This window comes from Humulus lupulus, chromosome 3 (assembly GCF_963169125.1).
Source record: "Humulus lupulus chromosome 3, drHumLupu1.1, whole genome shotgun sequence".
In the NCBI taxonomy this organism is placed as follows: Eukaryota; Viridiplantae; Streptophyta; class Magnoliopsida; order Rosales; family Cannabaceae; genus Humulus; species Humulus lupulus.
Genome location: NC_084795.1, coordinates 103,571,120 through 103,643,208, shown reverse-complemented (window position 1 = coordinate 103,643,208; position 72,089 = coordinate 103,571,120). Strand labels below are relative to the sequence as shown.

The 72,089-nt window shown below is 38.6% G+C and overlaps 1 protein-coding gene across 1 annotated transcript; it reads right to left on the bottom strand.

Annotated features, from left to right (window-relative positions):
• Nucleotides 1-29,686: 29,686 nt before the first annotated feature.
• Nucleotides 29,687-30,739, bottom strand: LOC133824819 (uncharacterized mitochondrial protein AtMg00810-like). The gene is made up of 2 exons (XM_062257793.1): nucleotides 30,723-30,739; nucleotides 29,687-30,197 (listed from the first exon to the last, which is right to left on the bottom strand). Exons 1-2 carry the CDS (start codon nucleotides 30,737-30,739, stop codon nucleotides 29,687-29,689), a joined length of 528 nt encoding a protein of 175 aa, XP_062113777.1.
• Between the last annotated feature and the right edge of the window lie 41,350 nt (nucleotides 30,740-72,089).

Below are 72,089 nucleotides of genomic sequence, written 5' to 3'. Positions count from 1 at the left end.
TGTAATTGGGAATAAGAAATATTATTTGTCATTGTTGATAGATTAATTGAAGAAGGTGGAGAATAATTCTTAATTTTTTTCTAAAATTTTATTATCCATTGTTCTTTGTCTATTACTATTTTATGTTATTAAATCTTGAAACAAAATGTCTTATTTAATTCTTGTTTTTATTTTGAATGATAAATTGAATAATAGTCCTCGTGGTTCAACCCTTACTACCACTTTACTAATAATTTAGTGATTAATAAGAAAAAATATAATTAAATTTTCTACGGTATACGACACGGATCAAATTTTGGCGCCATTGCGGGGGACTATTTTATTTTATTTTTTATTTTTTTTCCTTTTTACTAACTTGATCTATTTGTGGTTGATGTTTTCAGGACTTGCATAGAACTTGGTTTGAAACATGGAAATGTACTATCAACATTGTTATGATCCACAAATGAATAGATATTACCCATATTCTAACAAGTACAATTGCAATGGGAGGAATATTCTAATACTTTCTATGATGAAAATCAATATGTTGAGCTGAATTACTACTCTCAATCAAACTGTAATGAGTTAGCGCCACAATATTCAGATCCATCAATTGGAGATCTCATGAGAGCCTTGAATGCCAAATCTCCTACCTCAACAGATGTCACAGTAGGCTTATGTGCCTCGTCTTCAACAACCTCCTACAGTAATGCTGCAAGATCGGGAACCATTAATTTAAGATATGTTAAAAACCTTGGTGGCTTCAAATATACAAACCCACATTATTCTTGAGAGTACTCAATCGTCCCTTAAGAATTTGGAGAGTACTATGGGACAAATTGCTACATCATTGAGTAATCTTGAGGTTGAGAGTTTAGGAGAATTACCCACAGAACTCGAGAGTAATACAATAGATAATGATAGTACCCTAACTCTCCAAAGTGGTACACAATTTGACACTCCACCTCACTCAGACAAAACATTTGATTCAATTCCAACTTGTTTACCGAGGTTTTCGGAAACGAATACGAACGAAACAATAAAAAGACAAGAGCTATAGAAATGCATAAATGTAAATAAACAAACAGTGTTTTTACGTGGTTCAGGCGTTAACGAGCCCTAGTCCACGAGTCGATGTTATTATACTTGTAGAGAATAACAGTCAAACAGCTGGTGTATAAGGAACTCACAACCTCACAGTGTTTCTCTCGGGTTCTCTTGGAGAAGATGAAGCTAGAGCGATTTTAGTAGAGTTCTTGCTATGTGATTTGTTGGCCCTCCTCCCTATTGTAAAATGAGGGGGTCTTTATAGCTAGGGCTTTGGATTAGGGTTTTTCTCTACTCACATGAGTCTTAATTACACCAGCCATAAATAGGGGATACAATTACCGTAGTCACCTGGCTACCAGGCTCTATGTGGGTATATTTACGTGAAAGTATGGGGAATGCACAAAAGCAGCCGTCTTTTCCAAGTTGTCAGGGAACAGTAGGCGAAATAGTACTTTTAGGCGTGCTGGGATGTGTGCGGCTTTGACCTGTCGGGCGTGTCAGGCGGGATTCTGTGTCAGGCGGATATCATTCCAACTATGCCTCCTCCATGACTCGACCCCCTGGTCTTGTTCCATGCGAGGCACGGAACTGTTTCTGCGAAGACCACTTGAAGAGCTTCTCCTGGAAGGAGCTTCCCCGAAGGATACCCCTTCGGGAGCGGACACTAAACGGGAGAGGCGAAGCCTTTCTGTCCATCCGCGAGCTCTGGTCACCTACCATGAAAGACATTGATAATTCTGCTTCCCCGAGGATATTCATCTAAACGCTATCCGGAAATCTGGATAACACAACTCAAGAAGTCAACAGTTCAACCCATAAGCATCTTCACCACCAGAGATCGAAAATTTCACTTGAGTTGGTCGATCATCGAAGAAAAGGCCACAAAAACCAATTGTCAAATTGTATGTCCCTATTCCTCCTTTTTCGAGTAGATTGGCGAAATCTAATAATAATGAGGAAAATAAGGTGATCCATAAAATCAATATTCTACTCCTTAACATGATTAAGCATGTACCACAGTATGTTAAGCTCCTTAAGTATTTGTGCACAAATAAAATGAAATTTAAGGGTGATAAAAAGATAGGTGTGGGAGATAATGTCTCTGTTGTTCTTCAAAAGGAAGTTGCCATCCAAGTTTCAAGACCATGGGATGTTTACAAATCCATAAACCATCGATAAAAGTAGGTTTGTTCATTGTATGATAGATTTAGGAGCACCTATTAATGTTATGTCTTATTCTATTTTTTCTTTATTAAATCTTGGATCATTAAAAGTAGCTGATGTTATTATTCAATTGGCCAATTTCACACTAATGTTTATCCTGTAATGGTTGTTGTAGAAATTTTTGTGCAGGTTCTATTTGAGAGGTCATTCAAGCTCACTACAAATACAAATTTGGATGTTAAAGAAGGAATGTTATCATAAAATTTTTATGGTGAAGTTATAAAGTTTAATGTGTTCAAGTCTATTGATAAGTACAAGAGGAAGAAGGTTCGGTTAATTGACCCACCATAACAGTCATGACTACATCATTCAGTCGAGTTAATGACGTTAAACAAAGCACTTCCAAGAGTTTTTATTACCCTTTAATTTTATTTTGCGTTGATTTTTATTTATTTATGCCATGAGGACAATGTTTAAATTAAGTGTGGGCGAATGAAAAACTGCTTGTTTTATTTTTCCTTGCCATTTCTTTAGTTATTATTTGTGTTCGTGTTATGATTTATTTTCATTTGTCATTGTTTTTAGTTGTTATTTGTGTTTATGCTATGTTTAGTTGATTTTAGAGTCGTTTTTTTAGTTTAGTTTGTCTTTATGTTGTGATAAGCATGGTTGAGTTGTAAGATATATGTTGATGATAAAACTTCTAATTGATATGAGAATAATTCCAGGAAATTGATGACTTTTGCATGAACTGTGTGCTTAACTCTTGTGTTGGTTGTCACTTAAGCTTGATCTTTGATGTTTAAACATAATGTGTACAATTGGATTTACCTTTTTACTAGTGTTTGGAGAGATTTATGCATGCTATTACCTATATATAGTCTCGGCCACTCCAAAAATCGTTGATTAATTGTTTTAGGTGAAATCATCAGTACACATGATTAAGAAGATGATTAAGGCACATTCTTTGGATCGTTTAAGCCTTTCAAGCCTACCTATCTATCTAATACCCTAGTTTCCCATTTTTGAGCCATAATGACTAATCTTTTATTCTATGAATCCAATTTCTAAACCTTTGTAGCTTGAAAATTTTACCTTTTCTTGTGACCCATTACACCATTGTTTTATATGAATGTTTGATTTTTTGGGATGGGTTTTCTATTGTAAGAAGTGAAAGTTGTATTGGTCTATTGTATTGTGATGTGAATGTATATGATTTACTATTTCTCCCAATGAGTTGAATTTAATTGAAAAAATATATATATATGCATTGAAAAATATTGAAAAAAAGATGTTCTGCAAAAGTATAAGTGTGGGAGAAATAGTAAGAATGATGTGGAAAAAAGAAAACATAAATGTTATGTAATTTTTGAAGTGTATGGAAAATTTGTGGGAGGGTCTAAAGAATAGAATATATATATATATAAACTATGGTGTGATTTAAGCTTAAATATATATTTTTCATGTACCTCTAACCTTAGCCTTATATTACAAGCTTACAAAGATCTTTTTATTTTTATATATGTGTGCTTACTTTAGTGGAGAATGGCTAATGTCTATGGAGTGGATTTTGTTCATGATACATATTTGTGGATGCCAAAAATCCACCAAATAAAAACTCTTTAGTCCCTGGTCGGGACCTAGGGATAAAGGTCACTTATTCATGCTATTGGGCTCGAGCCTGTAGGCCTTGTTGAATACAGGAGATCATCTCCTGAGAAACAACACATTATGAGCCACAAGGTTTGGCCCTGCTAAGCTAAGGGGCCACAATGAATACTGCAAGAGGATAGGTGCACAGGGCCCTCACATAGTGAGGTCCGACGTGCCCGCGCAAGGCTGACATGCTCATGGGTCAAGATCAGGGTTAGAGGCTTAGGATTCATACCTTTAATGGTGTTTCGATCTCAAGTTGTCTCTAGACCTCCTTGGATTGATTTTCTTCAACCCTTGGCTCCAACTTCCCTAGAATTCCCCATCAACACAGCTTAGATATCTCTACTAAACACCAAAACCAGAACTGAAGGAACTTACAGAATTTTACCTCAAGTGTTGGTGAGTTCCTGCTAAACCTCTGCCAATTCCTCAAACCTAGCTTAGGATCCTTGATGCTCAGCCTGACCCAGCTCTCCTCTGAACTTTGCTCCAAAAATCCTCAAGAAAATGATGAAGGAAATGTAAACCGACCTTAGAAAACTCTCTCTGTTTTCTCCCTTTCTTTTTCTTCCTTTTCCTTCTTTCCTTTCTTTCCTCAGACTTCTGTATCTTTCTACAACTTCCACTAACATAAAACCTCAGTAATTCCCCTCTTTAGAAAGCCAAATGACCTTAATGCCTTCCCTATTAAGTCTAAACCCTTTAATCCACTTAGGGGCATTTTAGTCATTTTACCCAATTCCCGCTAACTCCTCGAGTGTCTCTAATATTTCCCTCTTAATTCCCAATACCTAACTAATCTCCAATTATATTCCTTGATGTTAAAAATAGACTCCAATATACTCACTAAATTCCCATTTATACCCCTAGGCTTCCCTTGAGCCGGGTATAAATCCCCGCCAAGACTTTCTCGCTACTTTTCTCACTAGGATCGGCTCGAGTCACAGATCACAGATATATCCACATAATAATGTGGTCTCAACAATTAACACATATATCAAAATAGTTATGCCCATAATGGCCAAAATTACGATTATGCCCTTCTAATCTAATCAGGGCCTACATGCATACTAATACACATAGTTATGCATCTCAAATATTCAAGTAGTCATATAACATGCTTTAAATCATAATCATGCATCTTACTCATTAAAATCACACATAATTCCCATTATGTCCTCCAGGCACACTAATTAAGGCCCTTAAGCCTTATTAGCGAATTTGGGTCGTTACAACTTCTATTTTTCTATTTGAATGTTATGAATCTTGTAAAATCTTGTTTAAATGGCCACTAATTAGGGTTTTCCGTTGTTCTACTATCATCTTATGATTTTTTTTCACCTAATTGTTTATGATTCTAAGTAGAGTGATAGATTACAATTAGGTATTGTGATAGGTATTTTAATTTCTATTAAGAATATAGCCTAGGTTAAATGAATTGCATGCTTAATGAATTTGTTGCCTTGATAACTTGTTTCCATTGGATGTAATGCTTTTTCATTGGTTAAATAGATCGCATGCTTAATGTATTTATTGCTTGGTAAAAAGGATTATTTAAGAGTTCTTTGCTTTAATTAATTATAATATGGAAACTTAGATAATTGATTTCTTAAGTGTTATTTGCGAGGTTAATAGTAAATACTATTTTTCATTGTTATAGATATACTGAAGAAGGTGGAGAATAATTCTTAATTGCTTTCTAAAATCGTATTATTCATTGTTCTTTGTCTATTACTCAATTTTGTGTTATTAAATCTTGAAACAAAATCCTCTATTTAATTCTTGTTTTTATTTTGAATGATAAATTGACTAATAGTCCTCGTGGGATCGACCATTACTACCACTTAGCTAATAATTTAGTGAGTAATAAGAAATAAAAATAATTAAATTGTGTAGTGCATACAATATGCATCACAAGACCGATATGAATTAACTATCTTTATAATCTTACCGTTTGCCATAAATATTCAATTTAAATGATCATTTGTAGATCAGTTTAAATTATGAGTATTCATGAACTCCTGTTTGTGCTTATTGGATCTTTTGATTCACTCATTAAGGTTTCTTTGAATAATGAGGCTAATGACATTTGTTTGGGGGATTCGATATCATGAATGGTTGGGGATATGATTTACAATATTGGAATTCATACTTTCCTAAGGGATCGAATAATTATTCCCTTAAGGGTTAATTCTGGAACTAAATAATTATTGAGCTCAAATCTATAATTTGATTATAGGTTAATTAATCGTTGGTTAATTAATGGTACTTAAGGAACAAGAGGTAATTAGAAGGGTAAACTGGTAAATACTAAGAGTGCAATTCCATATTTATAGTGGATTCATCATGAAATTAATAAATAAGATTATTAGATTAAAGAGTTTAATTAATAATTTGGTTTATTGGAGCTTCCTATTATAGATCCATGGTCCCTAGGTCACCTCTGTCCTACATTGTCAAGAGTAAGGATGTCATTAGGAAGATTTGTAGAGTTTCAAAATAAATTGCAAAGAAAATAATTTTCGAGGGCAAGGAAATAATTATGTGATAATTATGGACAATTGGTTAATTGTGAATTAATTAATTATTTAACTATATAGTATTTTATTCTGAAAATATTTATGTTAAAATAAATATTAATCATGTTTAGATTAATATAGAGACAGATTAATAATTATCTTATTTAAGATTTTTATTTACTTAAAACTGATTGTTGACCCTCGTTTTGGTCAACTGACACAGAGTCAAATGCTTGATGTGGATAGATGTGTTGAAATAGATATAATGACAAAAACAGTAAAGAACACAGTAAATTATAGTGGTTTAGCCCCAAGAATTGGTAATGACCTCAAATGAGTGATCAAAGAACTAGGGTTCTCTGAGTTTCACAAGCCTGAGAGAGATAAAAAATACAATCGTAATACAATAGCTCTAATTCTCTTGTAAGTGTATAGCTTCAATCAACCAAAAGCCAAAAGTCCCTCCCTTGAGCTATTTCTCTCTATTTATAGGCTCAAGGAGGATTACATGAATTTGTTACAGATATTCTCTCCTAATTAATCGGATAATCAGGAATCATAAGAGATAATCTCGGAATTGATTATGATTTACCCAAGATCATCTTGAAATATGCGGAGTGTACGACCATGCTGGTCGTAAAGAAACTTCAAATGTTATGCCAGGAGAATCTTACTTGTCGATGGTCGAACAGAACTTCTGCCACGTGTTTAAAAACGTCTACCACGTCACCCGTGCCTGATTTTTGGATAACATTTGCCCCCCAAGTATATTTATTATGAACAACAATAAATAAACTTTAAGGAAAATGACTCTTCGATTACCTCACCAAATCTGTCAAAGTAGTTCGTGCATTCTTGGAAAAAGTGACCTACCCCTGTCTAATTACGGCTTTTCGGTTCCCAAGTAACCTATTGACGGCTATCTCCCTTCCCCATGCTTCGCAAAGAGGAAACTGATGATTACCTCTTTTTTCATGCCACAGACAAAATATATATAGCCTTCTCAGAGCCTTCATTTTCTTTTTACGCAAGTTATTTCTCTTTCAAGAAACCCTAAATCAGAACCATCATTCTCTCTAAAGATCATCTTTCAGCGTTCCAAGAACCAGCTGTCCGTTCGTCTACGCTCGAAATTTCTTCCAACCTCCATAGTCTTTGCTTTGGTAAGTTCCAGAACTTTTCTACTCTTTATTTTCGCTATGCATGTCGCTGTGAGTTAACTTTTAGGTTCTGTCATTGTCTGTGTTCTTGAGTTGAGATGCATGAAAGTAGAGGATTTATCGGGTGATGCTAGATAGGATGATGTTTCTTTGCCATACAGGAGTTACGAGTCAGTTTGATAGTCGAGATCATAAATTTAGGACGTAAAACCGAAGTAAAAATTCGATTTTTATGCTAGTTGAAAAACTGAGTTTTTCCCGCCCTTATAGGAGTTGAAAAAGCTTTTTCATAAAACTTTGTTCTTTTACTTTTTGATCAGTTTTTCAAACTGTTCTTGTGAAAAAATTAGTTTTTTGTTAGAATGTTGTTGTATAAAAGTTTGACTTTTATACACGACCAGCATTATTCTAACCAACTTTCTAGACTCTCCATCCTCACCTCCCCATTTTTCTGTTCGCAGATTTTAATGCCAGATTTGTGAGGAGGTGAGCGACCTATCAAAGATGATCTTCTTGCGCAACTGCTTGAAGGTGAAGAACAGCTGGCCTAGCGCGTTCATGAGATTCCATTCCCAAGACTCTCTTCTTCCAGACCTCAACCATCACCACCTAAAATGGCCTGTTCTAAATTTCCTGGCAAAAAGAAACCAAACCCTGAAGACAATCCAAATCCTCTTGCCCAGCCTGATTCACAGGCTAGGGTTCCCTCGACCAGCGGTCTAAACATTGCCCCAGACCCTCGCATTTAGGTCAGGGCTCGCCCTCGGCATTCAACCCTTCCTGATGTCGAGTGGTAACTTTCTCCCCTCAGCCAGGTGACCCCCAGGATGCTTGCCAATTATCTTAGGAAATATCCTCTCACTGGGGTCAATCTCAAGATCCCCGTTGCTAACCAGAGGGCTAACTTGCCTGGGGGCGTCTACAGCGCCTAATCAAGGTACCACATAGAGGTGGGGGCTACCCTCCCTCTACATCTGTTCTATCAGGGGGTGGCAAACTACTTCGGTGTTGCCCCCTTTCAAATTACTCTAAATGGATATAGAATGTTTGCTGCACTCTATATCCTTTACAAACTCAAAAAATGGCCAGAGCCTACACCTCACGAGGTCAACTTCCTTTTTGACCTCAAGTCCAACCCTCAACAGTCCGGGACGGGCTTTTTTCATTTTTGTCACCAGGAAACAAACTGAACATTCTTGAGTGACACCACCCACATTTCCAACGTGGGGAAATACAGCCAGGATTATTTCCTCACGCTCAATATGACTACAAACAACTTGGCCTTCGCTCGAGGAGGTAAATGTCCTTTTCCGCTGATCGCTACTTTTACTTAGCAATTTTCCTTGTACTTCTCTAAAGTATCTTGTGCCTTTCAGGACCATGGCTACTCCCAAACCCAACACCAGACATAGTGTTGAGGTCCAATGCATTGGCCAGAATGACTGACGTTGAAAAAAATGTTAATTCTCTGGTGACTGATGAAAACTTGAGGCTGTCTGGCCTCTTGACCCCTCATCAGGAAATGAGGGAACCCGTGGTGGTTGATGCCACTGCTGAGGGGTATCCTGAGCAGCAACCCCAGCGTCCCCTCCTTGAAGGAGACTGACTGGGGTTACGATCAGGGAACCGACTAGCGTCCCCTCAGCAGAAAGGCCTTCTGCCCCCCAAGGGAAGGGGAAAGAAAAGGCAGCAGAGACTGTCATAGACTTGGATGAGTCTTCAGATGAAAACGGTACTGTTATTTCGCTTTTAAATAGCTTACCAATTCCCTGTCACTTATTTGACGGGGATGACAATTTTACATATACTCCAAATCTAGGGCCAGACTTCTTCGTGCCAGAGAGTGAGTGTATGACTAGTAGAGTCAGTAGTGTAGCGACAAGTAGTAATAACTCGAGTATTGGACTTTGTAAATTTCTTTACTTTTTTCTGAGGTACCATAACTTGTCATCTATTTTTAGCTTACTATCTCCATGTTTATCTCTTTTTGCAGACATGGCCTCCGCAAACGTTTTTGACCTGTACAACACACAGGAGGAGGAGGAGGTTCCCCTGGTCCGAAGGAGGAAATCGGCCAGGAGACAAGATGGCGAGTCTAGCTAAGCACCCTCGGCCAAGAAGAGTCGAGCAGCTGATCCTCCAAAGGATGAGCCCTCTGGCCAACCTTCTGCTCAATCATCCACTCCTGCTGAGAAGGAGACCCCGCCTGCTACCACAAATCCTTCGCCCGCGGCTCCAAAAGAATAGGCCCAGCAAGCCGAACTTCCTGGGGCCAAACTCTCGAGTCACTCCCTGCGATCAAATAAGGATTGCCTCGCTCATATCCTGAAGCACGACCGTTGCAGGGAGGCAATGGCTGAGGCTGAAAACATGGGGGTCGACCAGATCCTCAACAGGGCTCTTAATGAAGTGGCCAGTGTAAGCACTCTTTCTCTTTTTGCGATCTTGGTTTTTATTTTTCCTTCTTGTAAGATAGCCTAACTCTTTTTGATTGCAGGCCATGCTGACAATGACTGCTGCTCGTACTCGCTCGGGCGAAGGTTATTGAGGAGCTTCAAGCCGCAGAGGCTAGGCATGCTGGGGAGCTAGAGGTAGTCACCTAGCAGAAGGATTCCTTGGTAGCGGAGCTGGCAAAAAAGCAAGCTTCTCTGGAAACTACCAGAAAGCAGAGGGATGACTATCAGGAATCTAGCCGAATCCAATGACGTGAAGTCAAAAAACTTAGGGAGGAGCATCTTGCTAAGGAATCGACCATTGCTGTCCTTCAGAGCCAGGTGGAGCAGCTTAAGCTTACTAATGCCAAGGACCTGGAGAGGTATAAGAACATGACACTTCAGTGTTTCTATGATTTTTAGAAACACTACCAAAGTGCCGATTTCAGCTACCTTCCAGAGGACGCTAGGAAGGCTGAGCTAGCTCGCTGCACTGCTTGGTTGGCTGCCGAAGAGAGAGCTAGGTTCCCTGCTTCCCCAAACATTCCGCCGGCCGCCGGAGTGGAGGGAGGAGAAGTTGCAGGGGGTGTGATCGACCAGAATGCTCCACAGGATCCTCCTGCTCCTCAAGCTCCATAAAGTTTTTTCTTTTATTTTTCTTCAATTACATGACCTACTGGTCGTGATGTAAAGACTGATTTATTTTTAATTTTGCTGCATGGGAAGCAGATTTTACTTTTACTTTTGAACAATTACATCCAAGCAATACTGCTTGCGGTGTAAAAGAATTCCCTTTGATATTATAATATTTCTGCTTATTATAACATATGTTCGCATGACTGAACTTAGCATAGTACTTTGGCTTGATTTAACAAAATATAAAATTTGAAAAATACTTTAAGTACCGTAGCATGCTTTCACTTATTTTGTTCATGTGTTTACATACCTCTTAGTATGCTTTGCTATCAATGTACCTTATATGCCCCCCAAGTGATTGAGGAGCTTTAGGTCCTTGGTCACTTGCCTTGACCACAACCTATACGAACATTACTGCTCGGTATAAAATGTAACACTTGTAATGCAACAAAACAACACACGTAATGAACAAATACTTGTAAAAATTTTTTACAAAGGTTTGGCAAGAATGACTAGCTACGCACAGTCCCTTATAATTCTCGTATTAAAATGGACTAAACATGTCTTTACAAGTGATCTTAAAAAGATCTTACACTTATAAGCGATTATTCATATAACATGACTAACCCTTTTTCAAAACTTGTAAAAAGTAAAAATTAATACAAGCCAGTCCTTTAAGAAGGACTGTTTATTGATAATACTTGCACAGGTGTTCTCCGTTCCAATAGCGCGGAACGCGATCTCCATTTAAGCGTGCAAGTTTGTATGTGCCTGGATGAAGGACTTCTTCGATCTGGTAATGTCCTTCCAAGTTTGGTCCGAGTACTCCAGCAGTCGGGCTGCAGGTGTTTAAGAAAACTCGTCGAAGTACTAGGTCTCCGACGTTGAATTTTCTTTCTTTTACTTTTGAGTTAAAGTACCGGGCGAATTTTTGCTGGTACACAGCTACTCGGAGTTGGGCTTTCTCTCGTCTCTCTTCAACCGAGTCTAGTCACTCCATCAACATTTGGCTATTCTGGTCCTGGTCGTATGTGATTCTTCAATGTGAGGGCGGATCTAACTCGACTGGCAACATAGCCTCATACCCGTATGCTAAGGAAAACGGGGTATGACCTGTTGCTGTTCGATGAGACGTTCTATACGACCAGAGTACTTCAGGCAGCTGTTCTGGCCATGCTCCTTTAGTTTCCTCGAGCCTTTTCTTCAGGGTATCTTTTAGTGTTTTGTTCACTGCTTCGACTTGCCCATTTGCTTGTGGATGCGCGACTGAAGAAAAGCTCTTGACGATTCCATGCCTTTTGCAGAAGTCTGTGAATAGGTCGCTGTCAAACAGGGTGCCGTTGTCTGAGACAACCTTCCGAGGCAACCCATATCGACAAACAATGTTCTTGATGACAAAGTCAAGAACTTTCTTTGTCGTTATGGTAGCGAGTGGCTCAGCTTCGGCCCATTTGGTGAAGTAGTCGACTGCTACAACTGCGTATTTTACTCCACCTTTTCCCGTTGGCAAGGACCTAATTAAATTGATACCCCATACTACGAAGGGCCACGGAGTTTGCATCTGCTTTAACTCATTAGGAGCTGCGTGTGGGATCTTGGAAAATCTCTGACACTTATCACATTTTCGCACAAACTCCATTGAGTCTTTGTTCATAGTCGGCCAGAAATAACACTGCCTCAGAATCTTCTTTGATAAGCTCTGCCTCCAAGCATGATCTCCATAGAAGCCTTCATGTACCTCTTTCATCAGCTCTTTAGCCTTTTCTGGTGTAATGCATCTGAGCAATTTCCTGGAGTATCCTCTTCCGTATAGAATACCATCGACCAGTATGTATCTAGCAGCCTTTCTCTGAAGAGTCCTGGCTTTGTTTCTATTTGCTGGTAGTACACCATTCGTGAGATACTCCAAGTACAGTGCCATCCATGTATCTTCTATCTGGATCTCCATACTGGCTTCATCTGCTCGTATGCTCGGCTCGCGTAGCCGCTCCACTGGCACTATATTTAAAGTGTCAGCATCTTTCGCACTCGTGAGTTTTGCTAAGGCATCTGTGTTTGAATTCTAATCTCGAGGTATTTGCTGGAGGGTATATTTCTCGAATTGTGCCAATAGATCTTTGGTTTTGTTCAGGTAGGCCACCATTTTCAGGCCTCGTGCTTGATACTCCCCTAAGACCTGAATCACTACCAGCTGTGAATCATTGTAAATATCAAGAACTTTTATACTCATGTCTTTGGCCAACCTTAGCCCAGTGAGGAGTGCTTCATACTCAGCTTCATTGTTTGAAGCAGTGAAATCGAACCTAATAGCGCAGTGAAATCGATGCCCTTCTGGCGTTATCAATATCACTCCTGCTCCTGCGTGAGATTCGTTGGACGATCCGTCCATGAATAACTTCAATGAAGGAGCTTCAACTTGGGGCTCATGCGCACTAGGTTTTTTGCACTGCTCGTTGTCTGGGAGTTCAGTAAATTCGGCGATGAGATCAGCCAAGAGTTGTCCTTTTACTGCTGCTCGCGGTGAATATGTGATATCGAATTGCCCGAGTTCGACTGCCCACTTTAACAAACGCCCAGCTGCCTCCAGTTTTTGTAGAACTTGCCGAAGGGGCTGGTCAGTTAAGACTGTGATGGGATGGGCTTGGAAGTAAGGACGTAACTTCCTTGAGGCCAAAATGAAGCAATAGGATACCTTAATTCGGCCTCGATTAACCTCTTGCTAACATAATAAATTGCCTTTTGTATGCCTTCTTCTTCCCATACTAGCACTGCACTAGCAGCAAATTCGATGATCGCCAGGTAAATGAACAAATTTTCTCCATCTATAGGCTTTGATAAAACAGGAGGCTGTGCCAGGTGGTCTTTTAAGGCTTGGAAAGCCTGTTCGCAGTCTCCAGTCCACTCGAACTTCTTGTTGCCTCTAAGTAGATTAAAGAAAGGGACGCATTTATCCGTCGACTTTGAAATAAATCTATTGAGTGCGGCAATACTTTCAGTTAAACTTTGCACATCCTTGATTTTCACCAGCGATTTCATGTCGATCAGGGCTTTGATCTTTTCGGGGTTGGTCTCGATTCCTCTTGAATTGACAATGAACCCCAAAAATTTCCCTAATCCTTCTCCGAAGGAATACTTGAGAGGATTTAGCTTCATCTGATATTTGTTCAAAACATTGAAACACTCCTGTAAATCCTTCACATGTACTTCTGCCTTTTTTGACTTTACCAGCATGTCGTCCACGTACACCTCCATGTTTACTCTGATCAACTCCTTAAACATGTGGTTAACCAATCGCTGGTAAGTCGCACCAGCGTTTTTCAGTCCGAAGGGCATTACTTTATAACAATATAACCCTGTATCGGTCCGAAAGCTAGTGTGATCCTCGTCAGGGGGATGCATACTGATCTGATTGTATCCTGAGTATCCATCCATGAAAGAGAGGATCTCATGTCCTGCAGTTGCATCGACCAGTTGGTCGATCCTTGGGAGCGGGAAGCAATACTTAGAGCAGGCTTTATTAAGGTCTGTGAAATCCACACAGGTTCGCCATTTTCTGTTAAGCTTGGGAACCAGTACTAGATTAGAGACCCATGATGGATAAAATGCCACCCTGATGAACCCATTCTCCTTCAGTCTTTCAACTTCTTCTTTTAAGGCTTTCGATCTGTCCTTATCGAGAAGCCTTCTTTTCTATTGCTCAGGTGGAAAGCTTTTGTCAAGGTTCAGGACATGGCTAATGACTGCAGGATCTATCCTAGCCATGTCTTTATGTGAGCAAGCCAAAACTTCCTGGTTCTTTCTCAAAAATTCCACCAGTGCGCGGTTCGTTGTTGCTTCTAAATTTTTACCGATCTTTACAACTCTGGTCGGAACTTTTTTGTCAAGTTGGACCTGTTCAAGGTCCTTGACGGGTCCAACATCTTCCTCAAAATCCCCAAAGCGAGGATCTAAATCTCTATCCTCACTTTGGGCAACATCCTATTTGGTGACTCCATTACCAGATTAGGCTTGTGTATCAATGGCCATCTGCAACCTCTCTGAGGGAGTGCTCTTCGACTTTCCCTTCTTTGCCTTCGTGATCAAGGCATTGTAGCACTCCCTTGCTTCCCTCTAATTTCCCAGCATGCGTCCTACCCCTACGTCTTGTCGGGAATTTCATGGCCAGGTGCCATACTGAGGTGACGGCCCGAAGGTCAACCAGTATGGGCCTTCCGATTACAGCATTGTACACCGAAGGATAATCAACTACTACGAAAGTAGCGAGTAATGTCCTTGTAGCAGGCACTGTACCTACTGTTACCGGAAGTCTGATTGACCCTGTTGGGGCAAGTCCCTCACCAGAGAAGCTGTAAATTGTTTGGTTGCAAGGCTCCAAGTCCTTGACGGACAACTTCATGCGTTCCAGCGAAGACTTGTACAGGATGTTTACTGAACTTCCTGTATCGACTAGCACTCTCTTCACCATCATATTGGAAATTTGAACATCCACGACCAGCGGATCGGAATGCGGGAACCGGACATGCTGGGCGTCGCTATCAGAGAAGGTTATTACACCATCCTTTGACCGAGCCTTCTTTGATGCCCGATCCTCCACAGTCATCATCTCGATGTCTTGGTCATGGCGTAGGGTCCGAGCATATCGTTCCCCTACCTTTCCATTGTTTCCCGCAAGGTGCGGGCCTCCACGGATGGTGAGTAAAGTGCCAGCTACGGGATCGGGCTGCAAAGGTGGCAAGCGTTGGCGTGTAGGCGTCTGCTCGTTGCCACCTGGAGCCTCTCGTTGGGAAGTTTCCGAGGCCCGTACGTATCTCCTCAAGTGTCCTTGTCTGATAAGGAACTCGATTTCATCTTTTAGCTGGTTGCATTAGTTTGTATCGTGTCTGTAGTCGTTTTGATAACGACAGAACTTGGTAGTATCTCTTTTCGAAATATCCTTTCGAATGGGAGCGGGTCTTTTGTAAGGCACACTGGAACTCATGGCCTGATACACCTCTCCTCGAGACTCGATAAGGGCAGTGTAGTTAGTGAACCATGGTTCGTAACGGTTGCCCTTAGTGCGCTTATTATCGGAGGTGGAAGGTTCACTATGGGACCTTTTCCCCCCATTCTTGCCATTGCCATTGCTGTTCCCGTTGCCTTTTCCGTTTCCGTTGGGTTTTGACCCATTGGCGGCTTTGGCGGGTTCTGCAGTCCCCTTATCTTTGCCTGGGGGTTTTCCCTCGCTGGCGATGGCATCCTCGAGCTTGATGTACCGATCAGCTCGATCCAAGAATTCTTGAGTAGTCTTAACTCCATGCTTTCTGAGGCTACTCCACAAAGGCGTACGACGCATAACTCCTGCAGTTAGGGCCATCATCTTGCCCTCATCTCCCACTATTTTAGCTCCAGCTGCTGCTCGCATAAAGCGCTGGACGTAATCCTTCAGTGGCTCTCCTTCTTCCTGGCATATCTACACCAGCTGGTTCGCCTCAGTTAGGTGCACACGACCCACATAGAATTGTACCTAAAATTCTTTTATGAACATCTCCCAAGAAATAATACTTGTAGGAGGGAATTTGAAAAACCACTCCTGTGCAGCATCAGAAAGTATTGCAGGAAAGATCCTGCACCAAGCGTCTTCAGACACTTTCTGAATGTCCATCTGTTTCTAAAAATTGTTGACATGAGATACCGGGTCACCATACCCGTCAAAGTTTGGAAGTGTGGGCATTTTAAACTTGCTAGGAGTTTCAGCCACAGCTATCCTTTGAACGAAAGGAGTGCCTCTTCTCCTGTCGTACTCGATATGAGACGTCCTTCCCCCGACCAGCTATTGTACTGCCTGGTTCAGGGCATCTATTTGGGCTTGCATGGCGTCAGGAATTGTCGGGGCCTCTGTTGTTGGGGGAATGTACTCGTCTTGCCATTCCCGGTGATCGTTGAGTACATCCCTTAAATCCTCGTCTCTTCGTCGTTGCTCACTTGCTCTAAGCCGGTTAAAGACATTATTTTGTCGGGGCTGCCCCCCAGCATTACGTCTCTCTTGTTGGTCTTCCCTAGGTGGTGGGCTTCTGCCTTCACCTCTCTCTTCGTTTCTCCGACCGGCATTTCCTCTACGTGAGTCGGCCTCATTGTAACCATGGCCATCTCTGAACCTTGATTGGCTATGGTGGGACCTACTGTCTCCTCGGTTGCCTCCTTGGGCTGGAACTTCCCAAGCGTTAAAGGGTGGCCTGCGTTGGTCAGTAGGACCCCCGTGCATTATCATGCCGTGGGGGGCCCCGTACCACAGAGCTTATCTCTGAGTTCCTTCTATTGCCAGAAGGATGCTGCCCCCTGCTCGGTGGGTTCGGCTCTTCACCCCTATGGCGTCTAGGACTGCGGGGCTGCTGCCCGACTCTATTCTGCCTTGGCTGTGGGGGATTGCCACGACCAGCCTGGGATGGAGGTTGCATCTCAGGATCCCTTGGTGGGACATCATCCTGAGGCATTGGTGGCTGCTTGGGCCTTTGAGGGTCGACGGCTGGATCAGAGGGCTAGGATTTGGACCCATTTGGGGCGGCCCATTTAAGGGTTGATCAGGCTGTGAGGCAGGTGCAGCCTGATTCCTAGCCAACTGCAGGGCTGCTTCGAGGGCTGCCATGGCCTCCCTCTGACGACGGTCCATCTCCGCCTGTCTTTCACTTAGCTCAAGGCGCTGTCGCTCTATCCTTGCTGCTGTCGTGCCATAATCTCCGCAGCACTTTCCTGACTGGCCCTCAAATTGGCCAATTCATCTTGCAATACCCCCAGGGTATTTCTCAGCGTCTCGGAATCCAGTTCCTCCTCATCAAATTCCAAATGTGGCTCATTTTCAGCCATGTTTGGGGGAGGAGGTGGTTGAGATGATGCAGCTTCAGCCGCCTGCCCAGTCTTCTTTGTTGTTTTTGCCATTAATGCTTCAACAATCGTGAGTTCAACTCTCAATGAAAGCACCAGAATCTTTACCCTCGTTTTGGTCAACTGACACGGAGTCAAACGCTTGATGTGGATAGATGTGTTGAAATAGATATAATGACAAAAACAGTAAAGAACACAGTAAATTATAGTGGTTCGGCCCCAAGAACTGGTAATGACCTACGTCCACTTAAGCTATTATTGATATGAGCTCTCAAAGAAGTGATCAAAGAACTAGGGTTCTCTGAGTTTCACAAGCCTGAGAGAGATAAACAATACAATCGTAATACAATAGCTCTAATTCTCTTGTAAATGTATAGCTTCAATCAACCAAAAGCCAAAAGTCCCTCCCTTGAGCTATTTCTCTCTATTAATAGGCTCAAGGAGGATTACATGAATTTGTTACAGATATTCTCTCCTAATTAATCGGATAATCAAGAATCATAGGAGATAATCTCATAATTGATTATGATTTACCCAAGATCATCTTGAAATATGCAGAATGTACGACCATGCTGGTCATAAAGAAACTTCAAATGTTACGCAAGGAGAATCTTACTGGTCGATGGTCGAACAGAACTTCTGCCAAGTGTCAGCCATGTGTTTAAAAACGTCTGCCACGTCACCCGTGCCTGATTGTTGGATAACACTGATATTTTAAGATAAAGTTAACTTTGAATTGACTAATATCTTCTTAGGGTAAATATATTATCTTAAATATTAATGAAATAAACAAATGAGAAAATCATGGAATGAGAGAGAGTGGCTCATGCCACAATCATTGCATAGTGAGTTTGTGGCGCCATTCTCAGGGATTCTTATCCCTGAGAAAATCAGTGATACTTTTAGAATATACGTTTAGGAAGTTGTCTTTGACTATCACACTCTCTCAAGAAAAAAATGATAGAATTTCCTAAACTTAAAATTATAGAGTTTTCTATAGCCTCTCTCTTCTCCATCATCTCTAGATCTCATGTGTTGGGTACATCTAGAGAGTCTAAATCAACATTTGAATCCTACATGGCCACACATGTCTTTGTGTGTTTGAGGATTAGCTTGGAAGGCTAAGGTCTAAGCTTTCAGAAAGAATAGGAAGATCATTGATTTATACGAAAAGATTCAAGGAAAGTTGATAGGCTACATGTGGTAATCTCTATTTCTTGTAAGTGTTATTTGATCCTAGCAAACATTAATAAGTTTTTAAAAGATTATATTATGTTGCGTATTATTATTTTTCTCATTTAATACCAACAATTAGTACCAGAGCAGTCTACATTTATATATATATACATATATATTAAATGATGTGTGGGTTTCTTGCATTTGTTGTATATATGTTGATATGAATATTGAATGGGTGGATGTATTTTTTTTAATGTATGGTTGAATGATGGATCGTTAATTACATGATTTTATTGGGTTAGGAATTTGAATTTTATTTTTTCATGATCTTGTGTAAGCCATAAAGGGCATAAGATTTTTGTAATTTTATTTTATGAAATTTAAATTTGAAAAATCTATACACAAGAGAAAAAGGAGACTCGAACCTTGAGGCTCGAGCCTCTAGCAGCATGCACCAGCCCAGCTGCACGCCCCCGACTCGCACGCCCAGCATCCCTGGTCCAGCACCCTTGCGCCCTTGCGTCCTTATTGTCGAGCCACTGTGCCCCAGCTGCATCAACAGCCACCCGAGCCCTTGGGGCTCCTCCTCCATGCACCGACCCTAGAGATCTAGGGCACCAATCTTGGTGCCCAAGCTAGATCCTATTTTGTGCAAAATATCTTTTATTCAATTCATTTTAAAATGTTTGAATTTAAAAGGATAATTATCTTATTTTATTATTATTATAAAAATAAAATATATTTTAGTTTGTTAAGATCTTATATTAAGTTTAAATAATTACTTAAATTTATTTCTTGTAATTATTTAAATTCAACTAAATTAAAACGATTAAAAAAATGATTATTTAATTAAAAGTTAATTTTAATTAACTAAATTAATTAGAAAAATAGTTTCTAATTAAATATTTAGGTCTAATAAATTCCTAAGAATTATAAAGATTGGCCAATATGAGAAGAGAAGCATTCTTTGAGTCTTTCAAACAACTAAATGCCATTTTATAATTTTAATGTCTATTTTTTCAAAGGGTTGTAGATTTAGAATACCCAATACTACTTGGTTCATCATTTATTGTTTATTTATTTATTTAAATAAATGTTAATTAATGTTTGATTAATAACATGATCATGCATTAGTCAATTACATGTCATTCATGAAACCCCCACATAGTTTTGATTAATCAGGCATCTTTTAGAAACAAGATTATTTAGGATTGACCTAAGTGTTTATATGAATTGTTTCAGAGAAATCAATTGCATGTAAACTGCTAAGTCCTAAATTAGTTCAAACTTGGTAAATCACACCATAAAAAATGCAATAGTTGTTATAGGCCTTTAAGATAACTAACTTTATTTAAAAGTATTTTAGTAATGTGAGATGAATGTAATGGCTAATTATTGAGATCACATTAATTGTAGAAACAGAGTCTTTTATAATTAAATGTAGTTTGTGATTAATTACATTGATAGAATTATTAGCAAACTAGTAATTATTTTAAAATTAATTGATTAATTTTAATAAACACATTTATTCTAAAATAATAAGTGGGAGAAGGTGAACATCTGAATGTGACATGTGGTCCCCATTATTAGTACAATACCGTGAAATATGAATAGGGCCTCAAGGAGGCTTTGTTTCTGTCCCCCTAAGAAAGTTTCTAAACATAATAATACCAAGGTTGGCTTTTTACAAAGATAGGAAAGAGTGATTTATTTTAGGCTTGGCCGACCCTAAGACAGCACTCTCTAAATTAAGTCATTATTTATGAAATAATGGGTTACACTTACAAAGATAAAATTAAGCTTTTGCAGTGGATAATTGTATCTTGACCAAACCAGTGGTACTTTATTCTTAAAAGAAAACAGAAGAGTTAGTTTAAGTTTTAGATAACAAAGATAAGATTGTCTTATAAGCCATCTGAATATAACTTGATTGACCCTAAGGCGACACTTTATTTGTTGGGTAGTTTTATCGTGGAATAGTAAATGCTAAGTTTATGTGCTATAATTGTTGCATTCATGCATCATATTTACTTTCCAAATAATTTATATATTCTTTCAAATAGTAATACAATTGTATTTAATTTCTTTCAATAATGTTGAACGGGGGCAATCCATTACTGTTTTACTTCCACTTGAAAAACTTAATGGTGATAATTTTATAAAATGGTAATCGAATCTGAATTTAATGTTAATCTGTAAGAACCATAAATTTTTCTGAATTGAGGAATGTCTTGAAGAGCCTGCTGCAAATGCCCCGAAGAATATTCGGGACAAATATGATGCTTGGATTCATTCTAATAATAAGCCTAAGTGTTACATGCTTGTGAGCAGATAATGGAATCTCTTAAGGCCATGTTTGAGCAGCAATTTGATCAAAGTAAACATGAGGCTACTAGAACCTACATGACTACTAAGATGAAGAAGGGTGTTTATGTGCATGAACATGTCTTGAGCATGATCAACGTGATGCATGAAGAAAAACTACATGGGGTCATAATTGATGAGCATACACATGTAAGAATCATACTTGAATCGTTCACTCCTGCTTTCTCTGTGTTCACAACCAACTATATTATGAATAAGATAGAATTTAACATGACCCAGCTGTTGAATGAACTGTAGACATTTGAGTGTCTTAACAAAACCATAACCAAAGAGGCTGAGGCAAATGTGACAGAGGAGATCCTTCAACTTCTGAGGATAAAACCAAGAAAAGGAAGAAGAACAATGACAAGGGCAGAAGCAAGGGCAAGAAGTCCAAGAAAGGCAAGAAGGCTCCAAAATCCAAGGAGAACAAGAATGACCATAACTCCAAAAGAAGGAACCAATGGGAAAGTGATTCCAATGTGGAGTTGAAGGTCGTTGGAAGAGAAAATGTAAAAAGTATCTCGTTGAGCTGAAAAAGAAAGGTGAATTTAATTTACTTGTACTTGAATCTTGTATAGTGGAAGTCGACATATCATACTAGGTTTTCGATTCATGAGCCACTAACCATGTTTGTTCTTCTATGTCTATACTTGAGTCGTCAAGGGAACTTTCTGATGGCGAGGTGAGTGTGCGAGTTGGAAGTCGTGCACTCGTTTCAGCAAGAGCAAAAGGAATAGTCTGTTTATTTTTTTGAAACAATTATCTTATTTTGAATAATTTATATTTTATTCCTACACTTTCTAGAAACTTAGTTTCCTCATCTATGTTCCATAAACAATCTTTTGATATATCAAAGAATTGTTTCAAAAATTTGTGAAGCAGAACATACAAACGAACTATATATGCTCAAGCCAAATGAATGAGAGCTAAATAACTCGAAATTATTTAAAGTAACTAAACTGAAAGGAAACAAAAGACCAAAGATTTCAAATGAGGATGACACATATCTTTGACTTCTTAGACTTGATCATATTGGACTAGATAGGATAAACCGGTTAACAAAAGATGGAACATTGAGAGAACTAAGAGTTGGAACTCTTCTGGTTTGTGAGTCTTGTTTAGACGGCAAAATGACCAAATGTCCTTTCTCAGTAAAATGAAAGAGAGCTAAAGAGCCTTTAGAGCTTATACACAACGATGTATATGGTCCAATCAACAGATAATCTAGAGGTGGATATGAGTAGTTCGTCACCTTGAATGATGATTACTTGGAATATGGTCATACTTGCCTAATGCTTAGGAAGTTTGAAACCTTTGGTGAGTTTAAAACTTCAAAGATGAGGCTGAGAAGCAGTTAGGTAAGACTCTTAAAATACTTCGATCAGATCGAGGTGGTGAATAGTTGGATTTAGATCACCACAACAAAATGGTGTTTCAGGAAGAAGAAACGAGACCTTGCTAGACATGGTCATGTCTATGTTAAGCTACTCTTCACTTCCTCTCTCATTCTAGGGATATGCATGTTGGGGTTTTATGCCCTAATTAAAACCCAATTTCTTTGTAATCTAATTTTATTATAAATAAAAGAATAGAAATCGTTTTTTGACTTGGTCAATCACTTTGCTCACATATTTTATATTCATGATTATTTGTTTAATATAAACTTCAATTAAATCCCGAGCATATAGCTAATAATATTTACAGTGACGTAATCACAGTGGAATATAAATATGATTATATGTTCAAATTAAGTTAGTCCTTAGATTAGTCAGTGCACATGATTTACACTGACTTGTCAATCTATGATATGATCTACATACACATTGTAGTGTTACGATCTTTCCAGAACATTAGCAAAGTAGATAAGATCGGATGCATTTGTTACATCAGACTGGACCGACATTGACAGTAGATAGGATAAGTAAACATACCATTATTATCTATTCTAGTTGATCATAGGTCAGTTCAATCTCAATTCTGAGTGGTTAGGATTCTAAGTGATTGTATTAAATGAGTTCTTTGACTTGTTCGTTACCAACTTACCCTACGAACTAGCCCATACTAACATCTTGGGAACTCGGTAGTATAATTGAGTGGGAGTGTTAATCATAGACATGAACATCTATAGCTTCTGATGAAGAAGTAAAACGATAGTTTCCTTTAAGTTTGGTTCAAGGTGTTAAATGATAGAGATCTCATTTCAGTAATTCATATTTGTTTGCATAAATATCATTTAAAAGGAACTAAGTGTTTTAAGGATAAAATACAATGAGGGGTAAAACGATATTTTTAATCCCATCTCATTGTAGACCGTCTATAGAGGATTGAGTGACAATTATGGTTGTAACAACGGATAATTAATAATGTATCTACATTTATTATAGAGTGTTCTATGAATTCAAGAGAGCAATTATGAGTCTTTAGTGGAGTCACGAGGAATTAATAAGCTAGAAAATTTATTTGTTAAATTTATGATAACTTATTGCAGCTTGATTTCATAGGGCCATGGTACCCACTGTACCTTGGATAAAATCATATAGCTAGTCTTTATTTAATTTATTTAATTATCAATTATAATTATCTAAGTTGACCATGTCAATTTTGGATAGTTTCACAAAGTCCTGCAATTTAGTGAAGAAAAGAGATTTTAGAGGAGATTTATTAATTAAGAAAAATTTGTGTCTAAATTAATAAATAAGTTTAAATAAAGGTTCAAATTATAAATAATTAATTTGATAAAGGATTTAAATAATTATTTGATTAATTAATCAATACAAAATAATATAGGTCTTGATTTTAAGTCCAACAGGCTTATAATTAAATGAGAAATTTCACATGCATAAAGCCCATGAGAATTTCGACCTAATAGCTGATATTATCTATTATTTTATTATTTTAATTAAAATAAATGACCTAATTGAGTCTATAAAAGGAATGCTAAGTGAGAGTTGAAATCAGATTTTTCAATCACTTGTGTTGAGAAGATCAGAAGATCTATTCTTGATGCCCTAGGTTTTAGATTCTCTCTACAGCATAAGTCATTTTCTAAGGCTCAATATTCTCTTCTATTCTTCTTCTCTTTGTATCTATCTCATGTATTGAGAATTGCCCACTCTAGTCTAGGTGATTCTTAGGATACTTTGGAAGACTATGAAGAAATTTGAAGATCAGATCAGTTTCTTGGTGATACCATGCGTCAGAAAGGATTCAAGGGTTAGAGAAAGTGAAGGAATGACTAATACATTCTGCTGCATAGAATGTAAGTGTTCTTATAATTATCTCTGTTTAAATTCAATTATAAAAACATATCTAGGTTATCTTATATTAATGTGTTTAATATATGATTTACATGAAAATAATTAAGATCTTGTATAAGTTTTCCCAACAACTAGCCTCAGCGCCTTTGATAATCTTTATTTTCATGCATGAACATGGCAAAAATTGAATTATTTGATGTGTTGAATAATTGGATGGATTTCATGTTTTTTATGAAGCATATTGATTATTATGTGATTATTATCAAATTTTGGTTATTTTGTTGGTTTTCTATGCAATAATTTTTATAAATGTTTTATTTGATATAAAACATGGTAAAAATTATTTAGAAAACATTTTGGATTGTAAAATTACACAAAATTTTATTGAATTTTTTTTTCGGGCTCTCGTCACGACCTGCCATAAATTTTTCCTTAAATTTTTCGGGTTTTGGCTGCGACCTATGATAAATTTTTTCTTAAACTTTTGAGATCTAGCCGCCACCACCTTTTCACTAGTCGCGACCTGCAATAAAAAAAAATTAAAATTCGAATTTTTTAATGGGTTAATATAAAAATATCATGTTTTTCTATTATTTAAAATATCTTTTTTGAAATACGATATTTTTGTTGTTTTATCTATTAAAAAATAGATATTGAAATTCTGTTTTTAGTAATTACCAAATTAATTAAACTGCGGAATGGAAATTAATTGTTTAAACAGATAGCAGTTATGTTGGAACAAAATCCGAACTTGTCACGACAGAACTGAACACAATAAATAGACAGTGCAAAAATTAAAGAACACAGTGAATTTTTACAAGGTTCAGAAACCCTTTCGGATAACCTACTCCTTGGGGCCACACCCAGAGAATAAACCAATTAGTAAAGAAACAAAGTGTACAAAAGCATTGACTTAAACAATGTAAGACTCCCTCTTAAACTATTGTCGCAATCTTGTTGTACTCTTCTCAACGAATCTGGTTTGAAGAAACGCTGATTCTCTTGAACTCCCTTCAAAGAATAGCGAGTGCACACTTCCTCCCAAAGTGAGACTTAGATAGAATCCTCTCCCGAAGATCCTTATGAACACGTTCACAATAGACACTATCTGATTACAATGGACTAGATAGATATCCACAGGTACACTCAGCACTCTCACAAAGATTAAGGTGAACAAACTTAATCTTTACAAATAAACACACTCTTCAAAATAACATAATGTTTACAAATATTCAAAATGGAAGAGGTGAAAATTCCAAAGGCCTTGGAAAGGTATTTATAGGTAGGGAAATCGTCCAAGGCCATGATTTTCTGGTATCTTTGAAATCAATTTTCGAATTCCTTTTATTTAGGAAATTAGCCAGCCAGATGCATTCTGTGTCAACAGAAAAGAAAACTGATGAGTCAGCAAGGAAATCAGTCTCATCTGGCAAAACGAACATGGTCATTTCTTTTGACCATGTTCATTTTCGATATCAACTTAATTCCAGAATAGACATAATCCCACATAATCCCTAAAAATAATCTTAAGATATTTGCACAATATATTTTTACCAAAAATTGATTATTTGAGATAAATAAGGCAACAAATATATTCACACTTAAAGATCTTTTCACTTTACAAAATCAGCTGAAAATATTGCTAGTAAAACCGAAAATCAATATGGAGATATGCTACTGATTTTTCTTTAAACAATTAAAATATTTGGTCTAAATTAAAGTTTAGCCAAAAAAGGATTTTACAATCTCCCCCTTTGGCAACTTGATAGACAAGAATATTTTAAGTGTTTATTTTGAAAGATCCTGCAAGACAAGACAGGTTAGAGCAAATAGCAAAATAGCAATGGATTGCTCCCCCTGCGAAATTTATCACAAATGTAACAAGGATAAAAAATTAAAGCATGACTCCCCCTGCGAAAAGCATTTCAAATGTAACAAGAACCAGTAGTTTAAAACAGGATAAACTAATCAAAATGAACCATAATTACTCCCCCTTGTTGTCTAGCAAGAAGCCAAAGGAGTAACCCAAAAACAAAAAGACACTAAGAAAGCGTTCTTTTACAATTTATTGAAAATGAAAAGAGCAAAATAAAACTAAAAGGACTCAGTTGGAAGGACCCGCTACAAAGTGAGACATCATGGTTGAGAGACAACTCTTGAGGCCGAACACTTCTGTTTGAACAGATTCCAGAGTGGCCTTGACACCAGCGAGTTCAGCAGCAACAGAATCAGCATCGCCAGCCTTGAGAGCAATCCCTTTAGTTTCCTTAACAGATGATGGTTCCTTCTTGAGTTTGTAGTCTGCACCGGCAGTAGGAGGAGTCAAGATTTCATATTCCAAACGAAGAGGCTTTTGAGAATCAAGCAACTTGTGGATCAAATGAGGAAACACCAAATATTGGCCTTTCTTTTTGGCATTTCCTAAGGCAGTGATCTGGTCAAAAATGAGAGAGGCAAGATCAACTTGGAGACCAGTTCCGACTTTGTACAGAAAGAAGGCCATTTCAAAAGTAATGGTGGAAGTATGAGTAGTTGGAATCCAATTGTTGGTGGCAAATTTGTGAAGCACAGCATAGTAATGAGTAAGGTCGGTTACTTTGAGTACCGAGTGAGGTTCCCAAACCATATTTTGTCCTACCAACTCCTATAGCACCTTATCTTTGTTGAAATCCATAGCAACATTGTCAACAGAAGGGGGCAAATTGAGAACAAATTTCAGCAGCATTGAACAAATACCAAGTCCCTCGGACATAAACTTATCCAAACATAAAAGATTTTCTATCAAATAGATCATCATTGAGATTTGCATAGAATTCTTGAACAACTCTAGGAACAAAACCATCCAGCCTGGTCAAAGAACCTAACCACCCCCGATCCTCAATATTTTTAATGACCCCAAACACTCGTTGGGCAGAAAATGAAAAAAGTTTCTCATAGATAAAATCACGATGCACATAATGCTTCATATTTTTCTCATTGTCATTGAAACAAAAATTAAAAGAGTGAGCCTTAAAGGAAGAACCTGGAGAAACTTTGGGACCCAAAGGAGACGAGGTGCGAATCTTAGGAATTTTCACAGATTTCTTGGACTTAGGTGAAATAGGAGGGTCTTCTGATGGGTCAGATTCTTCTTCAGAGCCAACATTTTCTTCAAGAGAGGGATCGTCTTCAAGGGGATCTTCATCAGAGGGAACACAATCTGAAGAAGGGTCAGTTTCAGAAGAAGAACAAGGTGGAGGAATTTTCTTTACCTTCGACCGAAACTTGGAACGTGGAGTAGAACCCACGAGAGACGAAGCCTTTGGCGTGGAATCAGAAGGATCAGGCCCTTTGGATCGAGGAGATTTTCGAGAAGAGGAGACCTGGAACCAACCTTTGCTTTTATTCTTGGGTGCTAGCACATCAGGTGACTCTGAGGAATCAGAATGGGTTTTGGCAGGATCATGGTCATGATCAGAGACATCATTTGATGGAGAAGCTCGGCCCCTTTTGGAAGACCCAGGGACAGAGGCGAGCGGAGCCGCCGTTGATGGAGGATTAGATGGAACTTTGGGGGCTTCAAGGTCTGGAATGACCACGGCTTTGCTCGTGGTGATGGAACCATCAATGTGGATGGGATGAGACAAAGTACTCTTCTGAGCTTTCTTCTTGGTGAGGGATGGAGATGCAGTCAACGAACCAGCCACTGCCTTGACAGACCGAGAGCCACTTCCTCTGGTTCTCACCATTGTTGCACGAGGATGAGAGAAAACTGTCAAAGAAAAATAAGGAACCAGAAAAAGGAGAATGGAGACGGTTAAAGTATTGGTCCCAAGGATATCCAAATAAATAAAGAAAGGGGAAGGTAGGGATTTGATCCTTAATTCCTTTATTTGAATATTAAAAGGGATAAACACTTTTGGAAAGTACCAACCAAATATCTCAATAATAACTGCCAACAATAGTGCACGACACAAAATTGGGAAACAAGCCAAAAATGGAAACTTTTAATCTTAATAAAATATGAGATAAGGACAAAAACAATCAAGATACAACATACCCTTTTTGACATACTCAGATTCGATTTCCCTCAAAAAGAAATATATATATTAGTATTTTTTTTTTTTATATTATATTAAGTAATATAACCGAATGTACCAAAAAAATATCCCATTTTTTATTAGTGCTCATTGTCTTCGTGCCCTTGCATGTGGAGAAAGAAACAATCATTATATCAAAACACATCTTTACTATAAGGTTTAGAAAATATATTTAATATAAATCATGCTTTTATTTTTCAAAATAAAATATCACAAAACATTTACTCCAAGCACAAAAAATGTTTCACTCAAATCAATCAGTGTGTATGAGACTTACAAATTTTGTCAAACAGTATATCTTAAGCATTTGTGTGTAATTGTGAAAGCAGAGATCATTGCCCTGTATGGAAATTTTTAGCCTTTTTCAGGGACATTGCCCTATGTGGCAATTTTTAGCCTTTTTCTCAATGAGTACCCAAATTAGACGCTTTCACACTACACTGAAGGCTGTTTTTAACAGTGGTAGAGTATCTTCTACATAATTGTTAGTTACATAGTTCCAACTTACTCAAGGTTAAGCAATTTACACAACAGTGTAGGTATCTCTATTATAAGATGGAGCTTGAAATACTTTTCAAGGATCAAATGCTCACACACAAAAACACAGATTGAATTGAAGCATTATTAATTGGAGGGACTATTTGTTTTTTTGAATTTTATTTTAAAGAAAAATAGCATGAAATATATTAACTATAATTTCTAACCTGAAGTAAAAATATATTTTGACATAATGATTGAGACTTTTTCGGTGAGCAAGGACAAGGAGACATCACACAACTTTTTCAAGCACAGGGATAAGGTACAACACAAATCAAATTAATTGGGACAAACCCCCAAGGATTTCCTGAGGGAATCAAACCTGACTGTATCAAGGGCTTTTGTAAAAATATCTGCAATTTGTTTGTCAGTCTCAATATATTCTAAGATCAAAGTTTTATTTTCAACGAGTTCCCTAATAAAATGATGACGAATGTCAATGTGTTTAGTGCGAGAGTGTTGAGCAGGATTTTTTGAGATATTAATAGCACTAGTGTTATCACAGAAAATAGTCAAAGTTTTAAGATCAAACCCATAATCTGTCATCATTTGTTTCATCCACAATAATTGTGTACAACAGCTGCCTAAAGCTATGTACTCGGCCTCAGCAGTAGACAGAGAGATTGAATTTTGTTTCTTGCTATGCCAAGAAACCAGATTGTTTCCCAGATAAAAACATCCACCACTTGTACTTTTTCGGTCATCTGCATTGCCTGCCCAATCTGCATCACTAAAACAAACAAGGTTAGAGTTTGGTTCCTTTGAGTACCAAATTCCATATTCCTGAGTACCATTTACATAACGAATGATTCACTTTACAGCTGTCACATGTGATTCCATAGGATCGTCTTGATATCGAGCACATACCCCCACACTGTAGCTTATATCAGGACGACTGGCTGTGAGATACAGAAGACTTCCAATCATGCTTCTGTACAATGTTGGATCTACTTTAACGCCATTTTCATCCTTGGTTAGTTTGACTGTGGTTCCCATTGGTGTTTTGGCGTGTTTGGCAGACTCCATCCCAAATTTCTTGACCAAATTTTTTGCATACTTACTTTGAGAAATCAAGGTTCCATCTTCTGATTGTGTGACTTGCAAACCTAGAAAATAGGTTAACTCACCTACCATGCTCATTTCAAGCTCATTCGTCATTTGTTTGACAAATTCCTGCACTAAAGTGTTAGAAGTAGGGCCAAAAACAATATCCTCAACATAGATTTGAGCAATAACAATATCAGAATCAACATTTTTGATGAAAAGAGTTTTATCTACTCCTCCTCTTTTATACCCATTTGAAACAAGGAATTGAGTCAATCTTTCATACCAAGCTCAAGGAGCCTGTTTAAGACCATTGAGAGCCTTTTTAAGTTGAAAAACGTGAGTTGGATTATGTGGATCTTCAAATCCTTTTGGTTGTTGAACAAAAGCTTCGTCATTCAAATTTCCATTTAAAAATGCAGATTTAACATCCATTTGAAAAAGTTTGAATCCAACGACACAAGCAACAGCCAATAGCAATCTTATTAACTCAAGTCTTGTGACAGGTGCAAAGGTTTCATCAAAATCAACTCCTTCAATTTGAGTATACCCCTGCGCAACTAGCCTAGCTTTATTTCTTATTATTGTACCAAATTCATCAGTTTTATTTTTGAAAATCCATTTGGTACCAATAACATTTGTATGATTTGGCCTAGGAACAAGAGTCCATACCTCATTTCTTGTGAATTGTTCCAATTCTTCTTGCATTGCTTTTATCCATGACTCATCATTCAAGGCTTCTTTCACATTTTTTGGTTCAAAGCTGGATGTAAAGCAAACGAATTGAACCAAATTCACATACCTTTTTCTTGTTACCATGCTTTCTTCAATATCACCAAGAATGAGATCTGAAGGATGATTATTTTTTATTCTGGCAGAAGGTTCTCTCTGTATTGAATCTGTGATGACACTACAACAATATTGAGTATATATTACATTAAAGAATAGCATATTTTTAAAAGTGCAATTATTAATGGGGGGATTAAAATTTTTGGCGCCATATGACTAAAATCCCAGGCGGCAAAATGAATTTCTGCCAAATTCCCTTTCTCTCAGATTTTCTCTCAGCCTTTCTCTAAGTTACTCTTTCTCTCAGCCTCCATCTCTCACTCACGAAGCCCTCTCCGCCCTCACGAAGACTCACCGCCCTCAACTCATCTCTGCCTCACCGCCCTCAACTCATCTCTGCCTCACCACCCTCATCGCCCTCACGAAGTCTCTCCGCCCTCAACTCATCTCTGCCTCACGAAGACTCGCTCCAGAGTCGAGCTCTTTCTCTGCCTCACGAAGTCACGCTCCAGAGTGGAGCTTCTCTGCCTCACGAGTTCTCTGCCTCACGCCCACGTAACTTTACAGCAAGAGATAGATTTACTAAAGGTACTGATTTCCCATGGATCCTTAGTATCGATAATGATCAAGAAATTACATGATGGTTGTACTTATTACATTTTTTTATATCCTCTATAAATGAGAACTGTGAAGGGTCTTGTATAATATCTTTAGAAGGCTATAAAAGTAATAAATTCTTTCCTCAGACCTGCCTGATATTATATTTTGTGTTCACTAATTACGTGCTTAATATTTTATGGAAATGCTGAGCTTATTTATGTAAGATTGTTATTCCCCAAATTTGATCTTTATGTGTCTTCAATGTAGACTCTTTTTTTTTTTTTTCCAAATCTTGTTTCTCTTTCTTGATGCACCGTCAAATATGCATGCAGGTTTCTTCTCCCAGTCCAGCAACACTTATAGTTATCAACGACATTTCTGCATATTTCTTTGGGTTCTTTTTTGGAAGAACCCCATTGATCAAATCATCTCCAAAAAAAAACTTGGGAGGGATTCATTGATGCTTCTGTTACAACTGTCATATCTGCATTTTTGGTAAGCTTATTTTTCCTATGCGATGCACATTTAGCATTCTTGTGCATATTCCTGAGATTTAGGAACTGTAGCATTACAAAGTTAAATTTAGTTTCCTACTTAGTTATAAAGTGATGGCTGTGGTCCAGCCTCGGTCACCATCTTATTTGTTAAGGATTGTCTATGTGTAGATCCACACTATAGTTTGGTTGGTAATGGGCTCGATATAAGTATCTGCTGGCCCTAATTTCTACTGTCATCACACAGCCATATCACATTCTGTTTTACCTGAACTTTGTTAACCTAATACTATACTCAATTGTTCTTTATGTACTTAAATTACTAAGTCCTCTAATACATAACAGTCGTGTATCCATATATACACTAGTCATGTTATCTTGCTTGTATGACTCAAGTAGCGTGTATTAATTATGCAGTTTTGAATTCACAAATAAGAAAGATTGGTTGATGCATGCCAAAACCTGCAGCTTACTGTGTATATTAATATCTTCCAACCACCTAATCAGACGCTGAAATGTTGTCTCAATTTATTTCTAATTCAATTATTATTTTCTTTCTTCAATATAATAATAATAAGGGTATGGCCCATGTTATTATCATTGTAAGAATGAGAGTGTTATTAGTGTTTACATCTACATAGTACACCATTGTCATTAATTTCCTAGATCACATTGTTGGAATATCTAACTTAATTAGTATTCAAGTTGGCTAATCTTAATATAATCTCCTAATTTTTATTTATTTTTTACTGAAGACCTTAGATTAAAAGTCAGTGAATGTCTGCCATTTGTGATGACAAATCTTGCCCCACGTGGCTTTAAATGAAACTTTAGTCTACCAATAATTATACCACAAGTTAAATCATATATAGAGAGAGAGAGAGAGATCCAATTAAGGTAAAGTCAACCGTTGTATAGAAAATACCACATTAGCCTTACAATTAATCATCTTCTCATCTCACCAAACTCAAAAGTTTATCATCAAGACATATTACATGTCTTGTAAATTTTGTATTACAAGAGAAAAACCATTAGTGAAGCTTCTCTTTAGCTTCTAATAAGTTTAAAGCTATCAACCAAAGGACTCAGAATGACCTGCACAGGAGAAAAAACCAGCTTTCATTAGTACAAGTTCAAAGATGAGTAGATATGCATATAGTAGTGGAGGGGACAAGGACATTTTAGAAATTTATTTAGCTACTATGTATAATTTGTTGACTTAGCTACCAACATCCGAAATATCATAGAATGAGTGATCACAGAGACAGTGGTTTCTGAGCATTGAAATCTATAAGATGGTTTAGTTTTCTTTGTTCAAAAAAAAAAAAAAAAACAGAATAAGAGCTGAACTAAAGGAGGTTGTTATATTTTTTAATCAATGATCATTTGAGTATGTAAATAATATCTATGTCTTTGTTCATGTAATTTTTATTTTTATCTTATAAGCATGTTGTTCTTTCAATATGAGTTCATTGTGACATGACTTTTTGATTTATTGGGTTCTCTACACAAGTTTTTAAATTTCTTTAACTCTTTCAGAAATTCAGAATTGGAGGGAACTTTATTTGCAGCAGTTTGCAAGAGGTATGTTTTCTTTTATTTTTGTTAAAATACTTTGCAAATGTTAGAGGAGTTTGAATATATTAGATATTCATCCATAGTGAAGTAGGTTCTGAGATTATTATTATTGTGTGCTGCGGTGATAACGGAAGGTTGATAACTTGTGTGTATTAGTAAAGTAGGTTCTGAGAAATTTGTGTGCTGCGGCGAGATAAGGAAGAAAACTTGTGTGTTGATTGAATATTTTGAATTGATAATGATTGGTGGTTGGTTAATAAATATGGCTGGAATGTTTTCTGATTTTCTGTTAGTTATTTGATGTATATCTAATAAACTTCAAAAACCATAGAAATTTGAAAGTAGAATCGAAACCCATGTGGGGAAAATCGAAACCATAGAAATTTAGTCATCAATCAACTAAATACAAAGTGAACTTGAAAAATCTTAAGTTGAACTAAAACCATAATCCATAACTGCTTAAAACAACTCCTTTTATACTTTGCATCTTTGTTATTACAATAATAAAATACATTTAATCACATTGTAGAAAAATCAGCAAAAATAAAAATCAAATAATCACATTTAAATATGATATAGGAAAACATGGCTACCTTTACTTATCAACACAAAAAAGGAACACAAGAGTCTTATCCTCCATCCCTTAGCTCAAGAGTCTCGTACACTCCTAGTTAAACAAAAAAGGAAAACAAAATAGCTGAATCCCAATCCTAAGAAACGTTTATCTAAACAATAGAGCCAATAAAATTAATTTTACAAACAGAGCATATCAATAGATTTAGTTCCAACAACAATTAATTTAATACAAATATCATATCAAACATAAAAATAAAATACCTCACTTTTCTCCTGTGTTCTAATAGTTTTCCCTCCCTTAGTTCATAAAATAGAAATATCGTATGAACTAAACTTGTAAGAAGAATCATATTAACAATCTTAAATACAAAAATAATTCATAGAAAAAAAATAGTTACTATCAGTGAGTGATCTAGGTGTGTAGGACCATATGGCTTAGTGTACAGCAGGAATTATTTGTTCATTTTTTGTTTCTTTCCCTTAGTTGCCTAGAAGCAAGGCAACACAAAAAGTAGGATCAATAGGAAACTTCAGAGGCTTTTGATGTTTTTTACTTTTTTTTTATCTGTTTTTACTTTTAGAGATTTAGAATCTGATATAGAAAACAACACAATCTGAATGGTCTAAGGGAAAACAAAACTGACCTCATAATATGGTAACAAAGTCTTCTCAGCTAAAGTCCAAAATTATATTTTTGTTGCTTATAATTTGTTAGCTATAATAGAAGAACTTGTTAATTTTTGTTGCTGAAATTAGCTTCACTTAGCATGGCTTGGTCTATAATATGTATATTTGTTTAAAGGTGTCTCTTTTTGGTCTAATAGCTTTCTCATTTGAACAACAGAAGAGAAGAATTTCTATGAGATATTATTTGATATAAATACTATGTTTTGATTTCTATTATTGCCTTGTATTATGACCAGAGTTAGCATCAACTTAACCAATTCTATAATTTATTTTTTGCTCACCATTTCACTCAATAGATTACAGAAAAATTCAATTTTATTGCGACCCTTCAACTCAGTGGCATTTCTCCTTTTGAGCTCCTCTATCTTTCAGTTTCATGTGAACATGTTTATTTTGCTTAAAAAAAAACTGTGTATGTTAGACATATACTCATCCCTTATTAAAAGTTTAAAGGGTAGTTGCTATGCCTAGAAAGAGACCAATTTTGGAATTGGCATTGTGGCTTATGTTACAGCTGTTATTTTCTCATTGGTCAGCCATTTGTTTACTTGTAATGCACTTGCCTATATAAAATAAAGGCTATTACTCTTTCATCGAAAAAATAAATGTTGAAAAAATCCTTGAGCTGAGAGAAAATTCTTTATTCTTCATTCACAGTGGAAAGAGTAGGGAGCTAAACTCCCAACCTTGGATTGGATGTAGGATCTCTGTATTTCTTTGTTTGCGTTTCTGCATTAATTTTTCAGAGTTTTGTCATTTGTTTGTTGTATTTGTGTATTGGTTATTTGGTTCATGTGTGTGGAGGTGCTTTGGCATCAAAGAGTTTAGTATTAGTATAGAGATCCCTTAGTTGCCTAGAAGCAAGACAACACAGAAAGTAGGATCAATAGGAAACTTCAGAGGCTTTTGATGTTTTTTACTTTTTTTTTTTATCTGTTTTTACTTTTAGAGATTTAGAATCTGATATAGAAAACAGCACAATCTGAATGGTCTAAGGGAAAACAAAACTTACCTCATAATATGGTATCAAAGTCTTCTCAGCTAAAGTCCAAAATTAAAATCAAGATGTCAACAAATTTGAGCAACCTTTTTATTTATTTATTTATTTTTATATGGTCCCTCATCTATGATATTGATCAACAGCTGTGTTTGCATTACTCAAGTCTAAAATTATCCCTGTAATACCATACAAGTAACAAACATCAACCAATATATCTTCATCTAATGCTTAGAAAAGAAATTATGCATTACTTAAAAGTTATCGAACAATTTTTTTGAAGTTCTCACCTGGTTGTTTTGTAAATGTATCCCATATACTAACTCCTTTATTTCCCTCATCAGAAGCTCCCTCAAACTACCATATTGAAATAGATATCAAATTCTTGAACTGACAATAATCTTTATATATATATAAATATATATAATATTTCTTTGAGATGAGGATTGGAAATGCCAGAATTATCTCAAGTTTAGCAATAAGACTAAATAAACACCTTAAATTCATTTCTGAACTCAAAATCAAGTAATTTTAAAAATCAAATCATATAGTATATTTTGGTTGATACAATTTTGTATTTACCATTACATAGACTTATCAAAATTTTGCTTTTTGTTGGTTAGAACAGGACAACTAAATTGGTGATCATGTATGATAAAAATTGGCTACGCTTCAATAGGTAATAAGAATTAGGGATTTAATTAGTGCTAGCTTAGTAAAATTAGTAACTTACTATATTTGTTACTAATATATTATAAATATGAACTTGTCTTTGAATTGTAGAGCCTCGGATGAGTATAGAGAAGGCGCTAAGAATTTTGTAGAAATGTCCGAAAAGCTAGCTGGTTATCCAGAAAAGTTATTGTGTCCATGCAAAGTTTGTCGAAACTTAAGTCACCAATGTATTAACATTTTGTATGAACACTTAGTCATTTATGGGATTGATCCAACATACAAAATCTTGTTTCATCATGGGGAAGAATTATCAAGAGATGATGATGTAGAGACAATGGAAACATTTGATTCTTACAACTTGTTTAGGGCTACAAATATTGATGGTTGTGATTTTGAAAGTCATCTAGAAGGTCATGATGACACTTTTATGGAAAAAAATAGAAGATGCAGACCCTCCATTATATCCACAATGAACTAAATGTACTAAGTTATCGTCAATTGTTGCATTGTACAAGGTTAAAACTACCAATGGATGGTCTGACAAAAGTTTTGATGAATTGTTAAGACTTTTGAATGATATGTTTCCTTTAGATAATATGATCCCCAAGTCTATGTATGAGGTTTGAAAATTTCTTCGATTATTTGATTTAGGATATGAAAAGATTCATGCGTGTGTTAATGATTGCTTTTTGTATAGAAAAGATAAAGAAAACTTGCAAGAATGTCCAACATGTGGAACTTCACGTTGGATGTCAGATAAGCTGACTAAAAAGATTCGACATGGTGTCCCAGTAAAAGTTTTGAGGTACTTTCCTATAATCCCTAGGTTGAAACGAATGTTCATGTCTAAAAGAATTTCAAAGGAATTAAGATGGCATCACAACAATAAAAGTTGCGATGGAAAAATGCGTCACCCAGTGGATTCAGCAGCATGGGAGCTAGTCAATGATAAATGGCCATCATTTTCAAATGAAGAGAGAAATATTAGACTTGGCCTTTCCACAGATCGATTTAACCCATTTAGTAATTTAAGTTCTAAGTATAGTGTTTGGTCTGTTTTGTTGGTCATGTACAACTTACCCCCATGGTTGTGCATGAAACAGGAGAATATTTTATTATCAATGTTAATTCCAGGACCTAAACAACTTGGGAATGATATTGATATATACTTAGAACCCCTCGTAGATGACTTGAAATTATTATGGAATGAGGGTGTTGATGCTCATGATGCATTGGACAATACAAATTTCAAGTTGCGGGCTATTTTGATGTGGACAATCCAAGATTTTCCAGCATACGGACAAAGCAACTACCCCACACTTGTAGTCGCAAAGGTTATGCAAGATTGATTGATGAATTGGTAAAGCCAAACATATTTACAGTTGTTTTATTATAGAATTTGGTTTATATATTTTTTTAATTTATTTTCTTATTTTGATAGATGAACCATAGTGAAACCAATACACCACCTTCTAGAGTTGATGTTTGGACCAAAGCACATAAGAAGAAAAATGGCGAACCAGTAAATTCAGAAGTGGCTGAAGATTTTGTATACACCTTGCCCTTTCAAAATCATGTGACTTTAGTTTTAACTTACTCATTTGTTTGAATACATTTATTGATACTATTTATTTTTGAAGGATTTGGTTGAAGAATATAAGAAAGATCTTGCTATGTCTTCAACTACAAGTGTTAATGAAGACATCCTCACAAAATTCCTTGGTCCTGAAAAAAATTCATACATGAGAGCTTTCGGAAGAGATGTTACTCGGTCAAAGTTGCAAATTGTGTCAGAAAGAGATGACCATTTGATGAAGATAGAAGGTCAATGCAAAGATTTGAAAGACAAAATGCAACACATGGAGCAACTCATTGTTTCTTTAATGAAAAATCAAGTAAGTATTTTGATGCTGAAACTATATTTTCATGTGGCTGAATTGCAATAATAACTAAGATTCGTGTTTAATTTTTTGGTTAGTCTTTACTTTTGTATTTTTTTTAAATTTTGATGTTGAATTCATGTCTTTCTATCTTACTTGTAAATAGAATACGTCTACTCAGAGCGAGGAGCAATCAAATGTCAATGTTCAATCAAATTCTCATGTTCATTCCACTCAGGTAATTATGATACTAATTATATGAAAATGATAAAATCTAAAACATATAATATTCAATATAAAATCATTTACTGTTGCTGAATTTGTTATATTGATATATTGTTAGAGTGTCAAGAACCACACATTTGGCTCAAAATGCAAAATATTAGATTGGATTGGATCTGGAGAAATTATTGCAGAAGGTTATTTTATCTCAAGTGACCCAAAGGATGAGGTTCACCATGTTCCTCTTGGGCCTAGTGCTATGAAAGTGGGGATAGATCTTGTGAGAAAGAATGATGCATTTCTGTGGAGGCCTTCAACAATTATGTCTACTATAGAAGATGCTGTAGGTAGTATAATTGCATGGCCAGCTGATAAAGTTATAATTAGGTAATTAACGTTTTTTATGTACTCTTTTAGTTTACTATAACTTTAAGTTGAAGCATTACTTATTTAAATTTTGTTGTAGCTAAACAAATGGACTCGCAACAAAGACAAGTGCACAAAGGATGATGAATTGAAGGATGGAGCAAGTTTCACGCATGGTTTACTTTTGTGTATCTTGTAATGTTTCTATTTTTCATTTTTGAAGTAAAAATTGTTCAAGATTATAAAACTTTATTATGTTATGCTTTCAAACTTAAGTTAGAACTAAGATCTCATGAAGTAGACACATTCATGGTTTGAATTAGTTATTGTTTAATGTAATACTTATGGTTTATCAATCTATTGATAATTACATTTTATGATTAATTTTGAATTTTTTTTATCAAAATACAATAATGAAAATCTTTTAATTAAAAAAAAACCATATAAGTATACTTATCAAAATAAAATTTAAAATTTTATTACTATATGTTATGATTTAAAAACATATTATAAGCGTAAAAAATCGTTATGGTTTATATAATATAACAAACTAAAAATGTTATCAAAATAATCAAATGTAACAGTTGAAAAGTGTTATAAAAAAAGTACATGATTAAACTTCAAATTTATAATCAAAAACTCTATCTAAATGTTATTATTTGAATATTATAGCACCTAAAAATGTGTTATTGAATAGTTTAAGATAACACCGATCATAACATTCAAAAACTGTTATAGAAAAGACTGGACTTTTAATAACATGGGCTACGTTAGCATTTTCAGAAGTGTTATCAATAGTCCCGGTTAGCAGTTTTTAAGTGTTATGAATACTGTTTTTTCTTGTAGTGTGATTTCTAGCCTTTCCTTTATTGATCGATCGGATGATGTTGGAACAGATTCAGCTTCTGTTGTAACGGATTCGGTATGAGAGGGCACAACATCATCTATTTTCACTGCAGGAGATTCTGTCTGAGAGGTTTCTGCAATAAACCTATCAATTTCTTCTTCATTGGAATATTCAGAAAAATCTTTTAAATCATCAACAACAATATTGGATGATTCCATTACAGTTTGAGTTCTCATGTTAAAAACACGATAAGCTCTACTATTCATAGAATATCCAAGAAACACTCCTATATCGCTTTTTGAATCAAATTTTCCTATATTCTCACGATCTCTAAGAATATAACATATGCATCCAAAAACATGAAAATAACTTACATTGGGCTTTTACCTTTCCAAATTTCGTAGGGAGTTTTGAAAGTACCTGGCCTAAGAAAAACTCGATTGATTGTGTAGCAAGCAGTGAATATTACTTCTGCCCACAATCTTTTGGAGAGTTTTTTACTGTTTAGCATTACTCTGGCCATCTCCTGCAAGGTTCTATTTTTTCTCTCAACAACCCCATTTTGTTCTGGAGTCTTGGGAGCTGAGAACTCATGAGAGATCCCTAGAGATTTACAGAAATCATCATAAACAGTATTCTCAAATTCTTTACCATGATCACTTCTAATTCTCACAATCTTGCCTATATTGCAATCTTTTTCAACTCTCAATTTAATGCACAGATTTTTTAAGGCATCAAACGTGTCTGATTTTTCCCTTAAGAAGTCAACCCAAGTAAAACGAGAAAAGTCATCAACACACACAAAGATATACCTTTCTCCATTAATACTTTCAACTTGAATGGGACCCATGAGATCCATGTGCAAAAGTTCAAGAACTATTGAAGTATTGATTCCGGTGACAGTTGTGTGGGAGTTTTTAATTGTTTCCCTAATTGACAAGGTTCACATTTACCTGCAGATTCTCTACCCAACTTGGGTAACCCACGAACTAATCCTGCACTTGCAATCTTTTTTAAACTTTTGAAATTTATATGGCCCAGTTTCTCATGCCATAAATTAGTGGTATTACTTATAGCCGAGTGACATGTGAGAGTTGGCGAAAGAGTATAGCAATTATCAATGGATCTATATCCTTTCAATATACTCATGCCATTTTGATCAACAACATTGCAATCATGACGAGAAAAATTTACTGTGAAGCCTTGATCACAAATTTGACTTATACTAATTAAATTAGCCTTAATTCCTTCAACAAGTAAAACATTTCTCAATTTTGGTAAACCATCAAGACTTAGAGTGCCTTTTCCAATAATATTACCTGACATACCATCATCACCAAAGGTTACTCCACCACATTTCATAGATTTGAAATTGGTGAGTATATTTGCATCACCTGTCATATGTCTAGAGCATCCACTATCAAAATACCAAGAATTAGAAGCACGAGATTTATGACAAGTAAAAGCAGCAAGACAAGTTTTTCTTGCTTTTTCAACCCAAACACATTTTGAAGGTTTTCTGACAACATGTTTTGTTTTACTATAATTATTTAAATAATTGTTTTTGAAAAAATTCATCATAGTAAAACATCTGGGCCAGATGTGCCCTTTCACTCCACAAAAATGACATATTGGAATGAATCGATCTGTGTTGGTTCTTTTGAGAAAATTGGTCTGTTTAATAGATGAGGAAACAGATTTGCTTTTTGTCGAATCAACTGTTTGAGATGTACCTGCAGAAACGTTAGCGGATGCAACAGAATGTATTCCAGATTTCACAAAAATGGTTTTTCCTTTTGATTCAAAACCATCAGATCCTAATCCAGAAAAATTACCAGCTTTTTGACCTGCATCAATAACATCATCCAAAATCCTGGAATTTGGATTGCATTTGCTAATCTCTTAATTTCACAATCTTTTGCAATAATTTTTCTTCAACATTCTTCACAGTGTTTACAAGATCATCATTCTTTTCCTGTAAGAATTTATTATTGCTTGCCATTAAGTGATTATCAGAACAAACCCTTAACCATTGATCATACATATCTTTGTATGATTCTTTCAGGGAATCCTCGTCTAGATTAGACTCACTGGATTCACAATCAGAATTATCTTCCTGTATATCGTTGTTAAGACAAACAACCCTTTTATTATCCTGCAAATTCAATGTTAATCCAGAAACACCAGAGGTTAAGGCAAGATTCAAGTTATCTTCCTCATCACTACTTTCAGAGTCCTGATCACTCCAAGTAGCTGCCATTACCTTTTTATTTTTCTTTAGTGTGTTAGCACATTCAGATTGAATGTGACCAAATCCTTCACATTCCCTGCATTGCATGCCTCTTTTATTGTTATTGTCAAAAGGTCTAGAAAATTGATTACCTTTGGAAGATTTGAACGAGTATTTTTTGTTACCAATCTTTTTCATGTATTTTTGGAAATTTTTGGTCAACAAAGCCATTTCGTCTTCACCATCATTTTCTTCAGAATCTTTTATTTTTGATGATTTGAGAGCAATTGATTTTTCTTTGGGAGCACTTGGATTTTCCTTTTGGCGAATTTGTTGATTGAGTTCAAACGTTCGCAATGAACCCATCAATTCCTCTTCTTTCATTGTGTCGAGATCTTTGGCTTCTTCAATTGCTGCGAGCTTTGTTTGAAACCTGTCAGGAAGCACTCTAACAATTTTTCGAACTAACACATTATTCTTCAATTTTTCTCCCAATGCAAAATATTCATTAGCTATATCAGACAATCTTTCATAGAATTCTGTGAGAGACTCAGTCTCTGTCATTCTAAGATTTTCAAATCTAGAAGTTAACATAACAAGCCTAGAACGTTTTACATCAGCAGTTCCTTCAAATTGAGTTTGAAGGATTTCACAAGCTTCTTTGGCAGATTCACACGAAGATATTAATTTTATGTAACCTTCACCAACGCCATTAAATATAGCATGCAAGGCTTTGTTGTTATAACTGGATAATTTATCTTCAGCATCAGTCCAGTTAATTTCAGATTTTACATTTGTGACATCATCGGATTCAGACGGAGGTGTCCAACCGGTTAAGATTGATCTCCACGCCTTTTCTTCTTGAGATTTAATAAAGGCTCTCATCCTAACCTTCCAATATGGATAGTTGGAATCATTCAACAAAGGAGGACGAGTTATAGATCCACCTTCTGTAAAGAAAGACATTTCACAAGGCACAAAACAAACGGAAAAATACAAGATCGCACTAAGAGTTTAGTGACCCGCTCTGATACCAATTGAAATTCCGTTTTTAGTAATTACCAAATTAATTAAACCATGAATTAATTAAAATGCGGAATGGTAATTAATTGTTTACACAAATAGCAGTTCTGTCGGAACAGAATCCGAACTTGTCACGACAGAACTGAACACAATAAATAGACAGTGCAAAAATTAAAGAACACAGTGAATTTTTACAAGGTTCAGAAACCCTTTCGGATAACTTACTCCTTGGGGCCACGCCCAGAGAATAAACCAATTAGTAAAGAAACAAAGTGTACAAAAGCATTGACTTAAACAATGTAAGACTCCCTCTTAAACTATTGCCGCAATCTTGTTGTACTCTTCTCTACGAATCTGGTTTGATGAAACGTTGATTCTCTTGAACTCCCTTCAAAGAATAGCGAGTGCACACTTCCTCCCGAAGTGAAACTTAGATAGAATCCTCTCCCAAAGATCCTTATGAACACGTTCACAATAGACACTATCTGATTACAATGGACTAGATAGATATCCACAAGTACACTCAGCACTCTCACAAAGATTAAGGTGAACAAACTTAATCTTTACAAATAAACACACTCTTCAAAATAACGTAATGTTTACAAATATTCAAAATGGAAGAGGTGAAAATTCCAAATGCCTTGGCAAGGTATTTATAGGTAGGGAAATTGTCCAAGGCCATGATTTTCTGGTATCTTTGAAATCAATTTGCGAATTCCTTTGATTTAGGAAATCAGCCAGCCAGATGCATTCTGTGTCGACAGAAAAGGAAACTGATGAGTCTGCAACGAAATCAGTCTCATCTGGCAAAACGAACATGGTCATTTCTTTTGACCATGTTCATTTTCGATATCAACTTAATTCCAGAATAGACATAATCCCACATAATCCCTTAAAATAATCTTAAGATATTTGCACAATATATTTTTACAAAAAAATTGATTATTTGAGATAAATAAGGCAACAAATATATTCACACTTAAAGATCTTTTCACATTACAAAATCAGCTGAAAATATTGCTAATAAAACCGAAAATCAATATGGAGATATGCTACTGATTTTTCTTTAAATAATTAAAATATTTTGTCTAAATTAAAGTTTAGCCAAAAAAGGATTTTACAGATATTTCCTACAAATATACAAATTCAAATTTAAAAATAGGTTAACTAATTAATTCTAAATATTTTAATATATTAAAATATTAGAGTTAAGTTATTAGATATTAAAAATATTTTTAAAATCCTTTATTTGAAAATAAAAATATATGATTATTCTATGGATTTTAATATTTAAATAATTTGAAATTTGAAAAGTTGTTGACTAGATATTTGAATTTGTTTAACTGTTTAAGATATTTTTTTTTTCAAAAACAAAAGATGATATTTGTTTTAAAAATTTATAACTGGTTAAAATTTTAAAAACATCACGTTTCTCAAACCAATTAATAAAATATTTTTTAATAAATATGATTTAAATTGACTTTGGTTAATTATTGATAAATCCTATTCAAATTAAATTAATATTTTTCAAAATGACCTAAACTAAGTTAATTGTTGATAAATGAAATTTAAATTAACTTTTTTCAATTGTTGATAAATTTCATTTAAATTGACTTATTTATTTTTACAAAAATTTAATTAATTATAATTTTTGGATAAATTCTTGAAAATTAATTGTGGTCCTTTTGCAAATGAAATAAATTGTGGTATTTTTGCATAAATTCATAGACTTGATCATAGTAACATGATTAGGCTCATCTAATTATAACATGTCTGTTTGCACTATATGTGGTATTTTTTCAATTGGGCATAGATGCATATAAGGACTTATATGTTTGATTAATATATGAATATTGCTAAATAAAACATTCATAAAAGGGAAAATTACATCCTACACAGTAATAAAAAAAATTGATTTATACGGTAATATAAACTAGTTACCAAAATTCAATGAATTTACACCACCATCATATTTCTCCTCTCCTATTAACTATAAATTTGCTCTTTCTACTTTTCTTATTTTATTGTCTTAGTATCATACACAAAAATTCTAATTAAATATAAGTTTTTTCACTTTTTTTGTTTGCTCTCCATTAATATTACTTTTTATAATTAATTGGTTTACATTCGTATTATTATTTAAATTGATATAAATGATCTTTTAATTTTATTATATGTATATATATTCATAAATTTTTGTAACATATATTAATAGTAGTAGGAGAGATAGTGATAAAAAAAATATTATATTGTTTTGAAAAGCATAGCAAGTCAAATCTCAACACTCAATGTTAAACTAAAATCTTAATCTAGTTAAAGTTTAAGCCTTGTTGCAAAAATATATTTTAAAGTAAAAAGATTAGTTTTGTAAATTTTTATAACAATCATGTTAAATAAATTTATAAATATTTATGCAAATGTTAGTTACAAAAATAAACTTCTTGATTGTGAAATTATGCAATGACCCAACTAATTCTAAGACTTTGGACAATTAAAACTACTATACATAGATACTTTAAGAAAACATACATACGAAGCATTCATAACTTTATTAAAAACTATAATGTTGAAATTCATAAATTCGGGGTAAAGGATCACATTGCTTGAAAAATAAAACATAACTTTGACTTAATTAAAATTGTTTACAAAACCAAGTGCGGAAAATACATGGAAACATAATTAAAAAGACTGAAAATAACATCGTCCTCGAATCGTTCACGCAGTCCACCGAATCCATCATTCCTCAATACACAACCCCAAGCTGCCAAAAAATTCTTCCGCTGCCATAACTATTTTCCTGCATACATAAAAATAAAGGAATGAGCCTAATGCCCAGCAAGGAAAATCTACTAAAAACATAAAACATACACATAAACTATATCATGAACATATACTATAAACATATGGTATATACTACTACAATGGCCATTATACTACTTGGGGCTTGTAAACTAAACAAGTCATATGCCCAATAGATTGGTGGGGCATGCTAGCTAAGCAAGCCATATGCCCATAATTTATTGGGGCTTGTTAGCTATACTAGTCATATGCCCAAGGTCTATAAACATACTATACATAATGTAACATAAGATAACATAACATTAGATAGCATAACATAAGATAGCATAACATATAATATAAACATATAAATTCTATCCTATTTTCCTTACCAATATCGAGATTTGAGAACAAGGACGGGATATGGAACACTCCTAAAACCAATAATAAGAAGGTGAGTATTTCTAAAAGAAAGAGACGATCAAGAAATGAACTAAACCACCAAAATGAAACTTACCGAAAAGAAACCTTAAGTTCAAAGAACTTAAATACCTATCCGAGAATGGAAACAATGAGTTAGGATTTGAGTGAAGAAAACTAAAAGAAACTAAAGAAATATACAGAAATGAACTAGGAATAGGAGTACCTTTGGATGTACTAGAACCGAACTACACCACGATATAGAAAAACACACTATTATCTTACTTCCCAATTGTTTATAAAGCGTAAGATGATAAAGCTTATACCCCAACCCAAGTGTTTAACACTCTATAGTAATCCTAGCAGCTTGAAGGCTCTGAACACAGCTTGAAGAATGAGAGAAATGGATGGGTACTAGGTCCTATTTATAGAGTTAAATGTGTGGAAAGATCTTCTTTTAGCTTGAATAAAAATAATGAGTATTAATTGAAAAATATTTGAATATTCGTTCAACATAGGCTTAAGACTCGGTCAAAATGTTCAGAGGCTTATCAAGAGGTTGAGTGTTGAATTGAGCTCCGTTTCAAAAACATTTGAAAACATAGCCCTAGTGCCGATATATCTCCCATTGTAGGCGATATATGACCTGGGCTTATATCCCAAGGGTTCGTTGATGCGTTTGTACGAAGTTCACATGTTTTTCATATTCCCCGTGTGGCGATATATCAGCTCCTAGGCTACGATATATCGGCATACGTGAATATTTTAAACACGTAATTGCACATTATCAACTTAATTTGAAATGATAAAATAGGTTTAACTGAGTAATACGAGATTCCAGTAGGTTCTGGAAGGGTCTAAAGCTTCTAGAAACCTCTATTTCTGAATTATCCACTTAAATCCTCAAATAAACAAGGTTGCGACAAATGTCATGCTCTTATTGGTCTTGGAAGATTCTATAGTTTTCTAGAACTTTCTTTTCTTTAAATTATAATTAAATCCTTAAATAAACATGCACACGACAAATGTCATGATCTTATTAATTCTATTTAAACCTTATAGTATAATAAATAGCATCTTTATAATCAACTATATTAATCAAACCTTATGTTATAATTAATATTCTTAACTATATGTTAAGTTTATAAAATCTATAAGTGTTCCTACGAGTATTCAACTATGTCCCGGCTTGAACCAAAATCCACAGTAATAAACATACTATAACTACTACTAGCTATTACTACTACTATTACTATATAGCTAAGTAAACATTACGAGACTCTACAAATTAGTTTTGCAAACTATTGTTACAAAAAAGTAAAACTTGTTAACAAAATATTATAATTCACTACTCTGTAACTGCATTTTTTATATAAATATATATATATAATGAAGTGTTTTATAAATAATTAATATCTCAAATTTATATTTTTAAGTTGTATAATATAAATTTGATAGTTCCTGTAATTTTTTGGTACAATATTGTAACATATGGAAAAGTATAATATTTTTAAGTAAATTTTGGTTACGATTTCATAACTATATATTATTTTTGTAAATGTTAGTTACAAAAATATCTTTCCTAGTTATGAAGCTAAATTTGTAAACTATTATTACAAAAATAAAAAATTAGTTACGAATTTGTTTATAAGTTTTATGTACAAAAAACTACAATTCTAAAACTTATTTTTGTAAATATTATTTACAAACATGTAACACATACTTACAATTTTGTAACAGATATTTACAAGTTTGTAAACGTTGATTACAAAAATTTCATTTTACCTCTTTTATTTACGATTTAAAAGCCACTCCGTATTTACGCTTATGCCACTCTGTGTTTTTATCCAAAAATTCCGTATTTTTGTAATGCACCGTATTTTTCATATTCTTTTTAACTTTTAGTGCATTTTTGTAGATTTCCCTTCATAAAATAATAGGTTTTATTTGGGCCCATTAGAAAATGAAAAGTTTAAATTCCTCTCTTGTGGGTGGTTCCACTTGCGAATGCCAATTTTCTTTACATGACTATAGTGAGCCTAATCAATTAATCACAATTAATAAAACGAAGGTTTAAATTCTTGTCTTTTGGACCTTGTATGGAAGTATCAGGGTCTTAGTAGTTGGAATGACATGTTGGACCCAGCCCTCCTCCATACATGCCCAATTGTTAAGACCAATTCGCCTGAGTTGGACTTAATTGTATAGGTTCATTATAATAGTTAAACTTAAATATTTATTAGCAACAAATTAATTCTACTTTAATTCAATTTGTTTCAATGTGACACTTTAGAATTAATAGAAAATTATAGGACTTTGGTTTTAAAAATTTTGTTGATGTCGTTTTTCGTCAACAGTGAAATAAGAGCACGAAAACAATAATTGGTTATGGCCAAGAAAAATATGATAACACAAATGAGATTTCTTACGTGGTTCAGCAGTTAACTCTGCCTAGTCCACGAGTCTTTGTTATTAAAACTTAAGAAGATTTCTGGAAATTCTTTAAGAATGAATTCTCCAGAGTTTCTCTCAAGATCATAAAAATTCGGTCCTTTTTCATGGTGCATGACCTCTCTATTTATAGAGGAAATTTCATAATACTATCCCACATATTTCGGGAAGTTATTCTGTATATGTAAATAAATTTAATGGCATTTAAAGCCTGTAATCCTATATACAAGGAAACGTCCCCTGAAGATCAGGGGGCGTATAACTGAATAATAAATATCCCTTTATTATAGGGGATTTACAACAATCAATGTAGACCGCATCTCTCCAAAATGACTCATTAGGATATTCAGAGTTATCAATCTACATTGTCAATGTTGTTCCCACCCAGGTCTCTTACTGGCTTTCGAGCTATGACATTTCCCGGAGGTCATGCGACTTCGAGCTCATACTTATGTCAGGCTCGGAGCCCCTGATCCGAGGCCATCCGAGAACAGACATGTTTTGATGTCTGTCTTTCGAGGCCATCTTCGAGGCTGCCCGCAGCTTGTAGGTCCGGTGCGTAGGTTGCAGACACGTGTTCCAGACATTACGAGCCCATTCCTAACGAATCCAGCTTTCGAGATCACAATTCTTAAGGCTCGAAATCTGGGTGTAACATTTTGCCCCCTCAAAAGTATTTGTTCGAATCCTATGAGAAGGAAACTTTTGAACTACTTTCTTCGGGAATCTCACCGTCACACACTTGAGAATGGACACATGTCAGTTGGGTATTGCTCATCCAAGGTACTCGAGTACCTTGGAAATCCTCCCACGATCGTTCGCCTGCCACCTTTTTGGTGCCATCATGTCATTAGTCCCCGACCGTCGGATTTTATAAGGATTCTGGCCAATGGCTCAGATTAATCCCTTTTTTACCACTTTTTACCATCTATATATAAGGCCCTAGTCATCGTCTTCCTCTTATTTTACACTCATCAGAAAAAGAAAAAAAAAGAGGCAAAACCAAAAGCCATCTCAGAGAGCTTTTTGCTTGTGCATGTTCTCCTTGCCAAAGAAACAAAGGACCGCTAGTTTGTTCGAGACCATAAGGTTAAACTTGCAGCCTCTCCTTCAATCAATGATTTCTCTACGATCACCATCATTGTGTAAGTATCTGATGATCTTTTTGTTTTCCTTTATGCCGATTTCTATCTATGTTGTTCTTTTATTTCTGGGAATGCACTGGTTTGTTTTCTTAGTTTGACACGCTAGGAAGCTCTGACCGATAGGCTTTCACGTTTAAGTCTCCATGCTAGGTTTAAGTCACTGGTCCCAAATCCAGTTTTGATGTAGAACAAGGTCTCTTTTTTCTATGTTTTCAAAATTTAAAAGATATATCTTGCACACCAAGATATCGGGTACAAAATCTTGGTTTTAAAGAATACACGATACCCAAGATTACCATTTCTGAATAACCGTCACCCTTTTTCCCTGATATTTCTGGATTTTAAAAAATTTTATCCAATCCCATCCTTTTTCTCGTAGAATACACGTTCTGACTCTTAATCGAGTTTTTATTATCGAGCTCGTTTCGCTCCCAAGCACCCGAGTTTGTCTTGTCAAACTCGCAATTCTTGAATCCTTGCATGCATGGCCCTCACCATTTTTTCTTTCTCGCTAGATGTCACAGAATCTGGAAAGACAGTGGGGGTCGTTGCTGACAATTCCGTATTCACCAAAAACCCTGAGCCCAGAGTCACTGTTTGCTTGAAACCAACGTCTGATTCGTGAATACGATCTCGCACGCGAACAGGAGGAAACCCGAGCTCACAATCGCCACCAAATCGTCGAGGTCATAGAAAAGAAGAGGAGAACCCTTCGAGAGGCTCTTTATCCGAAATCTGATTCAGGGCCCAGGTCGATCCCCCTCGGCCCTAAATTAATAGTGACCATCGCGTACAGTCCGGGAGAGCTCCAATTCTCGCTGATGGGTGAGCCTTCTACCTCGCAACCGAGGAGGGATTTCTTCGAGGCCGAGCACTACTGGAGATCGGTTACCTCACTAGGCCTGATAACTGATATCCTGGCCTTCCACGGTCTCAGGTTGTCAAGCACCTTAAGGTGTCGAGCCCCTACCTCCAGCGAGCGAAGCTGTCGTGCCCCAGGAGATGGAAATCTTGATAACAAGCTGAGGTACGCGGCTTGGAGCCAAGAGCATATGAGGGCAGGAGCGTTATTTCCTTTGAAGTCATTCTTCAAGGACTTCACGGACTTTGTTGGGCTGGCTCCATTCCAGCTCAACACTAATTCTTACAGGGTTCTGTTTGCCCTGAGGTCATTATACCACAAGTTGAAGTGGGAAGGACCTTCACCAAAGGAGATTCGGTATCTCTTCTGTCTGAAAAGCAATCCCTCCCAAGCTCGGGGAGGAGACGGCTTCTACTATCTTTCGAGCTACCCCAAAGAGAAAAAGGTGTTCGAGGACCTTCCTAACCATCCACCTGACTTTAAGAAGGCCTTTTTCTGGACGGATGGCCTGTCCCCGTCTCGATACTACTCATTCAGACGGATTCGTAAGTACCTCAACCTTTTTTATCTCTGTGCTCGGACTTTTGTTTGTAGGTTCGTACTTAGTTGAAATGTGTTTTATTTTCCAGCCAACTTTCACCGTCCTACTCTCGATGACGTGATGAAGGAGCATAGAGAGGCTCTGCTCCAACTCCCCTATCGTAGGAGGTCTCTCTCATATCTTTTGCATGAGAGTAAGCTCCGAGCTTGCGGGCTTTTGGGAGATGGCCAGTCCACCTCGGATTGGTCCAACAAAAAGTACGACCTCTGGGAGCTCATTCCTTTACCAACAGGCATCCTCCCTCTAAGGAGAGAGGTGAGGCCCCCGCCTCCGGTTCGCCGACGGAGCCTGCAGCCGGGGAACGTGGCCAATGACGAAGTCTCGAGCTCGAGCTCGGATGATCAGGGTACAGTCATCCTAAGCTCGAAAATGTGGTCCCCCACCCTCTTAAAACACAAACCCGATAGGTTAGTATTATGCAAGGACGATAGGGACCATTTCTATATATGGACTTGGGTAGAAGATCGGGTTCATAGGTTTGATAGTTGGCTCAGGAAGTACGACACTATGTACAGTCTGAACGAGGTGTGGGATGGAATAGCCGTCCAGTATGGGACCAATGACTATAGGGATCTTTCGAGGTTGATGTCCACCTATAGGGAAGGTACTCCCCCCACCTCTTCTGAAGATGGGGGAATTTCATGGTCTTCGAGCTCAAGCTCGGGGGAGAGTTCCAGTTAGGTCTTTCTCTACTTGGTTTTTTTTTTATCTTCCAATTTTGTTAGCATTATGTTTAACTTCGATTGGAACTGTGCAGGTGCTATGGATCCCGACCTTGACGCCGTGCTTTTCAGCGATGAGGGAGCTCAAAAGAGTAAACGCCCGAGAGGCTCGCGGAGATCCAATCGGCCATCCAAAGTCCCCAGGCGCAATGAGAGGACCCCAACGGCTCAAACTACTGTGAGCACAGTCGAGGAGCCAAATGCCCAGGTTGATGCATTAGTTTCGACCGCATCTGCCACGCTTCCCCCCGCCGCAACTCAGCTAACCATCGGCCGACCTCCGAAGAAACCCTCGATTTCCAAGGTACTCCTGCCATTGGCCCGACCTCATGAGTTTGTGGTTGATGGTACTGCTGGTACCCAAGGAGCAATACTTAGCTCGAACGTTCTTTCTCGAGTGGGTCAGAGATTTTCAGGGTTCGGCGCTGACCACTGGGATCTTGTGCACAAGGCCCCAGACTGTAATACTCTTTATGATAAGAGTATTGAACTTACTGCCGCGGTAATTTTCGCAACTCTCCTTTAATTGTTTATGTCTTGGCTCGTGATCTAATTCATCCTTTGTGTTTCAGGCCCTCGTCGTTTCGGCACAGCTTAATTATAAGCTGACCAACAAGGTGCATACAAGCATGTCTCTGGCTCAAGAGTCTAGGGATCTCCAGCTTAAAACGGCTGATGAACTCAAAGACTCGAAGGCCGAGCTTGAGGAGGTGAAGGCCGAGCTTGAACAGGTGAAGACTCGTCTTGTGGAGCTGGAGAAGGCTAATGCCAAACTCGAGGAGGAGAAAGTTGCCACTTTCGAGAGAATGGAAAAAGAAAAGGCCCGCCTCCTTGACCAGTTCAAAGAGAAGAAGGAAAAGGCGGTCGACCAAGCCATGTACAATATCTGGGTCGATAATGCCGACCTCGACACCAGCTTCCTAGGTCCTCTTGAGGCGAAGTATGTAGAGCGGTGGAATGCCCGTCTTGAGGCGAATGAAGCTGCTCGGGAGGCTGCTCAGAAGGATAGTCATGCTATTCGTCCTGAGGGGTCTAGTGCTGCTGATGCTGAGAAGGCCAAGGGAACTGCTCTCACCTGAATCTCACCTCGGGGCTACGTCCCTTTATTTTTGTAATTACTTTAATTTATGCCCGTAGGGCTAATACAATTTTTATTTTAATACACATGCTTTACATTTCTTGGTTTGAAATATTTTGCACATTTTATATTAAAGAATCGTATATCACTACAATAAAATAGAGGTTTTATGACTTTAATTGGGAGACATTGGAAGTCTACAATGTCTCCCACTTAGTGAGATGTTGTTGCTAGGGTCATTGTAGGTATATATCCCACGTCTCCCATTGGGAGGCGTGCCTCACTTCCCACCTCTCCCATTGGGAGACGTGGGAAGTGACTCACCTCTCCCAATGGGAGACGTGGGAAGTCCCTAGGAGACATCCCACGTCTCCCATTGGGAGAGGTGAGTCACTTCCCACGTCTCCCAATGGGAGACATTGAAAGTCTCCCACATTTAAAAAAAATAAATTAAATAAATTTATAATTAATATTATTTTAATTTGATTTAATAATTAATTAAATTGAAATAATATTAATTTAAATTGAAATTATTTTAATCTAAATTTAAATTAATTTAATAATCAATTAAATTGAAAGAATAAAATATATTTGTTAGATATATACAAGAAATACAATATTTGTTAGAAATATTCAAAATGAACAAATATTGCATTGTGTATGAAGAAAGAGTTAAAAAATAAAAAAAAAAAACCTATCAACGAGGTCGGTAACTTTGGATTATCGGCAACATATATGTCGCCCATTCTTGTCGCAACTCATCAATTTGTGCCTCTGTATATGATGTGCTTGTTAGCTGCAAGAAATATAAAGTAAAATATATTAATTAATTATTTGATTACATTTATAGTTTTAAAAATAATTTGTAAATTTTAATTAATAATACCGTTCTCAAGTAATCCCAGGGACTCGCATGTTCAATCATATCCTTCAACATCCTCATTAAGTAGTATCCACATGCCACATTGTCCGGTTGGTGTGGACACTAATTATTTAAAAATATGAGTAATTTATTATTAAATTGAAACTTTTTAAAAAATGCATACATATTATTCTACTTAATTATTATAAATGTTCAAAAATTTCTGCTAAAGTTTACTTACCTGAGGTTGCTTAATGCGTAGAGTATCAGGGATCTCGACATCAAGAAAATTCATAGAGAAAAAAAGATTGAAAGCGCTGACGATCACTGATACAATCTCCTCACGGTTATTTAGCTCTGAATTCACCGGATCACAACAATAAACATGATATGCATATGGTGCCAAAATAAGCAACATCCAATGTTCACTGTATAAGAAAAACAAAAAAATTATAGCTCAAATGTTAAACAAAGAAATTATTGATATGGGTCGGAAAAATGACAACTTTTTAAACTTACCCATGGTTCCAAGGGACAAGCATAACTTGTTCTTTTGATTTTACGTCATTGCAACGTCTGAACAGATTCTAAACACGATCGTCGAATGAACTCCCTTGAGTGGCGACGATATTAGGATTGACAAATAAAAACTTATTTTGGCGACCTTGTTGTACCACATATCTGTAAATGAACCTAATACAAAAATATGAAAAATTGTTATATGAATGAATAAATCAAATTAGAAAATTAAATGAACAAACTTATTTGTGAGATATATACCTCATGTAGCTGACGAGTACTGCTTGTCCAATCTTCTCCTTTCGAGCAAACTGAAGTATGTCATCCTTAAATATATAACAGTGAGACATATCCTGATCAAAAACTTCAGACTCTATGCCTAGATTGACACACTCGCCATCATCCCAATGAGATACGATATTCTGTAATCGTTCCAATGGAGTGTGGGCCAATTGTGTTGGAGGAGTTTGTTGTCGTCTTCTTTCTCGAGGTTGTTGTGTTGATGGAGCTCTTGGTCGTTGTGATTTGGTCCTACTTGTAGAGGGAGTCTATATACAATTATATCAACAATTAAAAAAATTACAAACAAATATAGAATTGTAAAGATAATTATGTAAAAACATGGCATCACCTCATGAGTTACATCTTCAGATATAATGACAAAATCCTTAGGCCACGCTATTGGCGTCCCAATGGCCTGAGCAACTATGTACATGTCCAAATCAGGATATGCAAAAGGGAGAGGACAGGTTGGCTTAAGAACACTCGTAATCATAACTTGGAAGTTGTTGCCTGCCTCTCTTTCAATGAGTGTACCTGATGCAACAATGTTTGAAACCGAACCAATTGCTAATTGGCATGCTCGGCCCTGCGTAAGAAACATATTATATACAAATAACCATGTTGAAGTAGTAAAGAAATTTATTTGGTTTCAGAATATTCAAGAAAGTTTAATTACCTCTTGCAAAAGCGGTTGTAGAGCAACAATGTGGTGTTCTGCTTGAGGCACTATTGGGTCTGGAGTATAGTAGGACGCCTGCGCTGGTGGCACTGGTGGGTCGGGCACATAGTATGATGATGGCGCTGGTGGGACTCCAACGTTAGATCCTGACCCGCTCTGTTGGGCCAATAATTTTCTCAAGAGCTCATCTTGTTGCTGAAGGCGCTCTTCTAGGTGTTGTGCTTGTTGACGATGCTCTTCTTCTTGTTTTCAAAATCTTTCTTCAAATTCCTTTCTAATGTCGTCATTCGAAGAAGAGGGTTTTGATTTATTTTTCGTTGAGGTAGGTGTTGGAGTATTCTAGTATACTGAGCGGGACACACCGTGTCCTCCAGCCCTAACACGTCCTCGAGGCTCAGGAGTGTCCAACGCCCTCGTCAGCACATCATCAGGGCCATCAGGTGCCCATTTACCCTCAGCTTGGAGTTGCCGGTAATGATCCTGTGAAACAATATTCACAGAAAGTTATATATATAAGCTAATAATTTGACATATCAACATTATTAAATATGAGCACTTACAATATTTTTTTGAATCTCAGAGGCCTCTCCAATGAGCTCTCCTTTTGCATTCTGACGACCCATGCTCCATAAGTCTGCCCTATCAAGTTCAGTCAGACTTTTCCCACTTTGTTCCATTAACATCTCTTCAATACGCACATAGCCTCCTCTAGAGAGGTTGTGATTGTATTTATTCAGTGCTCGATAATTTTGCATCTCCTCTCTCTTTCTTTGCCACTCGGGAGTTAATCTTGAGTTCACAAACGTTAACCATTCATCCGGAGTTATGACATTCTCAAATCCAAATGGCAAAGTTGGCGGGAACTCATTTGGGTATTTTTTCAAAGCGTCGTAAACGTGTACCCTTGTAAGATTAGTCTTCCAATTTCGGAAGTACTTTCCCGCATCCTTCAACATCTGTTGCTTTTGTTTGGGGTCCAAATCATAAGTTTTCTGCAAGTTTGAAAGTAATAAGAAGCATATTATCAAAATAATATATATTTTAAAAACATTAAATGAAATATAATTAATAAAAATATACCTTCATTGTGTCCCATATTTTATTTTTATCCACCACACTAACATCTTTCCAACTGTTAATGTTGATGGACACAGTTGCTCGAGCAACTGATCCAAGCTGTGATGAAACATTACTTCTAGATCCACCCACTAGTTGACCATACTCATTGTATTCAACAGGAGTACGATGTCCTTCACTCCTTTTTTTGGTGTTTCTAGACATCCATGTACGTCCTCTCACAGATTTATTTTCTTGCTCCATTGACTGAGAATGAGGGCGTTGCTCTCCCTCATCAGAACTACCACCAAAAGGATCAGCCTCCATCTATGAAACATAAATATCATTATTATAACAATTTTGGACACTCATAATCAAAAGATGAAACACATTGTGATAACAACTAAGAATTTCACATATCATAAACATATGAAACCTATTAAATGGTACCTCAAGACCCATTATCATCAACCCACAATCCTTCACCATTTTCACAGAAACAAATACAATCATCATCAACTTCGTCATTATCATCTATTGCGGTGAATGTGACAAGTTCTTCTTCGAGAGGTATATCATGTAAATCACCATCTTTAATGTTCCATTCTCTTGTTTGCGTTGGAAGAACAATTGACCATTGGTTGTCTGAAGGATCATTCACATAAAATACTTGTTTCGCTTGTGAAGCTAATATAAATCGATAAGATTTGTGGCCAATTCAATTTAGATTAACTAATGTGAAACCAAAATCTTCATATATTATGCCGCTGTCACTTTTCACCCAATCACAAAAGAAAACAGGTACTCGAGTTGTGATATAATCTAACTCCCAAATTTCATTAACTACTCCATAAAAAGTCATATCACATTTAACTGGATTTTTATCTTTTGCACTAGAGACTTGCACAGTTTTAGCAACAAGGCTAACACCACTGTTTTGTGTGTTTCTGTTGTTATCGCGCTCCCTAGTGTTAAATAGAGTATCGTTAATCATGTATGATGAAAACTTGATGACATTAACTGAAGGTCCTCGAGAAATCCACTTAACAATGTCTGAAACCTTATTTGATGTGTTTTGTAATTCTGACACAACCTATCAAATCAACATACCAAAAACAACCAAAAATGTCATCTTGTAATTAAGTACTAATTAATGACAACTTTCAATAATCAACACAATTTACCTTTTGTTCTATCCAACTACTAAAAGTTCGATAATGTTCGTCTTGTAACCATTTTGAGTTCCTTGACTTGGATGGAAATTTGGTCTTTATCCAATTAAAATGTTCCCTTCAATTATAAATATGTTGTTAAACAATTGAATATACGAAATTACACAACTTAAAATTAATGTATTATATGAATATCACTCACTCGATATAAGGTTGAATTTCATTTATATTCTGCAACACAAGACGATGCGCTTCATCTAGAAGATCTCGGCTTACTATGCATACAACGCTACCACGACGACTCTGAATCTCAACATTTTCAACATCATTTAACCCAATTTTCTGTACACCAGACATGTATTCAGAACAAAATTCAACTGCCTCTTCTGCAATATAACATTCGACGATGCATCCTTCCGGCCGACTTCTATTCCTAACATACCCCTTAAGAATCTTCATATATCGCTCAAATGGATACATCCATCTTAAATAAACTGGACCACAATATCTTAGTTCTCTAACCAAGTGAACTGTCAAATGGATCAATATATCAAAAAATGCCGGCGGGAAATATTTCTCCAACTCACACAATACCTCAACAATATCATCTCTTAACTTAGGTAACTTTAGCGGATCAATCACCTTACAACACAGTGACTTGAAAAACAAGCATAACCTTGTGATTACATCTCGAACTCTCCTAGGCAACACAGATCGAATGGCCACTGGTAGCAAATGTTGCATTAGAATATGACAATCTTGAGATTTCATGCCAGTCAGAATACAACTTTTCATGTCTACCAATGACCTTATATTTGAGGAATATCCGTCTGGAACTTTTATATTAAACAAACATCTGCAAATTTCCATTCTTTTCTCTTTAGTAAGAGTGTAAGCTGCAGGAGGTAAATATGTTCGTCTCTTATCTGGTTTTGGAGTCAATTCATCCCTTATACCCATTGCAACCAAGTCTTGTCTAGCCTTAATTCCATCCTTAGTTTTCCCAGGAATATTCAACAAAGTGCCAATCAAACTATCACATACATTTTTCTCTATGTGCATAACATCTAAATTATGACGTATAAGTAAGAAAGGCCAAAATTCAAGTTCGAAGAAAACAGATTTCTTTTTATAACACCCTTTTGACTCCTCCACAGCCTTGGCCTTGCGACTACGTTTCATCTTTGTAGGTGTACGAACTTTGGGCTTCCCTAACTTGAACACAATTTTAGACATCTTCTCAAGTACTTGGATCCCATTCAATGGCTCAGGATCCTCTTCAAACTCTTGTTTACCATTGAATGCCTTCTTCCAAGTCCGAAGTTTATGCGTATTAGGCAAGAACTTCCTATGTCCCATATAACATATTTTCCGAGAGTGTTTCAAGTATTCAGAACATGTTTTTTCTTGACAAACGGGGCAAGCTTTATATCCTTTCACACTAAACCCAGATAAATTTCCATAAGCAGGAAAGTCATTAATTGTCCACAATAAGACCTCTCTAAGATTAAATTCTTCCTACCTATACGCATCATAAACCTTAACCCCTTCATCCCACAAAGTTTTCAAGTCATCTATAAGAGGAGCTAGATAGACCTATCATTACCAGGTTGTTTAGGTCCTGATATCAACAAGGTCAAAATCGTAAACTTTCTCTTCATACACAACCATGGGGGTAGATTGTAAATAACAAGCATAACAGGCCAACAACTATACTTACTGCTAAGGGATGCGTGTGAATTAAACCCGTCAGTCGAAAGACCTAGACGAATATTACGAGATTCATTTCCAAAAGAAGGCCACTTCAAATCAACTCTCTTCCAAGCAAGGGTGTCAGTTGGATGACTTAATTTACCATCCTTTATTCTTTCATTAGCATGCCACGACAAACTTTTAGCATGTTCGACATTTCTAAACAATCGGATGAATCGAGGAATTGGCGGAAGGTACCACAAAACTTTGGCAGGTACTCCTTCCTTGACATCGTCACCATTTCTTTTCTTTTTCCATCGTGACTCACCACAAGTAGGACACGATTTTGCATCTGCAAAAGTATTTCGATATAATATGCAATCATTAGGACATGCATGAATTTTTTCGTACTGCATGCCTAATGAGCATATCGTCTTCTTTGCCTCATAAAATGAAATTGGAATTTCATTATCTTTAGGAAATAACTCCTTCAAGAAACCAAATAACTAAGCAATGCTTTTATCACTCCAGCCATGTTTAGCTTTTAGATTGTACAACCTAAGAAGCGCAGATAATTTTGTAAATCTTGTACAACCAGGGTAAATTGGTTTCTCGGCATCATTAAGGAGTGTCTCAAACTTATTTGGGTCTACTCCTGATCCATAATGTGCGTCGTCAATCATTTCATCTAATGGATCCCAGTTCTCCTCCACTATATTCCTCCTCACTCCTTTTGGTCTACTTGGCAGAGTTGGAGCAATCGGAGCTATCTCCCCATGGTAATACCAAATTGTGTAACTCTTGTCGATCCCATTGAAATATAAGTGTTCTTTAATCTTTTTAAGATCCATCTTTTTAACATTTCCACACTTAAGACATGGACAATAAGTAAAATTTGGGTCTTTCTCATTTTCCGAACAAAACCTTAAGAACAAATCAACCCCGTTCCTATATTCCGCAGATAACCTATTCGCTGACATCCACTGTTTATCCATATATTCTCCTATGTCTATGGAAAAGAAAAGAAACAACACTAAATAAGCACGTGATAAATTTGTATGTCTATATAAAACAAATTTTTTATTATCCTAGATAAAATCGGGCAGCATTTCCCCTATAATAGTGACCTAACCATCTGCATGTGAATATCAAAACAAACAATTCAAACAACATACAATAAGTTTCTTCCTTATAGAATGTCTATATAAAACTAATTGTTTATTATCCTAGATAAAATCGGGCAGCATTTCCCCTATAATAGTGACCTAACCATCTGCATGTGAATAGCAAAACAAACAATTCAAACAACATACAATAAGTTTATTCCTTATAGCTCCACAACACACAGTCAAATTTCTCAGAACCTACTTCACTAATACACACAAGTTCTCAACCTTCCGTTATCACCGCAACACACAATTTTAATCTCAGAACCTACTTCACTATGGATGAATATTTAAGATATTCAAACTCCTCTAACATTTGTTTAATAATATTAAAAGTAGAAGTAAGAGAATATATATGTACCTCTTGCAATCTTTAATCCAAAAGCTAGCAAAATTACTTCACTTAGTAATCAAATTCGCTATTAAATCCACAAACCAATAAAATTAAATTAATAAATAATAAATAAAACATCACTAAATATCTAGCAATATATAACGTATTATTGTAATTTTAGAAACTTAATTACCTCAAATGTGTGATTGATATAGGAATTTTGATGCAAAATGCTCTCTAAAATCTCACCACAAAAATCACAACCTATGAAATTAAACTAATTAATATGTTAAACATTACTAAACAAATAAAAAAAATCCCAATGTGCCGCTAATTATAACCTCAACAAAAAATCAATATAAAATTTCATAATCTAAAATCTTAATAATAAACAAAAACATAAAAATTTTCATATATTTATATTTTATAAATTATTTAATAAATTTATTTTAACATAACTAGATATATAACAAAATAGTTAAAATTTAAAAAAAAATTCAAATATATACAAAAATATATCTAAATTTTGAAATAAAAAATGATAAAAATTTAAAAAAATCATGAACATATATACTCCAATTAAATCTATACAATGTGATAGGTTAAATTAAAAAAAAACTAAAAAATCATAAATCCCTAAAAACTTCCATGGAAAAACCACAAAATACTACAATGTATATGAAAAAATGCATAAAAATGTAAAACTAACACAAAATCATGTATATTACTCATCCTAATGCAAAACCTATGATTTATTTGCAAAATAATTAACAAAAAATCAAGAAAATTAAAAAAAAAAACTTACCTTAGAACCCTGAAAACGCAGTCCCAATTCGCCCAACTCTTCTCTGGTTTGCTCTCGGGTTCGTGTGAGGAAGAAGAAGGCTGATATGTGGGTTTTATAAGTGGAGACATCCAACGTCTCCCACTGGGAGACGTGGGACACGTGGCACGTCTCCCAGTGGGAGACGTTGGATGTGCATGGGACTAAATCCAACGTCTCCCACTGGGAGACGTGCCACGTGTCCCACGTCTCCCAGTGGGAGACGTTGGATGTAGTCCCATGCACATCCAACGTCCCAGTGTGGCTACAATTGGAAGACATTAAAAATGGTGGAAGACGTTGGAAATAGGCTGGGGTAGTGTTTATGGGTACATCCAACGTCTCCCACTGGGAGACGTGGGACACGTGGCACGTCTCCCAGTGGGAGACGTTGGATGTAGTCCCATGCACATCCAACGTCTCCCACTGGGAGACGTGCCATGTGTCCCACGTCTCCTAGTGGGAGACGTTGGATGTACCCATAAACACTACCCCAGCCTATTTCCAACGTCTTCCACCATTTTTAATGTCTTCCAATTGTAGCCATTAATATGCACTTTCAATGTCTTACACCATTAGACATTTAAAACCCCTGATAAGTTTTAATGTCTTACACCAATGGTGTAAGACATTGTAGGGAGTCATTGTATATCAAATTTGTTGTAGTGTATGTTTATTTATTCGTACAAACATAGTTTGGATTTAGGCTTGAGAGTCATTGCATTCATGCACCGTTTGCTCGAATTATCCACTTCCGATCTCGTTATTTATCAAGGTCGGATATTACTTTAACCATGAACCTGAAAGTACTTGTATGGTGTGTAATGCAAACGGTTTAGTTATATCTTATTGCTTAGTTACTTTTTCTCGTCCTCGGTTATTTCTCCGAGGTTATGAGTTCGAAACTATTTTTCCATAAGATATTCCAGCCTCGATCTCGACTTATCTCGAAGTAGGTTTAGGTTCTAACTTATCGTCGATTAGTTCTAGCTGGTTTGTTCCAAACCTTTTAAGGTTGTGATTGGTTTGTAATCCATTCACTTTTTTTTTTATATATAATTTGGTTACATCCAATCACTTGTACGTTTTAGACAACTTGGTTATATCCAAACCGTCCCAACTGGCGCATTTGGTTATCTCCAAACGCTTGCATGCATTTCGTGTATGTTATTTTATTTTTCAAGCTGATGGTATATATACCAATGATGCCCCCTTAATATCCTATGAGTGTGACCATAGGTTATTAAATTAAGAGAGATTGCAAAAATAAAGAGAAATATAACATATTGAACGAAATAGATCTTTATTTGATGGAATTCAAAAGTAGACAAAATAGTACTAATAAACAATCATGGTTACAGGCAACATCATTCCTATACTATTGGTAGTAAGGTCTTAGGTGTTCGCCATTCTATGCTCGCGGTACTAGGCTCCCATCCAATCTCGCTAGCTTGTAGACACTGGGCCGGATGACTGATTCTATCTGGTGCCCTTCCCAATTTGGCCCGAGTAGACTAGATGATGGATCTCGTGTTGCCAAAAATATGCGTATTAACACCAGATCTCCCACGCCGAACTTTCGATCTCAAACCCTCTTGTTGAAGTACCCGGTAGCTCGTTGCTGGTAGGCAGCGTTCCTCAACTGAGCTTCGTTTCTTCTTTCTTCAATCAAGTCTAAGGTTTCTTCGAGCTGAGTGTGGTTCGAGCTTTGGTCATAAATGTAAGTTAGTATTGTAGGAATTTCGACCTCGATAGGCAACATAGCTTCGCAACCGTATGCTAGAGAGAAGGGGGTATGTCTCGTGTTGATGGTGAAATCTCGTCAACGAAATTAGGTCGGAAAACTCAAAGGTAAATGCAGCGATCTCTAGATAAGAACTTAGAATTAACTTATGAAAGGATAAACACAGATGAACAATGGAGTGAAAAAATGTATATTTCTCAATGGCCTCTGCATAAAATGAATTTTCCAACCCCCATTCAGGTGGTTTTAGAGTTCATTTTATAGTAGGCTCTAATGGCCTTAGGTACATAGTGGTCCAGGGGACCAAGTGGTACATACGTACTGTGCCAGGGGAGTGGCTCCAGAGGCTGTGGTCGTACACCCCGTACAGGAGCAGGTGTCAGGAGGATGTCTCCACTACCTGTCTGTATCCTTGTCTGATGCGTGGTGGCAGGCGTAGTGGCGCAGGAGGTAGTGGTGTCGGCTCTGACCTATGGTCGTAGAGGTACGGACCATAACTCCTATCCTTGCATACCCACTCCTGGCAATCCCACTACTTGTCTGGTAGGGGTACTATATCCATACTCTGACTTCTTGAGGTTCGTAGGTACATTCCATATTCATGCGTGTACCTTGCCCCTTGTGAGTACTCTCACCTCCAAGGCCATGGGCAAGGCCATGGAGGAGGCCATGGGCGAGGCCATGGAGGAGGCCATGGGCGAGGCCATGGAGGAGGCCATGGGCGAGGCCATGGAGGAGGCCATGGGCGAGGCCATGGAGGAGGCCAAGGGGCAGAGGCCATGGGCGAGGCCATGGAGGAGGCCATGGGGCCGAGGCCATGGAGGAGGCCATGGGGCCGAGGCCATGGAGGAGGCCATGGGCGAGGCCATGGAGGAAGCCATGGGGCCGAGGCCATGGAGGAGGCCATGGTGCCGAGGCCATGGAGGAGGCCATGGGTGAGGCCATGGAGGAGGCCATGGAGGAGGCCATGGGGCCGAGGCCATGGAGGAGGCCATGGGCGAGGCCATGGGGCCGAGGCCATGGAGGAGGCCATGGGCGAGGCCATGGAGGAGGCCATCGTGCCAAGACCATGGAGGAGGCCATGGGGCCGAGGCCATGGAGGAGGCCATGGGCGAGGCCATGGAGGAGGCCATGGGGCCGAGGCCATGGAGGAGGCCATGGAGGAGGCCATGGGCGAGGCCATGGAGGAGGCCATGGGCGAGGCCATGGAGGAGGCCATGGGGCCGAGGCCATGGAGGAGGCCATGGGGCCGAGGCCATGGAGGAGGCCATGGGCGAGGCCATGGGGCCGAGGCCATGGAGGAGGCCATGGGCGAGGCCATGGAGGAGGCCATGGTGCCGAGGCCATGGAGGAGACCATGGAGGAGGCCATGGGCGAGGCCATGGATGAGGCCATGGGCGAGGCCATGGAGGAGGCCATGGGGCCGAGGCCATGGAGGAGGCCCTGGGCGAGGCCATGGCGGAGGCCCTGGGCGAGGCCATGGAGGAGGCCATGGGGGAAGCCATGGGCGAGGCCATGGAGGAGGCCATGGGGCCGAGGCCATGGAGCAGGCCATGGGGCCGAGGCCATGGAGCAGGCCATGGGCGAGGCCATGGAGGAGGCCATGGACGAGGCCATGGAGGAGGCCATGGGCAATGCCATGGAGGAGGCCATGGGGCCGAGGCCATGGAGGAAGCATTGGGGCCGAGGCCATGAAGGAGCCATGGAGAAGGCCATGGGGCGGAGGCCATGGAGGAGGACATGAGCGAGGCCGTGGAGGAGGCCATGGGCGAGGCCATGGAGGAGGCCATGGGGGCGAGGCCACGGAGGAGGCCATGGGCGAGGCCATGGAGGAGGCCATGGGCGAGGCCATGGGGCGAGGCCATGGAGGAGGCCATGGAGGAGGCCATGGGCGAGGCCATGGTGGAGGCCATGGAGGAGGCCATGGGCGATGCCATGGGGCCGAGGCCATGGAGGAGGCCATGGGCGAGGCCATGGAGGAGGCCATGGGGCTGAGGCCATGGAGGAGGCCATGGGGCCGAGGCCATGGAGGAGGCCATGGGCGAGGCCATGGAGGAGGCCATGGGGCCGAGGCCATGGAGGAGCCCATGGGCGAGGCCATGGGGCCGAGGCCATGGAGGAGCCCATGGGCGAGGCCATGGTGCCGAGGCCATGGAGGAGGCCATGGGCGAGGCCATGGAGGAGGCCATGGGGCGAGGCCATGGAGGAGGCCATGGGGCGAGGCCATGGAGGAGGCCATGGGGCGAGGCCATGGATGAGGCCATGGGGCAGGCCATGGAGGAGGCCATGGGGCCGAGGCCATGGTGGAGGCCGTGGGGCCGAGGCCATGGAGGAGGCCCTGGGCGAGGCCATGGAGGAGGCCATGGTGCCGAGGCCATGGAGGAGGCCATGGGGCGAGGCCATGGAGGAGGCCATGGGGCGGAGGCAATGGAGGAGGCCATGGGGCCGAGGCCATGGTGGAGGCCGTGGGGCCGAGGCCATGGACGAGACCCTGGGCGAGGCCATGGAGAAGGCCATGGGGTGAGGCGATGGAGGAGGCCATGGGGCGAGGCCATGGAGGAGCCCATGGGGCCGAGGCCATGGAGGAGGCCATGGGGTCGAGGCCATGGAGGAGGCCATGGGCGAGGCCATGGAGGAGGCCATGGTGCCGAGGCCATGGAGGAGGCCATGGGCGAGGCCATGGAGGAGGCCATGGGCGAGGCCATGGAGGAGGCCATGGGGCCGAGGCCATGGAGTAGGCCATGGGCGAGGCCATGGAGGAGGCCATGGGGCCGAGGCCATGGAGGAGGCCATGGGGCCGAGGCCATGGAGAGGCCATGGGGGAGGCCATGGAGGAGGCCATGGGGGAGGCCATGGGCGAGGCCATGGGGGAGGCCATGGGCTAGGCCATGGAGGAGGCCATGGGGCCGAGGCCATGGAGGAGGCGATGGGGCCGAGGCCATGGAGGAGGCCATGGGCGAGGCCATGGAGGAGGCCATGGGCAATGCCATGGAGGAGGCCATGGGGCCGAGGCCATGGAGGAAGCCTTGGGGCCGAGGCCATGAAGGAGCCATGGAGAAGGCCATGGGGCCGAGGCCATGGAGGAGGACATGAGCGAGGCCATGGAGGAGGCCATGGGCGAGGCCATGGAGGAGGCCATGGGGGCAAGGCCACGGAGGAGGCCATGGGCGAGGCCATGGAGGAGGCCATGGGCGAGGCCATGGGGCGAGGCCATGGAGGAGGCCATGGAGGAGGCCATGGGCGAGGCCATGGTGGAGGCCATGGAGGAGGCCTTGGGGCCAAGGCCATGGAGGATGCCTTGGGGCCGAGGCCATGGGGCCGAGGCCATGGAGGAGGCCATGGAGAAGGCCATGGGGCCGAGGCCATGGAGGAGGACATGAGCGAGGCCATGGAGGAGGCCATGGGCGAGGCCATGGAGGAGGCTATGGGGGTGAGGCCACGGAGGACGCCATGGGCGTGGCCATGGACGAGGCCATGGGGCGAGGCCATGGAGGAGGCCATGGGGGCGAGGCCATGGAGGAGGCCATGGGGGTGAGGCCATGGAGGACGCCATGGGCGAGGCCATGGAGGAGGCCATGGTGCCGAGGCCATGGAGGACGCCATGGGCAAGACCATGGGGGAGGCCATGGTGCCGAGGCCATGGAGGAGGCCATGGGCGAGGCCATGAAGGAGGCCATGGGCGAGGCCATGGAGGAGGCCATGGGGCCGAGGCCATGGAGGAGGCCATGGGCTAGGCCATGGAGGATGCCATGGGCGAGGCCATGGAGGAGGCCATGGGCGTGGCCATGGAGGAGGCCATGGGCGAGGCCATGGGGCGAAGTCGTGGGGCCGAGTGCATGGGCGAGAGGGGCCTCGCGAGGCTACTGAGCCTTGGCCCCTATGCCTTGCCAACGTGGGCCACTTGGCATCGACTCCACAAGAAACGAACCTTGACTCGTGTTGTGATGGCGCGATGGCTTCCCGAGACGACGGTGGCCTTAGGGCCTTGCCTCGGCCTCATACTTTCTCTTGATGGGATTATGAGCATCAACATTTCTCATGTGATGATCTCCTGTATTCAACAAGGCCTACAGGCTCGAGCCCAATAGCATGAATAAGCGACCCTTATCCCTATGTTCCAACCAGGGACTAAAGAGTTTCTTTTTGGTGGATTTTTGGCATCCACATCTCGTAAATGTTCGAGCTGTAGTCCTATATCCCCATAGGACTTGGGGTAATTCCTCAGGCCATCGTCCCTTTGCCTCCTCCAACTTTTTCTTTAGCAAACTCTTGAGAGTTTTGTTTACAACTTCGACCTGGCCATTCGCCTGAGGATGAGCAACTGACGAAAATCTCTTTATTATTCCATTCTTCTCGCAAAAGGTTGTAAACAAGTCGCTATCGAACTGGGTTTCGTTGTCGGATACAATTTTCCTCAGCATCCCTTATCGGCATACGATGTATTTTACCACGAAGTCGAGGACCTTTTTGGAAGTTATTGTTGCTAATGGTTCAGCCTCTGTCCACTTTGTGAAGTAATCTACGGCAACTACAGCATACTTCACACCGCCCTTGCCAGTTGGGAGAGAGCCTATGAGATCGATTCCCCATACCGTGAATGGCCATGGTGAAGTCAACATGGTCAGCTCAGATGGTGGAGCACGAGGAATCGTGGTGAATCTCTGGCATTTATCGCATTTCTTTACGTACTCGAAAGAATCCGATTTAATGGTGGGCCAGAAATATCCTTGGCGTATGATTTTCTTGGACAGGCTATGCCCCTTGGTATGGTCTCCACAGAACCCTTCATGAATTTCTTCAATGATCTTCTTGGCTTCGGATGGAGTTACGCACCGAAGTAATGGCATGGAATATCCCCTTCTATACAACTTTTCGTCCAAAATGGTGTAACGGGGAAGTTGATACATTAGCTTTCGAGCCTGGCTCCAATCTTTTGGAAGGACTCCGGTCTCGAGATATTAAACTATCGAGGTCATCCAGGTAGGCTCGGACTCTATCATACACACGTCTTCCTCCTCCAGCTCGTTAATGCTAGGTGCCGAGAGGTGTTCTATGGGCACAACATTTAGTTCATCATTCTCGGCGGAGGTAGCGAGCCGAGCCAAGGCATCTGCATTTGAGTTCTTCTCTCAGGGAACCTGTTCGATTGCATAAAACTCAAAATTTTCCAATGCGGGTTTTGCCTTCTCTAAGTAAGCTGCCATTTTCGTGCCACGAGCCTGGTATTCTCCCAAGATTTGATTAACCACAAGCTGGGAGTCGCTGTAGCAATGTATTGCTTTAGCTTTGAGCTCTTTGGCTATACAAAGTCCTGCCAGTAAAACCTCGTATTCAGCCTCATTATTCGACGCCTTGAAGTTAAATCTTAAGGCATAATGAAATCTGCTCCCTGCGGGGGTAATCAAAATGACCCCTGCCCCCGATCCATTTTCATTAGATGAGCCATCGACGTAAAGTTTCCACAGCTCGTGGGCCGGGGTTATAACTTCATCGTTGGTCATGCCAATACATTCCACTATAAAGTCTACCAATGCCTGTGCCCTAATGGTCATCCTCGGGTGGTAGGTGATCTCGAATTGTCCGAGTTCAACCGCCCATTTAAGAAGTCGACCTGAAGCCTCTGGTTTAGACAAGACTTGCCAAAGTGGTAGATCAGTCAACACATGGATGGGGTGTGCCTGAAAATAGGGTCGAAGTTTACGAGATGAATGAATTAAGTGGAGAGCCAGCTTCTCCATCAAGGGTTATCTCGACTCTGCCCCCAGTAACCTTTTGTTGATGTAATAGACGGGTCTCTGTACCTTCTCTTCTTCTCGCACGAGCACTGCATTTATTGCGTGTTCGGTGGTGGAAAGGTATAGGTACAGTACTTCTCCCGTAACAGGTTTTGATAAGATGGGGGGTTCTGCGAGGTGCTTTCTCAGCTCTTGGAAGGTCAGCTCGCAGTCCTCCGTCCATTCAAATTTCTTGCCTCCCCTCAAAAGTTTGAAAAACGGAAGACAATGGTTTGTAGATTTTGATATGAACCTACTTAGGGCCGCCATCCTGCCGGTCAAACTTTGGACATCCTTGTGTCTTCGAGGTGAGGGCATGTCAATCAGGCCTGGATCTTGTCAGGGTTGGCTTCTATTCCACGAGCGTTCACGATAAAGACCGGGAATTTTCCTGAAGATACACCGACGGTGCACTTATGAGGATTTAGTTTCATGTTATACTTCCGGAGCACGCTCCTCGAGGTCATCAACATGGTTATTGTTAAGTTGGGACTTGACAAGCATGTCGTCAACATAAACCTCCATGTTGTTCCCTATCTGTTCTCAAAACATCACATTTCCGAGCCGCTGGTATGTGGCCCCAGCATTTTTGAGCCCGAATGGAATGACATTATAGCAGTATAGCCCTTTATCCGTTATGAAGCTCGTATGTTCCTGGTCGGGGGCATGCATGGGAATCTAGTTATATCCAGAATAGGCATCCATGAACGACATATGTCCATGCCCCATCGTGGCATCCACGAGCTGGTCAATCCTCGGTAAGGGAAAACACTCCTTTGGGCAAGCTTTGTTGAGGTCTGAATAGTCAATACAGGTTCGACACGTCCCATTAGGTTTTGGGACCAACACCGGATTGGCTACCCAATCAGGATAAAAAGCATCCTTAATGAATCGGTTTGCTTTTATCCTGTCGACCTCCTCCTTCAGTGCCTTCTTTCTGTCGTCATCCATCTGTCTTCGCTTTTGTTGCTTCAGAGGGAAGCTTTTGTCTATATTTAGCGCATGGCTTGCTATGTTCGGACTTATTCCTACCATGTCCGAATGTGACCATGCGAAGACGTCCTGGTTTCTCTTCAAAAAGAAAATTAGCAACTATTTGGTCTCTTCTTGGAGGTGTTTTCCATCCTTTACCTTTTTCGAGGGATCGGACTCCTCGAGCTGAATCTCTTCGAGCTTTTCTAAGGGTTTGAGGTCAGCTCTCTCCTCAACCCTTGGATCGATTTCTTTATCAATCTCTAAGACCGTCCCGTCTTTACTTTAAATAATGACGAGTGCTTGTGCGTTCGTCTGTTTCTTTCCTCTTAAGGAAATGCTGTAGCATTCCCTTCCAGCTAACTAATCTCCCTTCAATGTCTCGACACCACTAGGGGTCGGAAACTTAACGGCTAGATGCCTCACGAACGAGACTGCCCCCAGCCCAACCAGGGCGGGTCTCCTGAGCAGCACGTTGTAGGCTGAAGGCAAGACTACTACCACGAACTCCATCATCTTGGTCATTGAGACTAGGTAGTCTCCCAAGGTCACGTGGAGTTCGATGGACCCCATGCAGGTGGTCCCTTCTCCTTAAAAGCCGTATAGCGTAGTCGCACATGCTTTCAGATCGCGAAGGGAGAGTCTCATCTTTTCAAGGGTTGCTTTATATAGAATGTTAACTGAGCTCCCATTGTCTATGAGAACTCGGTGGACCCTTTTATTTGCCAGCTGGAGAGTGATGACCAGTGGATCATGGTGAGCAAACTGAACATGGGACGCGTCTTCCTCGGTGAAGGTTATTGGTTGGGATTCAATCTTTTGAATTTTTGGAGCTCTAGGTTCGGGTTCATAGGGAGACCTATCCCCAGTCTTTAGCTCCTTAACGTATCTCTTTTTGGCATTTCTACCCATGCCCGCGGGATGAGGCCCTCCCGAGATGGTTATCACGTCTTCTCCATCTATCGCCGGGTGCCTATCTTCTTCCCTAGCTCGGGAATTGTTGCTTTGTGTGGGCTGCGACGTGACTGCTCTCTGGCTTGCGGTCGCTTGATTAGCACTCTGGTTCTTGACATATTGCCTAAAATAAACTCTCGAGATCAACCCTTCGATCTCGTCTTTCAGCTGTTGACATTCATCAGTAGTATGCTCGGTGTCTCTGTGAAACCGGCAATATTTGCTGGAGTCCCTCTTGGACTTCTGATTTCTCATTGGGTCTGGACACCTAAAGGGGACCTGGTTTTAATTAGCCAGGTATATGTTCTCCCGAGACTTGTTGAGCTCGGTGTACACTCTGTACATGGAGAAATATCTCTCCCCCTTCTTTTTCTTTCCTCCTTCGGCCTCGGAGTTACTCCCTTCGTTCTTTTTCTCCTGGAAGGGTTTTCCGCAGCAGATTTTGAAGCTGGTGGGTCCACCGAGGATGAGGCAGAGTTCACGTTTATCGTTGCAGTTAGGGGCTGGGAAGTCACATTAAGTGTCGACCTCGCTTCCTCTACATTGACAAACCTCTGTGCCCGTTTGTTAAACTCGGTTAGGGACCTCACCGGTTTCCTCTGCATGTCGTCCCAGAGAGCACTTCTTGGCATAACTCCAGCTTGGACAGCCATTAGGTGACCGCTGTCATCCACATTCCGAGCTCGGGCAACTTCCAAGTTAAACCTTGTAAGGTAACTTTTCAATGTCTCTCCTGGCTGCTGCCGAACGTTAGTCAGGGTTGACGCCTCAAGTCTAACCCCCATCATGGCTCTGAACTGCTTCTTGAAGTCCTTAGACAGCTGATCCCAAGAAGTTATTGAGTGTCTTTTATATTTTTCAAACCAGCTTTTGGCTGGTCCTGTCAGTGATGCTGGAAATAACATGCATATGAGCTCGTAACCCACGTTACTTGCTCTCATTATGGTATTGAATGTACTCAAATGGCTGTACGGGTCAGACTTTCCCTCAAACGTTGGGACGTGAGGGATCCGAAATCCTTGGGGAAATGGAGTGTTGGAAATATGGGGAGCAAACGGTTCCAGCTCCTCATCAGAATCTTCGTATCAATCCTGACCTTTCTCATTTTTTAAAAGCCTG